This window comes from Dama dama, chromosome 9 (assembly GCF_033118175.1).
Source record: "Dama dama isolate Ldn47 chromosome 9, ASM3311817v1, whole genome shotgun sequence".
NCBI lineage: Eukaryota > Metazoa > Chordata > Mammalia > Artiodactyla > Cervidae > Dama > Dama dama.
This window is the reverse complement of record NC_083689.1, coordinates 17437946-17510034: the sequence shown is the minus strand read 5'-3', so window position 1 is coordinate 17510034 and position 72089 is coordinate 17437946. Positions and strand designations below refer to the sequence as shown.

At 39.4% G+C, this 72089-nt stretch overlaps 4 protein-coding genes and 1 pseudogene across 4 annotated transcripts; all 5 read left to right on the top strand.

Moving 5' to 3' along the window:
- The first annotated feature begins 13170 nt into the window (after positions 1 to 13170).
- On the top strand, positions 13171 to 14124 carry LOC133061252 (olfactory receptor 7E24-like). The gene has a single exon (XM_061149242.1). The coding sequence runs from the start codon at positions 13195 to 13197 to the stop codon at positions 14122 to 14124; it is 930 nt and encodes a 309-aa protein (XP_061005225.1). The 5' UTR covers positions 13171 to 13194.
- Positions 14125 to 31760: 17636 nt separating this feature from the next.
- LOC133061251 (olfactory receptor 7E178-like) lies at positions 31761 to 32690 on the top strand. Its single transcript, XM_061149241.1, has one exon. The coding sequence runs from the start codon at positions 31761 to 31763 to the stop codon at positions 32688 to 32690; it is 930 nt and encodes a 309-aa protein (XP_061005224.1).
- Positions 32691 to 42992: 10302 nt separating this feature from the next.
- LOC133062756 (olfactory receptor 7E178-like) lies at positions 42993 to 43729 on the top strand (annotated as a pseudogene).
- Positions 43730 to 53234: 9505 nt separating this feature from the next.
- LOC133061250 (olfactory receptor 7E178-like) lies at positions 53235 to 54185 on the top strand. The gene has a single exon (XM_061149239.1). The coding sequence runs from the start codon at positions 53256 to 53258 to the stop codon at positions 54183 to 54185; it is 930 nt and encodes a 309-aa protein (XP_061005222.1). The 5' UTR covers positions 53235 to 53255.
- A 6047-nt stretch (positions 54186 to 60232) lies between these two features.
- On the top strand, positions 60233 to 61276 carry LOC133062755 (olfactory receptor 7E178-like). The gene has a single exon (XM_061152151.1). The coding sequence runs from the start codon at positions 60233 to 60235 to the stop codon at positions 61274 to 61276; it is 1044 nt and encodes a 347-aa protein (XP_061008134.1).
- Positions 61277 to 72089: the final 10813 nt, after the last annotated feature.

Genomic DNA, 72089 nt, shown 5'->3' with positions numbered 1-72089 from the left:
TACTAACGCATATATATGGAATTTTTTTTTTTCTTTTTCTTTTTTTTCATGGCAACTAGAGTCTTTATTTGTATAATTAGTTATATGGTCATAGCTACTTCCTTCTACTAACTATTTTGTATTGCCTTTGCCTTCAGGAAGTACCTAAGCTGGTTGTAGTTCTTTACCTAGTTCAGTTCAGTCGCTCAGTCATGTCTGACTCTTTGAGACCCCATGATTCGCAGTACACCAGGCCTCCCTGTCCATCACCAGCTCCCAGAGTTTACTCAAACATGCCCATCGAGTCAGTGATGCCATCCAGCCATCTCATCCTCTGTTGTCCCCTTCTGCTCCTGCCCCCAATCCCTCCCAGCATCAGGGTCTTTTCCGAGTAAACTCTTCGCATGAGGTGGCCAAAGTACTGGAGTTTCCGCTTTAGCATCAGTCCTTCCAATGAACACCCAGGACTGATCTCCTTCAGGATGGACTGGTTGGATCTCCTTGCAGTCCAAGGGACTCTCAAGAGTCTTCTCCAACACCATAGTTCAAAAGCATCAATTTTTTGGCGTTCAGTTTTCTTCACAGTCCAACTCTCACATCCATACATGACCACTGGAAAAACTATAGCTTTAACCAGACGGACCTATCTTAGCAAAGTAATGTCTCTGTTTTTTAATATGCTATCTAGGTTGGCCATAACTTTCCTTCCAAGGAGTAAGTGTCTTTTAATTTCATGGCTGCAATCACCATCTGCAGTGATTTTGGAGCCCCCCAAAATAAAGTCTGACACTGTTTCCACTGTCTCCCCATCTATTTCCCATGAGGTGATGGGACCAGATGCCATGATCTTAGTTTTCTGAATGTTGAGCTTTAAGCCAACTTTTTCACTCTCCTCTTTCACTTTTTTTTTTAATTTATTTTTTTCAGTGGGTTTTGTCATACATTGACATGAATCAGCAATAGATTTACACGTATTCCCCATCCCGATCCCCCCTCCCACCTCCCTCTCCACCCGATTCCTCTGGGTCTTCCCAGTGCACCAGGCTCGAGCACTTGTCTCATGCATCCCACCTGGGCTGGTGACCTGTTTCACCATAGATAATATACATGCTGTTCTTTTGCAACATCCCACCCTCACCTTCTCCCACAGAGTTCAAAAGTCTGTTCTGTACTTCTGTGTCTCTTTTTCTGTTTTGCATACAGGGTTGTCGTTACCATCTTTCTAAATTCCATATATATGTGTTAGTATGCTGTAATGTTCTTTATCTTTCTGGCTTACTTCACTCTGTATAATGGGCTCCAGTTTCATCCATCTCATTAGAACTGGTTCAAATGAATTCTTTTTAACGGCTGAGTAATATTCCATGGTGTATATGTACCACAGCTTCCTTATCCATTCATCTTATATATGGAATTTAAAAAGATGGTAACGATAACCCTACACGCAAGACAATAAGAGACACAGAAGTAAAGAACAGACCTTTGGACTCTGTGGGAGAAGGCGAGGGTGGGATGTTCTGAGAGAATAGCATTGAAACAAGTATACTACCAAGTGTGAAACAGATCGCCAGCCCAGGTTGGATGCATGAGACAAGTGCTCAGGGCTGGTGCACTGGGAAGACCAGAGGGATGGGATGGGGAGGGAGGTGGTAGGGAGGATCGGGATGGGGAACACATGAAAATCCATGGCTGATTCATGTCAATGTATGGCAAAAACCACCACAATATTGTAAAATAATTAGCCTCCAACTAATAAAAATAAATGAAAAAAAAAAAATCCTCCTGCCTGAGTCCCACTGAGATAGGCTGGAATCTGGGACCCTTTGCTGCAGTGCTTGCACCTGGACAAACGTCTCCTCAAGCAACAAAATACAAAGAAACTTCAGAGACTGAAATATGACTGTGTGCACATGCAGATGGGGCAAATTATGAACACAATATAAAAGGGCTAAAAACCCCATCTACCACTTCTGAAGAGTCAGGTGCAAAAATAGGGGGTTGGGAGCAAAAGCAGGGTAACGCTAATGACCCCTGCACACAACACCATGAGAGATGTGGGCAAACCACATAAGCCACTCCTCTGGCCCAATCCCTGGACACATCCCTACCTTCACTCCATATAAGGAACACGCTCACCCCCCACCCCCACCCCCACCCGAGGGAGCAAGCAAGGGAATAGTTGTTTGTCCCATCTGCCTCCTGCCACAGTCAGGGCCTCAATAAAGCCTTGCTTGAGTTTCCTGCCTGGTCTCTAGTCATTAGCCATTGTCTGGGAAGGCCAAGAACCCTGATTCATATCACCATGATCATAGATTGAGTTTTAATTGAACTGGAGAATTAAAAGAGTATGAACAGTTTTAATAGCATCCCAGGTGGGTCTTGGTGGCTCAGTGGTAAAGAATCCACTTGTAATGCAGGATACTTGCAGGAGACACAGGTTTGATCCCTGGGTCAGGAAGATCCCCTGGAAGAGGAAATGGTAACCCACTCCAGTATTCTTGCCTGGGAAACCATATGGACAGAGGAACCTGGTGGGCTACAGTCCATAGGATCACAAAAGAGTCAGATGTGACTTAGCAATTAAACAACAGCAACAGGTGGGTCTAGCGTGAAGCCAAGGTTTGAGAATTACTAAATTTTGTAAGATCTTTCATTCAAAAATGAGTTATGTGTCTTGGGCCCCTTACTGTTCATGGTCAGACCCTGAAGATCCTGAAGTGAAAAGACAATAAAGGAGAAGATAGAAAAGTGTTTGCCTTAACAACAGCAGTGTGATTTGTCTCAATATTCCTGGCAACATTATTTCACATGTCTTCTCTTTCCACATTCTACAGCTTGGTCATATTTGCTGGTCATTTAGACACTGTTTTTGTGCTCCAAACTTATCCTTTTATACTTTACATTGTGATGGTGTGGTGGGGGCTGGAAATCTTTAAACTGCCTGCTCTGAATTTTCATATTTTCCCTTTAGGTTCTTCCAGTTCATAGTCAGTAAAAGTCATCTTGCCCTAATGCCCAGTCTTTCCCCTACATCCCTTAGCCCATGGTATTGTCACTATTTCCTGCAGCTAGGGCTCTGTGTTACTATATATGTATTTGGCCTGTCATTTCTTTATAATCATTTAATCAATTACCTATATTAAATTATTGTCAATTAAAATAACTAGTGTAATTTCCCTTTTCTTATTTGAATCCTGATTAATAAATCACAATACATTGCAAAATGCAATTTAAAACTTGCAAAGTGAACTTAGGATTAAAAAGATGATTGTAATGATATGTCTTGGTCAAGGGTATGCCATTGAGGTTTAAAGTAGCAGTATAGTATTTCCAATTACTGGTTCTAATTGTGTCTTCAGATCACTGTCACCCAAGTCATTATGAATACTTTTATCTTAATTGTTATTACTCGAGGATAGCAAAGGGGGAATCTTTCCGTTCACTAGTAACCACTTCATTAAAATTCACTTTGTAACAATGCTCCCTTCTCTTCTGTCAGGATCAAACTATCTTGGCCTCTTCTGTCTTCAGCTAGATACCCAGGTACCCATGACCACATCAATCTTTCTTTTAGAGATGCCTCACATAGTTTATTATTTATTTACTTATTTATTTTTGGCTGTGCTGATCCTTGTTTCCACACACAAGCTTCCTCTACTTCAGGCAAATGGGAACTACTCTTTGATGTGGTATGTGGACTTCACATTGCAGTGGTTTCTCTTGTTGCAGAGCATGGGCTCTATGCATGGGCTTTATGCATGGTTGCTTCAGTAGTTGAGGCTTTGGGCTCTAGAGCACAGGCTCAGTAGCTGTGGCCCATGGGTTTAGCTGTCCAGTGGCATGTGGAATCTTCTGGGATCAGGGGTTGAACCTCTGCCTCTGGCATTGGCTGGTGGATTTTTAGCCACTGGACCACTAGGGAAATCCTTCATATGGTTTCTGAGGTAGCAATCTCGGCTTTCTGAAAAGCTGTCCAGTAATTTACTCTGCCTTTTACCAGGAAGCTAAATCACCGGTAGGTGATTCACTAATAATGAATCTAGTATCTGATTTACTATTCCTACTAAGAAATGACTTCAGTTTAATATAAGGTTTTTGCCTCTTTCACAAGCTCCTAAAATGTCACAACACTGACACCCTCTATCCTCCTGGTCACTTGGGCTCATTAAAATTATATTCTGCCATTTACACACACACATTATTAGCATACTTTCTCTAATATCCAAGTATATTGGTAAATATTCAAGTTTTCTTCATATCAGTTAATGAGAAACCAGTCTCTGAGTTTCTCATATAGAGAAATCTGAGCCAGCTTGATGGCAAAGATAAGACATAGAGGTTGCCACAAACTATGATATCCATATACTCAATGAACCAGAATCACATTTTTTATTGAAGTAGAGTTGATTTGCAATGTTTGCCAATCTCTACTATAGCAAAGTGAATAAGTTATACACATATATACATTCTTTTTTATTGTCATTCAGTTGCTTAGTCATGTCCAAATCTCTGTGACCCTATGGACTGCAGCACACCCAGTTTCCCTGTCCTTCACTATTTTTTAAATATGCTTCTCTATTTGCCACTTGTAGCAACATGGGTGCAACCAGAGATTATCATACTAAGTGAAGTAAGTCAGAAAGAGAAATGCCATATGATATCACTTATGTGTGGAATCTAAAATATGGCACAAGTGAACCTATCTACAAAAGTGAAACAGATTCATAGAGAACCATAGAATTCATAGAGAATGGTTGCCACAGGCGAGAGATGGCAAGAGACAGAGGGATAGACTAGAATTTGGGGGTTGGTAGATGCAAAAAGTGAAGAAGAACTGAAAAGTCTCTTGATGAAAGTGAAAGAGGAGAGTGGAAAAGTTGGCTTAAAGCTCAACATTCAGAAAACTAAGATCATGGCATCTGGTCCCATCACTTCATGGCAAATAGGTGGGGAAACAGTGGAAACAGAGTCAGACTTTATTTTTTTTTGGTCTCCAAAATCACTGCAGATGGTGATTGCAGCCATGAAATTAAAAGACACTTACTCCTTGGAAGGAAAGTTATGACCAACCTAGATAGCATATTAAAAAGCAGAGACATTACTTTGCCAACTAGTCAAGGCTATGGTTTTTCCAGTGGTCATGTATGGATGTGAGAGTTGGACTGTGAAGAAAGCTGAGCACTGAAAAATTGATGCTTTTGAACTGTGTTGCTGGAGAAGACTCCTGAGAGTTCCTTGGACTTCAAGGAGATCCAACCAGTCCATCCTAAAGGAGATCAGTCCTGGGTGTTCATTGGAAGGACTGTTGCTGAAGCTGAAACTCCAATACTTTGGCCACCTCATGCGAAGAGTTGACTCGTTGGAAAAGACCCTGATGCTAGGAGGGATTGGGGGCAGGAGGAGAAGGGGATGACAGAGGATGAGATGGCTGGATGGCATCACCGACTCGATGGGCATGAGTTTGAGTAAATTCCAGGAGTTGGTGATGGACAGGAAGGCCTGGTGTGCTGTGATTCATGGGGTCGCAGAAAGTCAGACACGACTAGGTGACTGAACTGAACTGAACTGAACTGAACTGAGATGCAAAAATCACATTTAAAAAAAAGACTTCAAGAGTTCAAATATAAAGATTCTAACAAGAATGTATTTGGAGAGAAATGAGCCCTTTCTAGTTGAGCAGGAATCAGAAGCCTCTAGAGATATTTGTTGAATTGTTCCTGAAATGGCTTTGACTTCTCTTGGCAAAGACAAAAAGATGTTTTTTTCTCTTCAACAAATTTAAATGTCACATTCAACATATGGCTCTAATAAAAATATATATAAACAAGCATATTATGAACTAACTCTCTACACCCACTTCCTGAAAAAAAAAAAATACTAATAAGGTTAGGTAATATCAAAATTAAAAGTTACCTGAATTATGACCACATAAAAAGTTTGAATTCTAGATGAGCTCAACTATTATTAAGTCTTTGAATTTCAGGATATAAGGATGCTCCAAAATTACCACCACCAGGGATCGAACCCATGTCTCCTGCATTGCAGGCAGATTCTTTACTATCTGAGGTGCCACAGAAACCCCATGTGAGGCTCCCCAAAATATTTAAGCAAACTGTCCACTTCCTGATAAGTATGTCAAAATAGATAGCTTTCTAATGTACCAGCATATAACAATTCAGCAGAAAACTGAGAAACTGGGTTGTTATTCAAAATAGCAAAAAATGTCCATCACCAATGCCAAAATCTATTTCCAATGCCAAAATGCACACTACCAACCAGGATTTTTAAAAGAAAAGTAGGAAGCTCTCCTTGGAGACATAAATCTTAACTGAAAAAAAGTGGAAATATATATCAGATTCTGAGTGTAAGAGAACTAATTCTCTCTAAATTTCATTATTAGTTCAATGGATGTGCAGATTTAAGATGTACATTTTTCATTTTTAATTGAGAGCAATATTTACAACTTTTATAAGATCCCTATAACTTGGAAGTTAGAAGTAAGATGCGCAGGTGAGCTTTCTCCTGAGACAAGGAAGGGTTCAGACTCTTTCAAGGGCATTCGTTTTTCTCCTTTTTCTCTTAAGTTAATATTAGGAAGTCCTCAGAGATTAGGAGAACCTAGACCCGTTTGGCTAATTATGAGCTTTGTGCATTGAGCTCCCAAGGTCACACAATGATAAATAATCACCTTCCAGCCCTTCAGGTTCAGGTTCCAGTCCAGTGGGTTTCATACTGTGTCTTCTCCTCCCAGAGTCATCCCTGGCCTGCATCAGAGTTTATGCCTGAGACTGTCTTTCTGCCAGTCCCGAGGACAGAGCCTGAGTTTTCATCACTTAGGAGGCAGGAGGGGTTGTTGCATTACCAGTCCTTGGTCACGACCCACCGAAGATGTAGAAAAGTGGAGGAAGTGCCTAGGGAGAAACTGGATGGAGGAAGGGCTGGAGGAACATTGCATTCTTTATCATCAATACAAGTAGGACAATTCTTTGTACCTCACATTATCAGTGGAATCAAACAGTATTTGTCTGTACCTAATGTATGTTGATGGCTCAGCGGGTAAAGAATCTACCCACAATACAGGAGATACTGGGGACTTGGGTTCGATCTCAGGGTCAGGAAGATTCCCTGGAGGCAGAAATGGCAACCCACTCCAGTATTCTTGCTTAAAAAGTCCCATGGACAGAGGAGTCTTGTTGACTACAGTCCATGGGGTTGGAAGGAATCAGAGACGACTGAGCACAGCGCAGGACATAAAGTACATTGTAATGCATTTTTAAGGTTAACAACATATGTCTTACAAATTATGCTTTCTTTTTCCCCTATAGAGTCAGAAAGTACATTGGCAGATGCCAGGGGCCAGGGAGTGGGAGGGTGGAAAGGAGGGATGGCAAGTTAGTGTTCAATGGGGACATACTTTCAGTTTAGGAAGGTGAAAAATTGGGGAGATGCATGATGGTGAGAGTTGCAGAGCATTGTTAGTGTACCTTAGTGCCTCAGAACTGTACAGTTAAGTACCATTAAAATAGTATGTTTTATACTATGTGACTTATCCCACAAAAAAAGACAAGCAGAACAGTTCGGATAGCCATAAGGGAGAGCATCAGTATGCATTGTTTCAGCTCAGAAGACCATGAAGTTTAAATCCCTGGTTCTGCGGGGAGTGCGAGAACTCTCTTACAGTTTTCCCTCAATCCTACACTGGTTCTAGTGGCTGTACACATCTCTCCCACCATAGCAGGAAATAGGCCCTTGTATATAGTCCCTTAAGCACTAAAATGATCATGAAAGTGATGATGACAATGATGGAAATGATGACATTAATCACAACATCATGAACTTTTTAACTTAGGGTTTCCAAGTGCCAGTCTCCAAGATAAGTTTTTTCTTCTTTTAAAGAGTGAGTTAAAGTCAATGTCAGTGTATGACAAAACCCACTGTAATGTTATGAAGTAATTAGCCTCCAACCAGTAAAAATTTTAAAAAATTAAATTAAAAAAAAGTGAGTTAAATTTATGCTCTTTTTAAAAATTGAAATAAATTGACTTGTTAGCTTCAAGTACATAACATGATGATATGAAATTTTGTACATTATATACCATATAAAGTTATTACAATATTATTGACCATATTCCCTATACTGTACATTACATCCCTGTGACTTGTTTATTTTGTAAATACTGAATTCTTTTCTCTGAGAAAGTGAGAGAAAAGTGAGATTGTGCACAAGCCATTTAAAATCAGAGTCTTCATTTCCTACAAGCCCCCTGGCCCTCCTGGGCATAAACACTCCTGGTCTTCAAAACCTATTAAGGGGTTTTTCTTCCTGGTTGCCAGACCCCAGGTTTGGGGTTCCCTAAGTGAGGCTCAGGCTCCCTGCTCCTTAGAGAGGACCTCTGAGTTTGTGATATCCTTCCAAGATAAGTTTTTAAAATTTATTTTTTATTTTATTATCAGAGTATGATTTCTTTACAATGTTGTATTAGTTTCTGCTGTACTATGAAGAGAATCAGCTGTATGTATTCCTATGTCAGCCATAAAAAGGAATGAAATTGAGTCATCTGTAGTGATGTAGATGGACCTAGAGTCTGTCATACAGAGTGAAATAAGCCAGAAAGGGAAGAACAAATATCATGTATCAACACATACATATGGAATCTAGAAAAATGGTACAGGTGAACCCATTTGCAGGGCAGAAATAGAGATGCAGATGTAGAGAATGGACATGTGGATGCAGTGGGAGCAGGGGAGGGAGGAACAAATTGGGAGAGTACCAAGATAAGTTTTTTAATGTAGCTTGTTATCTGCAAAACCACCTTGAAACAAGAGAGACACATTATTTTTATTATCATTATTTTAGAGCACAGCCTTTGAGGATAGGAGCACAATATTTCCATGTAATTGTATTTAATTGCAGTCTTGGGTGGAAAGGGGTGAAGTCAAGTTTGCATCCAAGAGCCAGACTCCATTCACAGGGCCTCTAGGCAGCATTCTCACCTGTCCATCCAACCTCATACTTCTCTTTTCTGTCACTAGAGGCAGAGACCCCCTGTTTACTATGCTCTTCCCTTTGGGGTTCCTATAGTGGAGAGCAGCAGGTGGCATTGCTGCATCAGCTATAGGAAGTTAGCTGGGATCATAGGTGGAGTTCACAGAATGTGCTGGCACACAGTAATTTAGGGCAGTGCTTTCTCTTTCCCCAGCTCCTTGATTTTGGTTTATTATCTACTTCTTCCTTCGTCCTTATAATTCATCATCTTTCAATTTCTGTTAGTTGTTCAGTTGTGTCTGAATCTTTGTGACCCCATGGACTGTAGCCCACCAGGCTCTTCTGTCCATGGAATTCTCCAGGCAAGAATACTGGAGTGGGTAGCCTTTTCCTTCTCCAGGGGATCTCCCCGACTTAGGGATCGAACCCGGGTCTCCCACATTGCAGGCGTTACCATCTGAGCCACCAGGCAATCTCTAAGGGAGACAAAAATTCAGAATGTTGGGCTACATTCATAGGAAACAGGAAACTGTTAACAGGCATGTGTCTGCATGCTCAGTTGCTTCAGCCGTGGCCAACTCTTTTTGATCCTGTGGACTGTAGCCCGCCAGACTCCTTTCTATCCATGGGATTCTCCAGGCAGGAATACTAGAGTGGGTTACCATTTCCTCCTCCAAAGGATCTTCCTGACCCTAGGATTGAACCCATGTCTCCTGGGTCTCCTGCATTGCAGGAAGGTTCTTTACTCCTGAGCCACTGAGGAAGCCCCATGAAAAGACTTGCCTTGGGAAATTTAGAACAGACCTCTGGACCTCTTCTTAGACTCTCTGAAGTGAAGGGAGACAGTGAACAAGTTCAGTGCATGGGCTTCAGAGACACTCCATTCAATTTTAAATCCATCTGACCTACTTGTTATCTGTGTGACACAAAGAAAGTTCTGAGTATCTCTGAGCCTCAGTGTTGTCAACTGAATTGATCTCCAGTTGGTACAACTGCACTGATTAAGCATTAGACACAATCAGTATTGAATACATGAATAAATATGAGATGGATGCATGTAGGAACAGAAAAGTATATTTTTGATATTATTATTTTTATTACTAAGTGGCATATAGTCAAGTAAGATATCCTGCTATATGAAGGTTTGATTTTCTTCAGACCCCTGAGAAAACATTTGCTTTGTCCTTTTACAAGGAGTTACTGACACCTTGTTGTTCTTGTTGTTTGGTTGCTCAGTTGTGTCCAAGTCTTTTGTGGCCCCATGGACTGTAGCCTGCCAGGTTACTCTGTGCATGGGATTTCCCAGGCAAAAATACTGAAGTAGATTGTCATTTCCTTCCCCAGTGGATCTTCCTGACCCAGGGATCGAACTCAAGTCTCCAGCAAGTCTCCTGCATTGCAGGAGATTCTTTACCACTGAGCCACCAGGGAAGACCCTGATGCCTGGAGGGAAACAACTGAATCACATTCATTTCTTTAAAAAAAAAAATGTTGGAGTGTAGCTGATTTACAGTGTTGTGTGAATCAGTTATACATATACATATATTCACTCTTTTTTTTTTTAGATTCCTTTCCCATATAGGCCATTACAGAGGATTGAGTAGAGTCCTCTGTTTCATATCACTTCTATGTGGAATCTTAACAAAAAAGGGTATAGATGAACTTGCTTGTAGACTTCTTGATGGTGGCCATTCTGAACAGTTATGAAGTAGCTCTCATTGTAGTTTTGATTTGCATTTCTCCAATAATTAGTCTTGTTAAGCATCTTCTCATATGCTTTTTGGCCACTCATATTCATTTCTGATTCCCCAGAAATACTTAAAATTCCCTAAATTCCCTAAATCTTGCTTGGCACAGAGTAAGCTGCAAGGAAAACAATTTTTGTTAAATACTGAATAGACTCTTCCTTGGTTCTCAGAAACAGAGCCTAGGCAATAGGGGTTCCGCACACTGGGAGCTTTCTTCTTTCCAGAGACGTGCTCAGCACTGGACCGAAGACAAAACAGGGCTTGAGTAAATCTATGTCATAGATTTTCTAAGGGAGTGGTTGCTTTCTATTCAATAGAACCTACAATAATCTAGCCCACCAGGCTTCTCTGTCCACGGGATTCTCCAGACAAGAATACTGGAGTAGGTTGCCATTTCCTTCTCCAGGGAATCTTCCCAACCCAGTGACTGAACCCAGGTTTCCCACATCACAGGCAGATTCTTTACCATCTGAGCCACCAGGGAAGCCCAAAATATTCAATTATTAAAAATGTGGGTATTTTCTTGAGAGAAAGAGAGAGAGTTTTACTGTGTGAACTAAGACACATTTTAAGATTTCTACTTATTCTCTGAATTAACTTTGTGAGACATGATGGTCTTCTATCTCTCTACCATATAATAGAATAAAAGACCATTAATTTTCAAAAGGGCATTAAACATTTTGGAGAAGGTATTTCATCAGTAAACCCACTATTCTGATAATAACTCAAATTTTTATTTGAAAACCAAGACTATTTATGAAGTGTAAGCCTCTGGTTAGGCGCCACACAAGTCCCAGAGGTAGGTGTTAGTCTTCCCATTTCTAGGAAAGGGATACAAACATAGAGAAGTTGAGCGTTTTATACACACTCCATGTTTAATAGCTAAAAGACGTGACTTCTGACTTCTATCCCAGATCTCCTGACTTCCATCCCAGAGATCTTCCCCCACCATTAGAGCAGAATTATTAAGTTCTTTTCAAACCTGCTGTAATCCCAAATGTGCAAATGGAGGCAGAACCATGAATTCCTTCTCTTGGTATCTGGTGAGTTTATCTGTGAATTAGGGATATGGGTCGAGTGTTTACAGGGAACTTTAATGCATGTATATTGCTGTTCATATAGTTTTGTGTGAATGGTAATGGATTTTATAGCCCATTTTGGATATCTGAGATGTATAATTATTATTCCCTTGAAAAGTGAAAGTGTTAGCTGCTTAGTCGTTTCCGACTCGTTGTGGCCCCATCGACTGTAACCCACCTGGCTCCTCTGTCCTTGGAACTCTCCAGGCAAGAATACTGGCATGGGTAGCCATTCCTTGCTTCAGCGTATCTTCCCCAACCAGGGATTGATCATATATTTCCCACATGACAGGCTGATTCTTTACAGTCTGAGCCACCAGCGAAGCCCCTGTATTCCCTATATAAGATGGGAATCTTCTCATGGATCTATAATGAAACAACAACTGTTGTTTTTAGGCAGATTTTAGAAGGCCTTTCTGATTCTAAGCCTTGACAGTAAGAGAATATAGTTGATTTCACTTGATTTATTTATTGGGAAAACAAATGCAGTTAATTGAAGTAAAATTGCAAAAGACAAAAGTTTTTACAAATCAATTATTTTTCATGCACATATTTTATATAGTTCTCATTTGTTAATCCCAAACACCCTATCCTTCCCTCCTCCACCCACTTGGCACCCACAAATTCTGTCTGTGAGTCTGTTTCATAGGTCTGCTCATTTGTATTGCATTTTAGAGTCCACATGTAAGTGATATCATATGGTAATGTCTCTCTCTTTCTCACTTATTTCACTTAGTATGATCATCTCTAGGTCTATTCATATTGTTGAAATTGGCATTTTTATATATATACATATATAACATATATAAAATATCTTTATCATTTCAACTGTTGATGGACATTTAGGTTGCTTCTATGTCTTGGTCATTGTGAATGGTGCTGCTATGAACACAGAGGTGTATGTTGCATTTTGAGTTATAGTTTTGCATGGTCATTTGATTTTAACTTAGAATGCCTTAATGTGGTTTTATGTCTCTGAGGGTTATAATCCAGATCAAGAGAATTTGGATAAGATAAAGTACATTTGACTGCTTCATAGTGTCCGTTAATTAGAGGTATTTAATTAACCTTTTAACCTAAAGAGGATATTTATTATTTCATATTTTAAAAATGGGGAACTGATATTTTACTGTGTTCATGGAATTGTTATCTGAAAAATCCTTGCTTATCTAACATTCCTTAGCCTATTATCTCTAAAGTGAGTGTGTATAGAAACAGGTGAATAACACAGACATCAATAAGGAAAGAGTTTTAAGAAGAGCTCAGATAGAAATTTTGCTGAACATACTGGGGCATACTGAATGTACTTCAAGTGTGATTATTTTACTTGTAAATCACTTGAATTAAAAAAATATACATTTATCTGGGTGTTCTGTTTTGTTTTGACAGGTGCTGCATCTACATGGAAGCACAGAATTTTACACAGGTCTCAGAATTCCTCCTCATTGGACTCTCAGATGATCCAGAACTGCAGCCCCTTCTCTTTGGGCTCTTCCTGTCCATGTACCTGGTAGCCATGTTTGGGAACCTGCTCATCATCCTGGCTGTCATCTCTGACTCCCACCTCCACACTCCCATGTACTTCTTCCTCTCCAATCTGTCCTTAGCTGACATTGGTTTCATCACCACCACAGTCCCCAAGATGCTGGTAAATATCCAGGCACACAGCAAGTCCATCACCTATGCAAACTGTCTAACTCAGGTGTCCTTTTTTTTCTTTTTGGGGTGTTTGGACAATCTACTCCTGGCTGTGATGGCCTATGACCGATTGGTGGCCATCTGTCACCCCCTACACTACCCACTCATCATGAAACCCCGCCTCTGTGGCTTGTTGGTTCTGCTGTCATTTTTCAGCAGCCTTTTGGACTCCCTGATTAACTCCTTGATGGTGTTGCAACTCACCTTCTGCACAAGTGTGGAAATCCCTAATTTCTTTTGTGATGTTCCTCAACTTCTCCATCTTGCCTGTTCTGATACTTCCATCGATAAGATAATAATCTATTTTATTGGTGCCATTTTTGGTGGTATTCCCGCCTCAGGGATCCTTTACTCCTATACACAAATTGTTTCCTCCATTCTGAGAGTCCCATCAGCAGATGGAAAGTACAGAAACTTTTCTACCTGTGGCTCTCATCTAGTAGTTGTTTGCTTATTTTATGGAACAGCCCTTGGTGCGTACCTCAGCTCAGCCATCTCACAGTCTCCCAGGAAGGATGCAGTAGCCTCAGTGATGTACACCATAGTCACCCCAATGTTTAACCCCTTCATCTATAGCCTGAGGAACAAGGACACCAAGAGGGCCTTGTGGAAGATTATCAGCAGAATAGCCTAATCTCAATATATATATCTTATCCTTTTCAGTTCGGAGGACAAGAAAATGCAGTCAAATTCAATATGCACAACAAGAAATTCTGAATCTACAATCACATGGAGTATAGGTACCCATATGACTCTTTACCATTTGTTTATACAATTGTTCCTTTTAGTATAACTTTAATAACATTGGGAGGTTATTTTTGGTTTACCACTTAAATCATAGTCACTTCAGAATTATGTACAAAATATCAGTCTATGTGTTCCACTGTCAAATACCCTTGGCTGATTCATGTCGATGTATGGCAAAAACCACCACAATATTGTAAAGTAGTTAGCCTCCAATTAACATAAATAAGTAAATTAAAAGAAAAAAATATCAGTATACCCTTCTCACTTTCCTTATCCAATTATCTAGATCTTGGTCATAAGCTGTCTTATTTCTATGTAAAATAATCATAGTTCTTTCTTGTTATTCAAAGATTCTATACTTTGCAATAATTTTTCCTACTTGTTCAGAGAATCTAAATCCTATCCTTTAGGGCAAAAACATCGATGACAATTTACCCCTTAATGATCTAGAGAAGAAAATGGCAACCCCACTCCAATATTCTTGCCTGGAAAATCCCATGGACAGAGAAACTTGGCAGGCAGGTTGTTGCTTAATCACTAAGTCAACTCTTTACAACCTCATGGACTGTAGTCAGCCAGGTTCCTCTGTCCATGGGATTTCCCTGACCCAGGGATTGAATCTGTCTGTGTCTCCTGAATTGGCAGACAGATTCTTTACCACTGAGCCAGTGGGGAAGCCTATATTACACAATATTACATAAGCTAAACCTATATTCCTTTTGTATTTAAAGACCTCTTACAATGGCTTAAAATTCCCATACTAGAATAAAAATGTCTATAAAAAATTCCAGCAGTCACTCAAAGTACAGATCAACCCAATATTGTATAAATATTTCAATAAAAAAGGGAACTGCTATTTTATAAGACTAATTAGAATCTGATACAGAAAACAATATATTCCATTCTTGCTACTGGAAATAGGTTTCTGAAGAACCCTGATGAAGATGATATCCAGTCATATACACTAATATTTTACTGGAGTAAAAGGACAAATTGAAACATTAGCAGACTGTTGAACCCAGATTGTAAGAAGCTTGGAAATTGCCATTCCCTTTTAACAATAACTATAAAGCTTAACAATCTTAATTATTGAGAAATAATTGACATATAACATATTAGTTTCAACTATACGACATAATGTTTCAACATTTCTGTATATTGTGAATGATCACAATATTGAATCTAATTATTATTCATCCCACACATAGAATTTTTTTCTCTTGTGATATGAGGAGATATATCTTTATGTTACCATATTTTTTCTTTTATGTCTTTAATCTTTCAATAATCAGTCACTTTCATTAAATTATCTTCATTAAAATAATTAGTGTGGTTTCTCTCCTTTTTTTAACTCTGAATGATAAATCATAACATGGAGAATTAAGGTATGTTGTGAAGTTCTACAATTGGAAGATTGCAAAGTGTGCTCGGGGGAAAAATGTGATTTTAATGATATACCTTGATCTAGTGTGTACAATTGAGTTTAATGTGATGGCATGATATTTCCAGTTTCAGTGTGGCTCGAAATGTATCTGCAGATCCTTAAGTCATCCAAGTCATTATGAATAAGTTCAACTTTAATTTATCTTTATTTTTTAAGGTAATACATTTATTAATGTTTTACATTTCTAGAAGAAACATACAAGTGCATATGGGGTATATAGATGGATAGATACACATATGTGCATTTTTCTAAATATATATGGATATATAGTAATATACATAATAATATGGATAGGTATATATGTATTATCCTTCTCTAATATACCTAATAAATAATAACATACAGTAAAAGTGCAGATCACTATATTATAAATCATCTACTTGATATCTGAAGGTAAGTCACAAGAAACTAGGTTTTCTACTCCCTGAAAAAAGAAAATAAAAGCATTTTAACAGCTCAAATTATTATTAAATCTGGGAAGATTTTATTGAACCAGAAATTCCCATATAGCAGCCATCATATTTAATATGACATGTGTTAGTTAGGTAATAATGATATTTTACTTTCCATTTATTTTCTTTAGGTTTTAAAATAGCATTGCATCAAAATACCCTTATGTATTGGACTGATCAATGCTTATTTTAATTTATATTATGCAAGGATAACAAAGTATCATGTTTTCAGTAATTAGGGGAAAAAACCTCACTAGGATTTCACTTTATATCCATGCTTCCTGCTCTTCTGTCATGATCAGTTTTCACTGGGCTCCTTTCTTGTACATACCCAAAATACCATGTACATATCAATCATTCCTGTAAAGATGCTACACAGTTTCTGAGCTAGCAATCTGGGCTTTTTGAAGAGTTGTCCACTAACTGGTTTGACTTACTCTGCTTTTTTTTTTTCTTCATTTATTTTTATTAGTTGGAGGCTAATTACTTTACAATATTGTAGTGGTTCTTGTCATACATTGACATGAATCAACCATGGACCCACAAGTATTCCCCATCCTGATCCCCCCTCCCACCTCGCTCTCCACCCGATTCCTCTGGGTCTTCCCAGTGCACCAGGTCCGAGCACTTGTCTCATGCATCCAGCCTGGGCTGGTGATCTGTTTTACCCTAGATAATATACATGTTTCGATGCCGTTCTCTCAGATCATCACACCCTCGCCTTCTCCCACAGAGTCCAAAATTCTGTTCTGTACATCTGTGCCTCTTTTTCTGTTTTGCATATAGGGTTATCATTACCATCTTTCTAAATTCCATATATATGCGTTAGTATACTGTATTAGCTACGGTACATATACACCATGGAATATTATTCAGCCATTAAAAAGAATTCATTTGAATCAGTTCTAATGAGATGGATGAAACTGGAGTCCATTATACAGAGTGAAGTAAGCCAGAAAGATAAAGACCAATACAGCTTACTCTGCTTTTTACCACTAATCTAAATCACCTACAAACTTCACTGACAGTGAACTTAGATACTCAAAGAGGGTTCTGAGAGATCTTTTTTTTTTTTAATTTTTGCAAATGAGAACTTGAGCAATTTGTCTGGCTATACCTTGTGCATCCAATGAATAAAATGAATAAATGTGCATCCAATGAATAAAATATTGAAAAATATTGGGATATAATTCCAACATTAATGAGAGGGATAGAGTAGGATAATTAATTTAGAAATCCCACTAGGGATTAAGACAGAAAGGGATATTTAAGGGAGTTGGGAAAATGTTGTAAGCTAATGACCACTCAAGAAAAGAATCCTGTAACCTAGTAACAGTCTACACTTCCTTGAAGGAAGACCAGGTGCATTTGTGCACCAGGCACACTCAAGCCACAAACTCTGATAGTTAAAACACAAGACAGTAGGTGCGGAGTGTCCATCTTGTTACATAAGTCAGGAAGTTAATGGTCCTTGAAGAGTAGCATTTCTGCATGTAGCCAAGACGGGAATATAGGTGAAAGAGGAAAGAAACTGAAGGAGAAAACAGACAGAACAGGCTCCCTCTTGAAAGCAGGACTCCATCTTGGGCTGGACTGTGGACTTTGAGCTATATGCCCAGTATCTATGGAAAAGACATACCAACTGGAAAACCAGGCTCCCAGAAGGAAGAGCCCAAGGGCTCGTGCCTAGACTCTTCCTCAGCTAAAAGAATACCCTAATTATCTGTGTAACTGAATAGAATCATACATTCTATTATGCTTGTTGGAGTATGACCACAGGCCTATTGATAATTGTCCACTGTTAGCCACCTAGGCGTAAAGCATATGAATCATGGGTTAACTTTGATTGTATGTTCCTTTTCCTTTGTTCAGACTAGTTTCAGGGAATTTGAGGAAATGGGTTTGGGCACGTACACTTACGGTTTATAAGGTTTTCACAAAAACTGGCCGGGGTCCTTGGCTAAGAGGAAACTCTGCCTTTGGCCCACTGGTGTAATAAATTGCACCCAACTATCTGCATTGTCCTTTTGAGTGAGTTTGTTTCCCGGAACGCCTGGCTACAACAAAAGTAGGTGAAAGGGAACATTATACAGAAACCTGAGATGAATTACCACATTCTAGTGTATGTTGCCATCTTTTTGCTAATATACATGTGATTTAAATAGTACTTGCTTCCCTGGTGGCTCAGAATCTGCCTGCAATGTGGGAGACCTGGGTTCAATCCCTCAGTTGGGAAGATCCCCTGGAGAAGAGAATGGCAACCCACTCCACTATTCTTGCCTGGAGAATCCCATTGCCAGAGGAGCCTGGAGAGTTACGGTCCGTGGGGTCATAAAGAATAGGACAGGACTGAGCGTCTAACACTTTCATGACAGTCTTGGTTAGATTATTTAGGGACAAAGGAGGAACCAATGATGCAAGCCTTAATGGCTACCTAAAAATGAGAAAGAAGGAGGTCTTCTCCCCTCCCCACATTTTCTTTGATTATGAAAATGTAGCACTCTTTGTTCTCAGGGCTGTGCTCCCTTGCCTGTCAACTACCAGCTCTCACAAGCATTCTATAATAATAAACTCATTCTTTGCCTGTATCATTGCCTCAAGCATTCTGAAAAGAGACAAAAGAACCTAAGCTTCAGTCCTGATAGCAGGTGAGTGGTTTTAATTAAAAGACAGTGGTTTGAGTCCCCTCCTAAGTCAGGGATCAGTGGTTCAAGTTCCAACCTGAGGTGTGGGTGGGTTCGAGTTCCATCCCATGAATGCAAGTCCCAATCTGAGTTTTCTCTGGGCTTGAGTTCCATCTAAAAAGGAGTGAAATTTCACTGATGTGTAAAGTGCCTCAAGTTTTCAACCTACCAGCCTTCTTCTACCCTGTTACTAACTCACTCTGATGGAAGATGGCTGCCATTTTGTCAGCTGTCCAATGGAGAAGCCCAGAGATGATGCCTATGGTTAACTGCCCATGGGGAACTGAATCCTTGCTACTCAAGTGAACTTGAATCTCTTCTAGTCAAGCCTTAAGATGACTGCAGTCCTATAACCAGAATGCATACATCTGTGAAGACTACTGTAGTATTTAAGTGAATAGTCAATTTAATAAGTATGTCAAAATAGTTATTTAATGTACCAACATCATTGGAAAAGACTCCAATGCTGGGAAAGATTGAAGGCAAAGGAGAAGTGGGCAGCAAAGGATGAGATGGTTAGATAGCATCATCTACTCAATGGACTTGAATTTAAGCAAACTGCTGGAGATAGTGAAGGACAGGGAAGCCTGAAGTGCTGCAGCCCCTGGGGTTGCAAAGTCAGACATGAGTTAGCGACTGAACAATAAAAACAAAATATGACTTTTACAGAAAAATTAAAAATTTGACTGCCATTCAAAGTAACCAAAAACATACATCTCCAAACGTAAAATTCAAAATCCCAAAGCAGGAATACAAAAACAAAAATAAGTAGTTCTTCTTGGAGGCATACATCTTAACTGAGAATGCAGAAATTGTGTAAAATTCTTGGTGTGGAAGACATAATCTTTCCTATATAGCATAATTAATTCAGAGAATTTTCAGACATGTAAGTCTTATATCACACAAATGTGGAAAATTCTTCAAGAGATGGGAATACCAGACCACCTTACCTGCCTCCTGAGAAATCTGTATGCAAGTCAAGAAGCAACAGTTAGAACTGGAAGTGGAACAACAGACTGGTTCCAAATTGGGAAAGGAGTACATCAAGGTTGTATACTGTCAGCCTGCTTATTTAACTTATATGCAGAGCACATCATGAGAAATGCCAGGTTGGATGAAGCACAAGCTGGAATCAAGATTGCCGGGAGAAATATCAATAACCTTAGATATGCAGATGACACCACCCTTATGGCAGAAAGTGAAGAAGAACTAAAGAGCCTCTTGATGACAGTGAAAGAGGAGAGTGAAAAAGTTGGCTTAAAGCTCAGCAATCAAAAAACTAAGATCATGGCATCCAGTCCCATCACTTCATGACAAATAGATGGGGAAACAATGGAACAGTGATAGACTATTTTTGTTGGTTCCAAAATCACGGCAGATGGTAACTGCAGCCACGAAATTAAAAGATGGTTGCTCCTTGGAAGAGAAGTTGTGACCAACCTAGATAGCATATTAAAGAGCAGAGACATTACTTTGCCAACAAAGGTCCATCTAGTCAAAGCTATGGTTTTTCCAGTAGTCATATATGGATGTGAGAGTTAGACTACAAACTGAGTGCAGAAGAATTGATGCTTTTGAACTGTGGTATTGGAGAAGACTCTTGAGAGTCACTTGGACTGCAAGGAGATCCAACCAGTCCATCCTGAAGGAAATCAGTCCTGAATATTCATTGGAAGGATTGATGCTGAAGCTGAGACTCCAATATTTTGGCCATCTGATTTGAAGAGCTGACTCATTTGAAAAGACCCTGATAAAGGGAAAGATTGAAGGCAGGAGGAGAAGGGGATGACAGAGGATGAGGTGGTTGGATGGCATCACCAACTCAATGGACATGAGTTTGGGCAGGCTTCGGGAGTTGGTGATGGACAGGGAAGCCTGGTCTGCTTCAGTCCATGGGGTCACAAAGAGTCAGACATGACTGAGTGACTGAACTGAACTGATCTGAAGTCATGTATTGTTTGTTTAAATTAAAAAAATTATCTGAAAAAATTATCTGTATTTATAAGATCCCTTCCCTGGTGGCTCAGTGATAAAGAATCAGCCTGCCAGTGCAGGAGATGCGGGTTTAATCTCTGGGTCAAGAAGATCCCCTGGAGAAGGAAATGGCAACCCACTCCAGTATTCTTGCCTGGGAAATCCCACGGACAGAGAAGCCTATCAGGCTACCATCCATTGGGTCACAAAGAATTGCACACAACTTAGTGACTAAAACAGCAACAAAATAAAATCCCTACAAGTTGAAAGTTGTAAGTGAGGAGTACAGGTACGCTTCCTGTTCAAAAGACGAAGGACCCAGACTCTTCTAACACATTTACTTTTCCCTTTTCCACTTCCACTAGTAAAAGCAAGTCCTCAGAGACTGGGATAACACAGACCCATTTAGCTAATGATGAGCTCTGTGCATTGAACTCTCAAGGTCACAAAATAGTAAATAATCAGCCTGTCCCTCCAGCCCTTCAGATAGGAATCAAAGTCAAACAGGTTTCACATCTTTGTCTTCTCTTCCCAGAATCCATGACTGCATCAGGTCATGACTAATTCAGGCTTCCCGCCAGTCCTAAGGAGAGAGCCTGAACCTTCATCACTTGCCAGGCAGGAGAGGAACATCAGATTCTCATTCCTTAGTCATACCCCAGCAGAGACACAGACCAGTGCAGTGAGTACTGTGCAGTGAGTTCACCAGTGGAGATGGTGAATGGAGGAGGATCTGTCAAGGGGACTGTTTTTTTTTTTTTTTTAATCATTAGATGTATAGGAGAGTTGGGACAAATGTATAGTAGGGCAGTTCAGTTCAGTCGCTCAGTAGTGTCTGACTCTTTGCGACCCCATGGACTGTAGCACACCAGGCTTCCCTGTCCATCACCAACTCCCGGAGCTTGCTCACACTTATGTCCATCGAGTCAGTGATGTCATCCAACCATCTCATCATCAGTCACCCCCTTTCCCTCCTGCCTTCAATCTTTCCCAGCATCAGGGTCTTTTCAAATGAGTCAGTTCTTTGCATCAGGTGGCCAAAATATTGGATTCTCAGCTTCATCATCAGTCCTTCCAATGAATATTCAAGACTGATTTCCCTTAGAATGAACTGGTTGGATCTCCTTGCAGTCCAAGGGACTCTCAAGAGTCTTCTCCAACACCACAGTTCAAAAACATCAATTCTTCAGTGCTCATCTTTCTTTATAGTCCAACTCTCACATCCATACATGACTATGGAAAAACCATAGCTTTGACTAGACAGGCCTTTGTTGGCAAATAATGTCTCTGCTTTTTAGCAGAGCTACTAAAAATAGTAGGACACTAATATACAAAGTTTCAGTTCAGAACCCTATGTAGTTTATGTTCTTGATTTTGATGGGTATCCAAAGCCTCTCATTTAAATTTGTTTTTTGCAGAACACTGGATCTACCATCATAGATATCTTCCCTATGATAGCAGTAGTGAAAGGTGAAATGAAAGTGCTAGTCACTCAGTTGTGTCCAACTCCTCTTTGGACTGTAGTCCACCAGGCTCCTCTGTCCATGGGATTCTCCAGGCAAGAATCTGGAGTGGGTTGCCATTCTATTCTCCAGGGGATCTTCCCAACCCAGGTCTCCCACAGATTCTTTACCATCTGAATGACCAAGGAAGCCCATGATAGCAGTAATAATGAGTCCCTATAAATGTCCCCCTAATCACTTTTTAGTGCTTTAGGATAAGGAAGGAGATGATGATGATAATGATGAAAATGATGGTAATACCAAAATATTAAAAGTCTTTGACTCGGGATTCCAAATCCCCCATGCTGAGTTAAGATTATTGGAGTACAGTTGATTTACAATGTTGTGTTAGTTTCAGATGTACAGCAAAGTGAAAAATCAGATATATATATATGTGTGTGTGTGAAAGTTGCTCAGTAATGTCCTACTCTTTGTGACCCCATGGTCTATATAGTCCATGGAATTCTCCAGGCCAGAATACTGGAGTGGGTAGACTTTCCCTTCTCCAGGGGATCTTCCCAATCCAGGGATTGAACTTAGGTCTCCTGCATTGCATCCTTATTAGTTATTTATCTTATATATAGTAGTGTGTATGTGTTAATCCCAATCTTTCAACTTATCACTGACTGCTTATCTTCCAGTAACCATAAGTTTAATGAAATTTTTGTCATGTCCTGGGGTAAAATGAAGGTGAAGTCAGGATTGAATGCAGATAGTGAAATCCCATGGACAGGGGAGTCTGATGGGCTACAGTCCATGAGGTCGCCAAGAGCCAGACACACCTGGGCAGGAAACCTCCAGTGAGATACGTTCATAGGGTACCTGGATAGTATTCTCTCTTGCCTACCCATCCCAGAATGTTTCTTCCTGTCATTCCAGGTGGAGACCCCCACTCACTGTGCTCTTCTATATGCATTTCTGATAGCACACAGTGGAGACTAGAAGGCTACCCTTGCTTGTATTAGCTATAGTAACTATGGCTGATAGCAAAAGCAGGAATCACAGAAAGTGTCGTCATGATAATTCAGGGCATATCTCTTTCTTGTCTCTGCTCTTTGATTTTGTTTCCATTGTTCCACTTCCCCCATCATTCTTGTATGTCTCACTTCTCAATCTAAGGGAGACATAAAGTCAGAGTGTTTTTCTGCTTCTATTCTTAGGAAACAGTTAAAAGTCGTACCTTGTGAAGTTCGAAATAGACTTCTGGATATCTGCTTGAAACCTCATTGCTAAACAGTGAACATTTTCAGAGCATGGTCCTTAGAAGCCCACAATTTAATTTTGAATTTTTTCTGTTCTATTTATTTTCTTGGCGAAAATACTTTGCGGGTCACGCTAGTGGTAAAGAATCTGCCTGCAATGCAGGAGACATGAGTTCGATCCCTGGATCAGGAACATCCCCTGTAAGAGGGCATGGCAACCCACTCCAGTATTCTTGCCTGGAAAATCCCATGGATAGAGGAGCCTGGCAGGCTATAATCCATGGGGTTGCAAAGAGTCAGACTTGACTGAAGGGACTAAGCGCTCACATAAGCAGCCTCAGTGTTAACTTAGTTGATATTTATTGATACAACTACATAATGTGTACCGAGTAAGTATGTGATGGATGCATACAGTAGAGACAGATTAAATTTTAGGCATTTTATTTTTATTGAGGCTAAGCACCAGAGACGACTGAATTATCCTGTGATCTGTAAGTTAGGTTTTTCTCTAGATCTTGAGTTAGCTTTTTTTTTTGTCCCTATGCAACTTAGCTTCTGAGTTCCTGGAGGAAAACAACTGAGTCTCATTCATTTCTGGTTCCTGAAGGCCATACTTTTCAAGGCACAGAGTGGGCTACAAGAATAGTAGCAATCTCCGTTAAATATTGATTACACTCTTCCTTGATTCACAGAAACAGTGCATAATCTGTATGGCTTACAAATACTGGGTGCTTTCCTGACTGTGATTTCATTTCTTTCAGTGAGGTTCTGTAGGACTAGACAAAAGATAAAAACAGTGTTTGAGCCCAAGAGACACATAGCTTTTCATCTAATAGAATCTACAACACTTTAGTATTAAAAATAGTGGAGATTTTCAGTAAATGATTAAAAAAAGAGAGAAGATTTTTTTTTGCAAGGACTGAGGCACCTTAGGTATTTCACTCATTTTTTTTTTTTTTAAATTCCCTATTATACAGAGTGAAGTAAATCAGAAAGAAAAACACCAAGACAGTATATTAACACATATATATGGAATTTAGAAAGATGGTAACGATGACCCTATATGTGAGACAGCAAAAGAGACACAGATGTAAAGAACAGACTTTTGGACTCTGTGGGAGAAGGCAAGGGTGGGATGATTTGAGAGAACAGCATTGAAACAAACACGTATAAGAATGTGAAATAGATCGCCAGTCCAGGTTCAATGCATGAAACAGAACACTCAGGGCTGGTGCACTGGGATGACCCTGAGGGATGGGATGGGAAGGGAGGTGGGAGGGGTGTTCAGGATGGGGGACACATGTACCCCCATGGCTGACTCTTGTCAATGTATGGCAAAACCCACTACAATATTATAAAGTAAGTAGCCTCCAAAGAAAAATTTATTTATTTTTAATAGGAGGATAATTACTTTACAATATTGTCTTGGTTTCTACCATACATCAACATGAATCTGCCATAGGTATACATATGTCCCCTCCCTCATAGAACCGCCCTCCCTCCACTCATTCTATGAATGAATTCCCTTGGACATCATGGGGTTCTATCTCTCTGCCATAGTATAGAATCAAAGGACCTTTAGCTTTTCTTGGGATTGTATTTCACTGATAAAACTCACTATTTCAATTATAATTCAAATTCTGATTTAAAAACCATAACTGAATATTTATGAAGTGCAAATATCTGTTAGGTGGCACAAAGGTCCTAGAGATTCTTCCTATTTCTAGGTAAGTGACACCAGCAAAGAGAGGTTGAGAGATTTCCACACACTCTGTATTTAGTAGGGGAAAGATGTGAGATTCAGACATAGGTCTCCTGATTTCCATCCCATGGATCTTTCCCCAACATCACAGTAGAATTATTGTTCTCTTTTCAAACCTGCTTTAGTCCCAGACGAACAAATGAAGGTAGAATCATTGATTCTTTCTCTTGGAATTTTATTTCATTCATGAATTAAGGAACTTGGCCAAGTGGTTTACACGGAACTTTAGTGCATGAATGTTGTGAACTATAGAGTTTTCTGTGAATAATAATGTATTTTGCAGATTATTTTGCCAATTTGAGCTATGGAAATATCATTCCTGGGGCAAGATGGGAATTTTCACATGCATCTAAAATAGAAAAACCAAGTTAGACAGACTTAAGAGGTATTTTTGATCTGTACCTTGACATAAGACTACACATTTTATTATTTCTCATTTTTCTATTTAGGAAGACAAATATTTGGAGTGACTAATGGTGAATAAGAACTAGTGTTAGCAAGCTGTGTTATGTAGATTCCTCTGGTGTCATCTCTGGGCTGAAAAGGGTCTAGAAGTGTTTCAAGTAAGTAAGTGAAAGTCGCTCAGTCGTGTCCAACTCTTTGTGACCCCATGGACTCTACAGTCTGTGGAATTCTCCAGGCCAGAATACTGGAGTGGGTAGCCTTTCCTTTCTCTAGGGGATCTTCCCAACCCAGGGATTGAACCCAGGTCTCTGCATAGTGTGCAGATTCTTTCCCAGCACAGTCACCAGGGATGCCCAGAAAGTGCCTCAGATAATTAAGAATTCTCCTGACCTTCTTTTAGAGATGAGAGAGGAGCCACCTTTACATATTTATGCCCTGCTTTGAGGAAAATAGGAGGAGAGCAGAGAGTTTTTTTGTATCCACTTCTTTTAAATCACCCTCAGCTCAAAATGATACTTATGATAAAGTGGCATTTTGGGATAGCATATTCTGATACCCTTCATTTCTTTAGACACTTTAAGAAATATAGAAGATAAATATAGATATAAAGATAAAATTTAAATGATATCTGAAGAGAGAGACTCAGAAGAAGTTATGAGGTGAGAGATCTGTACAGAGGGAGATAAACATATGTTGTAACGTTCAGAAAAGAACAAATCTCAATACATTGTCCTGTATCTTATTGACTTAGTCTCTCAGCCTTGGGACTTAGTCTCTTAGTCTTGGGAATCAGTCAGTCCAGTTAAAAAACTGTGTCTCATTGTAGGTGATGTAGGTGAATGGGACATCTACCCAAGTTAGGCCTTTATACAGTGTGAATAATCAGACATGTAGGGCTTCCCAGGTGGGTCAGCGGTAAAAATCCACCTGCAATGCAGGAGATGCTGGTTCATTCCCTGGTTTGGGCAGATACCCTGGGGGAAGGAAATGATAATTCACTTCAGTATTACTGCCTGGGAAACCCCATGAACAGAGGAGCCTGGCAAGATACAGTCCGTGGGGTCGTAAAGAATAGGGCACGACTTAGTGACTAAATAATAACAACAAGAATCAGGCATTTAATAGGGGGACATATTTATGGCAATAAAAGAAAAATAAAGGTGAATGATGAGAACAAACTGAAAATTATTTTTTTTTAATCCAGAAGGTAGTCAATCAGATTTTGGGGGTTTTTTGTTTGTTTGTTTTTTAATTTTTTTAATTAACTAATTAATTTTACTTTACAATATTGTATTGGTTTTGCCATAAATTGTCGGGTTTGAAAAATCTTTGGATGGTGGAAGGGGGACATACAGTGGCATTTAGATAATTTTTTTTGGTTTGTATTTTGAATGTCTCTAATGATGACAACACAATTATGGCTTTTTTGGGGAGCAGAACACCTAAGTATCTGATTTTAGCTGTAGGGTGTTCTTTAGACAGTTTTAACAAGAACTTGGGCACTAAGGCTACAGTCTTTAGTGACATGAAGTCAGGAGGGTGAGAGTAAAATTGGAAACATTAATTATCAACAAAATGTACAAAACAACAAGAATCAGTTTATAAAGAAGAAAAAGACTCAAAATTAGTAAATGTGAATAGAATCTGATAATATGCCAGGGTGTTTTGGAACATTTTTATTGAAATATAGTTAACTTACATTAATATATGAGTTTCTGGTGTACTACAATATTTTTAGAGATTATACTCCATACACATTTACCATAAAATTTGGATTATATTGTCAGTATTACCCTGGGCTACCTGTTAAATTCTTGTAATTTACTTATTTTATGCCTAGTAATTTGTACCTCTTAATCTTCTTTATCTATTTTGCTCTTCTTTCCACCCTTCCCCTTTTAGTAACCACTAGTTTGTTCTCTGTATCTGTGAGCCTATTTCTGTTTATTTTTTAGATTCCATGTATTAGTGTAAAAATATAGTATTTGTCTTTCTCTGTCTGACTTATTTCACTGAGCATAATACCCTCCAGGTTAATTTATGCTATCACAAATGGAATAATTTCATTTTTTTAAATGTTGAGTAGTATTTCATTGTTTATAGGTAACACATTTTCTTTATCCATTTATCTGTTGATGGACAGATTGCTTTTATATCTTGGCTGTTATAAGTAATGCTTCTATGACTATTGGGATGCATATAACTTGTCAAATTAATGTTTTCATTCTTCTTTAAAGAAATTGCTGGATCATATGAAAGTTCTATTTTTAATGTTTTGAGGAACCTCCATACTGTTTTCCATAGTGGCTGCATCAATTTACATTCCTATCAAAGGTGTACATGCATGCTGAGTCACTCAGTGCTGGCCTATTCTTTGCGACCCCGTGGATTCCTCTGTCCATGCGATTTTCCAGGCAAGAATACAGGTGTGGATTGCAATTTCCTCCTCCAGGGACCGAAGGTGTGTAAGGGTTCCCTATTCTCCACACCCTCACCAACACTTGTTATTTGTTGTCTTTTTGATAATAGCCATTCTGACAGGTGTGAGGTGATATATAAAATTGTAGTTTTAATTTGCATTTCCCTGAAGATTAGTGATGGTGAGTATCTCATAATTTTTTGTTAAAACATAGGTCATTTTTTCTTACAATTACTTCCCATCTTAATCAAGGATAATCAAAGTAAAAATGATTGTTTTTAAAATAAGTTTAGACTTTTATTAAATTGTAGTAAGAATAGTGATTGATCATATAAGCTATTTTTAAGTCTGTTTTGTTGGAACTTTTTATAAGAAATCTCAAATTGGACATTTATATTTGAGTATAGAGATTTTAGGGCTTCACTGGTAGCTCAACTGGTAAAGAAACTACCTGCAATGCAGGAGATCCTGGTTCAATTCCTGGATTGGAAAGATCCCCTGGAGAAGGGATAGGATACCCACTCCAGTATTCTTGGGCTTCTCTGGTGGCTCAGAAGGTAAAGAATCCACCTGAAATGTGGGAGACCTGGGTTCAATCTCTGGGCTGGGAGGAAATCCTGGAGGAGGGCATGGCCTGCCACTTCAGTATTTTTGCCTGGAGAACTCCATGGACAGAGGAGCCTGGTGGGCTATAGTCCATGGGAGTCACAAAGAGTTGGACATGACTGACTAAGCACACATGCATAGAGATTTTACATAATTTCTGAAAAACTTATTTTAATAACATATATTCATGCAAATATATGCTTGCCCGGTAGCTCAATCAATAAAGAATCTGCCTGCAATGCAGGAGGCCCAGGTTCAATCCTTTGGTGGGAAGAACCCATGGAGAAGGAAATGGCAACCCCCTCCAATATTCTTGTTTGAGAAATCCCATGGACAGAGGAGCCTGGCGGGCTACAGTCCATGGGGATCTCAAGAGATGTACATGACTTACTGACTAAAGGGCCCCACATACAAATATAACCTAAAGAAGATTAAACATCATTTCTGTTTGTCAGTGTTTTCCATGCTATTTAACATATTAAGTAAGTCAAATTAGTTTAACATCAATTTTTTTACAAGACGAGAGAACAAATATTTTAAGATTTTTCAGAGACTTTCTGGGAAATCCTGTCTAGTTTGAGATAAAAAATATTTTATTTATAATTTAATTTGGGGATGTTGTTAAAAATGCCAAATAGCTTAAAACATCTGACTAAATATGATCACAGATCACCATATAAAAATAGTTTAACCAAAGTGACAATTAAAATATTCTAAAGACAAACATAGAATATAATACACAGTTGGCCCTTTAACAACCTAGGGGTTTTGACCCCTGTGCAGTCAAAAATCCATATGTAACTTTACAGTCAACCCTTCATATCCATGGTCATTCACCTGCAGATTCAACCAATTGTGGATTATCTAGTAGTGTCAAATCCACCTATAATTGGCCCTACATAGTTCAAACCTGTGTTATTCAAGGATCTACTGTCCTTGGAAAGGCCTACCTTAGCTCTTTTAATATTGAGAAAACTTAGTTTTCTTAAGTAATCAAAGACATAGTAAAAAACACATGACATTCAGGAAATTATTTTGTTAAAATACAAAATCTTTGTTTCCTAGATGAACTACTTAACAGGTAAAGAAAAAATCTTTTATAATTATCCAAGAATCTGTCTTCTTTAAACAGAAAAGAAAATCGAATACCAGTTTTCTATAAGCACATTTTCATCAAAGCACAATTTAAAAATCTTTATAATAATTCATCAATTTTAGCCAGCTGACCACACTGAGACTTTTTTTTCCCTTTTACTTAAAAAAATTTTTATATCTATCTAGCATTTTTAAATAAAAACTTGAAATATCTGTTCCAAATTGCCTTCAGCTCAAAATAACCTTTAAGCAAAATTGAAACATTTTGGAGCAACATATTCTGCCTACCCTTCAGTAGGGTCAATTAATATACTCATTTTGGAAATGAGTAAACTATTCAGTTATTTGTAATATTGTTCTCTGTTCTTCTCTCTGTTATATTTTTCCCAAATTAAATCATGTTTTGATCTATCAGAGTGAATACAGATCTGTTTGCCTTCAGGGAACTGAATTTAGAAGAAATGCAATCTTTCCTCTGTGAGAAAAGATTGACTTGAAAAATTCTTAAATAAGAATGAGAAACCAGTTTAAGATTTCAGACCTGGGGACTTCCCTGGTGGGCCAGTGGTTAAGACTTTGGGTTTCCACTGCAATGGGTGTGGTTTCAATCCCTGATTGGGGTACTAAGATCCTGCATGCCACTCCATGTGGCCAAAAAAGGAAAAAAAGAAAGAAATTTCAGACCTGGGTCCTGAATTTCTCAACTACAGTGCCCCCTGCCCCTCATATCCACAGTCCTGCATCAGTGGATTCAACCAACCACTGATGGAATTCCATGTGTAACTGTATTTACTAAAAGGCAGATTGTACCACATTACCTTGTATAAGGTAATTACATTCACAGGGGTTCACTGAACCAATCTCCCAGGAATTCTGAGGAATATATATACAAAGAGCGTTGGATTAGGGGAGAAAATAACCCTTTACAAATGTTTAGGATTAGTGATGTATCTAACTAGTTTTAGCAATTCACTCTTAACAAAAAACACAGAATATGAATTCAGTCTCAGATGTGTCCTGAAATTGTGTGGCATTGATAGAAAGTAACCCTGCGAAAGATGAAAATGAGGTGCAGTGTGTTCATTTAAAAGAAGTATGTGTTTAAGCATACGTGATACTGTTTACAGAATCAGTATTATTTGCTGCATTCAACAAAAACATATGTATGAAAAGGTGAAGTCTACCAAGGCTAACCTCCTGTATAGCTGAGTTTTATTTCAAAAAAATTTTATAAGAAGACTCACACATTTGAATGTTCATGTATCTCCATGAAAGACATGTTGTAAAGCCAAAAAATTATGAAAGCCCATGAAATTACTGGCATATAAAATTCTATTTGATTATGAACATTTGACTTCATTTAGAATCTAATTTGGCTTCCCTGATGGCTCAGTGGGTAAAGAATCCTCCAGCAATGCAGGAGATACAGGAGATGTGAATTCGATCCCAGGGTCAGGAAAAACCCCTGAAGGAAGAAAATCACAACCCACTCCAGTATTCTTGCCTGAAAAATCCCATGGACAGAGGAGCCTTGTGGACTACTCTCCATGGGGTTGCAAAGAGTTCCATCTTTTACATGACTTAGCCACTATACACCAGCATACCACCACACAATGACTATTTTTCTTCTCAAAGGAGAAAGATATTTAGTATTCTATATGTTCTCCTTAACAGTGGGAGGCTGATAGTTTACTGTGTCTTTGAATTTGTTGTTTCAAAATTTCCTTGTTGCTTATAGACTTTGGCTCAGTCTCTATTAAGTGGAGGTATACAAAAACAGATAAATGATCCAGACATCAATGTAGAAGGAGTTCTAATTATAATGAATTTACCACCTCTGAGAAATATTGCTCAAGATTTATATTACTCAAGTGTGAATAGTTTATTTTTTATTCTATAGGCACCTTGCTGCCTGGGTACTTGCTTTATTTATCGCAACATTATTTTTTTATTTCTTCCCAAAAGGTAGTCCAGCTACATGGAACTCCAGAATTTAACAAGTTTCTCAGAATTTCTCCTCCTGGGCCTCTCAGATGATCTGAACCTGCAGCCATTCATATATGGGCTCTTTTTGTTCATGTACCTGGTCACCGTGCTGGGGAATCTTCTCATCATCCTGGCTGTCAGCTCTGACCCCCACCTCCACACCCCCATGTACTTCTTCCTCTCCAACCTGTCCTTGGCTGACATTGGTTTCAGTACCACTACAGTCCCCAAGATGCTGGTGAATATCCAGGCACACAGCAAATCTATCACCTATGCAGGCTGCCTAACTCAGATATCCTTCTTTTTTCTTTTTGGCTGTTTGGACAGTCTACTCCTGGCTGTGATGGCCTATGACCGGTTGGTGGCCATCTGTCACCCACTACACTACCCAGTGATCATGAAGCCCTGTATCTGTGGCTTGTTAGTTCTTATGTCATTTTTTATCAGTCTTTTGGACTCTCAGATGCATTGCTTGATGGTGTCGCAACTTACTTTCTGCAAAGATGCAGAAATCCCTCATTTCTTTTGTGATGTTCCTAAGCTTCGCGACCTTGCCTGTTCTGACACTTCAGGAAGTAACATTGTCATGCTTTTTGCTGTGACCATCTCTGGTTTTCTCCCTATATCAGGAATTGTTTTCTCTTACTATAGAATTGTTTCCTCCATTCTGAGAGTCTCATCATCCAGTGGGAGGTACAAAGCCTTCTCTACCTGTGGTTCTCACCTGTTGGTTGTTTGTCTGTTTTATGGAACAGGCCTTGGGGTGTATCTCAGTTCAGCTGTCTCATCTTCCCCAAGGAAGGATGCAGTGGTCTCAGTGATGTACACTGTGGTCACCCCTATGCTGAACCCCTTCATCTACAGTCTGAGGAACAAGGACATCAAGAGTGCCCTGTTGAGGATTATCAGCAGAATAGTCTAATCTCAATACCTGTGCTATCCTTCTGGCAAACCCCGGGGGACGGTGAATGTCAGGGAAGCCTGGTGTGCTGTAGTCCATGGGTTGCAAAGAGTCGGACATGACTGAACAACTGAACAACAACAACAATCCTTCTGTCACAGAACTGGAAAGGGCAGCTGATGCTTTGGAAATATAAACAAAATTGCCAAAACTTGAGCCAGGATAACTAAGATACAACGAGTAAAGGCTCATTTTTTTTTCCAGTTTCTCCTCATGCATTTATTTGTTTTTCAATTGGAGGAAAATTGCTTTAAATGTTATACTGATTTCTGCCATAAAACAATGCAAATCAGCCATAATTATATCACCTGAAAAGATTCGTTTTAATAAAACTAGGGAGGTGGGAGGGGGGGTTCAGGATGGGGAACACAGGTACATCCATGGCAGATCCATGCCAATGTATGGCAAAACTACTACAATAAAAAGCAAAAAATAAAAAAAAATAAGAGAGAAAACCTTATAACTGATGCCACAGAAACAAAGAGAATCTTAAAAGAGACTAGTGTGAGCAATTATACATCAAAAATGTCCAACCTAGAATAAATGGATAAATTTCTAGAAGCATACAACCTACTGAGTCTAAAGCATGAAGAAACAGAAAATCTGAACAGACCAGTAACAAGCAGGGAGACTGAATCAGTAATCAAATACTTCACAACAACAACAAAAAAGCCCAGGACCAGATGACTTCACAAGTGAATTCAGCCAACCATTTAAAGAATTATTACCAGTTCTTTCCAAACTCTTCCAAAAGATTGAAGGCAGTACTCCAAAGCTTATTTTATAAAGCCAGTATTACCCTGACACCAAAGCCAGATAAAGATCCTATAAGAATGGGAAATAATAGGCTAATATGCTTGATGAATATAGATAGAAAAATTCTCAACAAAACAATAGCAAACTGAATTCAAAAGCACATTAAGAGGGTTTTATTCCCTGATCAAATGTGATTTATCCCTGGGATGTAAGGATGGCTCAATATTCACAAATCAGTAGATGTGATACATCCCATTAATAAACTAAAACACAAAAACCATATGATGTTGAGGGGTGCCTATCTTTTGCCCTGCAGTTGTCATTGCCCTGTCAGGGAGATGGGAATTAACACATATACATTACTATGTATGAAATAGATAACTAGTGAGAAGCTACTGTGAGGCACAGGGAGCGCTGCTCAATGCTCTGTGGTGACTAAGTGGGAAGGAAATCTAAAAAAGAGAATGCATGTGTAACTGCATAACTGATTTACTGTGCCATATAGCAGAAACTAACACAGCGTTGTAAAGCAACTATGCTTCAACAAAAGCTTTTTAAAAACCATGATAATCTCAATAGATGCAGAAAAAACATTTCACAAAATTCAACATCCTTTGATGATAAAAAAAAACCTCTCAACAACATAATAAAGGCCTTATATGACAACCCCACAGCTAACATCATACTCACAGTGAAAGTTTGAAATCTTTCCCTTTAAGTTCAAAAATAAGAAAAGGATGCTCACTCTCACCACACCAACTGAACATAGTATTGGAAGTCCTAGGCAGAGCAATCAGGCAAGAAAAAGAAATAAAAAGCATCCAAATTGGAAAGGCATCTCGATCTGCTGATAACATGATCTTGTATATAGATAATTCTAAAGATTCCATAAAAATTTTTTTACAACTAATAAGCAAATTTAGTGAAGTTTCAGGATACAAAATCAACACAAAAGTTGCATTTCTATACACTAACTTTATCTGAAAAAGAAATAAAGAAAATGATCTCATCTATAATAGCTTCAAAAACAATAAAATACTTAGAAATAATCTAACCAAGAAAGTGAAGAGTCCATGTACCAAAAGACTATGAGACACTGAGGAAAGAAATTGAAGAAGAAATAAATTGATAGATACCCATAGATCAAAAGAGTTAATTTTGTTAAAATGTCCATTCTACCCAAAGCCTTCTACAGGTTCAATCCAATCTCTATTAACATTCCAGTGGCATTTTTTTTTAACAGAGGTAAAACAAAATTCTAAAATTTGTGTGGTATAGTCATTTTCACAATATTGATTCTTCCAATTCAAGAACATAGTATTTATCTCCTTCTGTTTGTGTTGTCTTTGATTTCTTTCATCATATCATTTTCTGCACACAGGTCTTTTGTCTCCTTAGGTAGATTTATTCTGAGGTAGTCTATTATTTTAGTTGCAATGGTGAATGGGATTGTTTCCTTAATTTCTTTCTGATTTCTATTTATTGATTTTTGTATCCTGTGACTTCACTAGATTTGTTGATTCAGTTCAGTTCTGTTCAATCACTCAGTCATGTCTGACTCTTTGCAACCCCATGAACTGCAGCTCGCCAGGCCTCCCTGTCCATCACCAACTCTCAGAGTCTACCCAAACCCATGTCCATCGAGTCGGTGATGCCATCCAGCCATCTCATCCTCTGTCGTCCCCCTTCTCCTCCTGCCCCCAATCCTTCCCAGCATTAGGGTCTTTTCCAATGAGTCAACTCTTCGCATGAGGTGGCCAAAGTATTTGTTGATTAGCTCTAGTCATTTTCTGATGGTATCTTTAGGGTTTTACATGTATAGTATCATGTCACTTGCAAGCAGTGAGTTTTACTTCTTCTTTTCCAATCGGGATTCCTTTATAAGCTACAGTAATCAAAACAGTATGGTACTGTCATAAAACCAGACACACAGACAATGGATTAGAATTGACAGTCCAAAAATAAACCCATGCATTTATGGTCAACTAATATTTGGCAAAGGAAACAGGGATACTTAGTGTGGAAATGATAGTGTCTTCAATAAATGGTGTTGGAAAAATTGGATAACTACATGAAAAAGAATAAAATTGGGTGTCTTTTTTATACCACTCACAAAAATTAACTCAAGCCAGAGGCTCAGGAGGAGGGGATGGGGAGATATTGGTCAAAATGCACAAACTTTCAGTTTTAAGATAAATAACTTCTGAGGATCTTATGTACAGAATTTTGATTAGAGTTAACAATACTCTATTGTGTATCTGAAAGTTGCTATTAGAGTTTTAATGCTCTCACTATAAAGACAACTAAAAGGTAGTTATGTCAGGTGAAGGATGCATTAACTAACCTTATTATAGGACACATTTTGCAACATACATGTGTATCAAGTAACCACACTGTACACCTTAAACTTAAACAATGTTAAATGTCAATTATATCTCAATAAAGTTGAAAAAACACTAGAACAACCTATTTAAAGCTGAAAAGAGTCTGAGCTTTCATTGCATACCAGGCAGTGGAGGAACAGTAGACCTACACTCTTCGGTCATGAGCCAGCAGAGACACAGTGCAGCCTGGTAAGCACTGAGGGTAACAGTGGATGGACTGTCAGGAGCAGTGTTTCCTCATTATCAGGAGAAACAGGACAGCTGAGACAAACAGGTGATAGGACATCGATAGGCACAGTTTCAGCTTCGAGCCCTGTGAAGTTTATGCTCTTAGTTGCGGTGGTGGTTCAAGAATTCTCATTCAGAATTCTGCTTTCCTCCTACCCTGATTCTACCTCTCCTAGGCATCTCCACATAACAGCGGGAAATGGATCATTCCTATCTGCCCCATAGGCACTTAAAAGTAATCATGAAGGTGATGTTAGAATGTTGTTTGTTGTTCAGTTGCTCAGTCATGTCCAACTCTTTGTGACCCCATGGACTGCAGCACACCAGGCTTCCCTGTCCTTCACTGTCTCCCGAAGCTTGCTCAAACTCATGTCCATTTAGTTGGTGATACTGTCCAACCACCTTGTCCTCTGTCATCCCCTACTCCCTCTTTCCCAGCATCAGGGTCTTTTGCTCTGAGTTGGCTCTTTGCATCAGGTGGCCAAAGTTTTGGAGCTTCAGCTTTGGCATCAGTCCTTCCAATGAATGCTGAAGGTTGATTTCCTTTAGGATTGACTGGTTTGATCCCCTTGCAATCCAAAGGACTTCTCAAGAGTCTTCTCCAACACCACAACTCAAAAGCATCAATTCTTCAGCATTCAGCCTTCTTTATGGTCCAACTCTCACATCCATACATAACTACTGGAAGATCCATAGCTTTGACTAGATGGACCTTTGTCAGTAAAGTAATGTCTCTGCTTTTTAATATGCTGTCTAGGTTGGTCATAACTTTTCTTCCAAGGAGCAATTGTCTTTTAATTTCATGGCTGCAGTCACCATGTGCAGTGATTTTGGATCCCAAGAAAATAAAGTCTGTCACTGTTTCCACTGTTTCCCCATCTCTTTGCCATGAAGTGATGAGACCAGATGCCATGATCTTCGTTTTTTGAATGTTGAGTTTTAAGCCAACTTTTTCACTCCTCTTTCACCTTCATCAAGAGGCTCTTTAGTTCCTCTTCACTTTCTGCCATAAGGGTGGTGTCATCTGCATATCTAAGGTTACTGATACTTCTCCCTCATGTTAGGATGAGGAGAATGTAACCATGACATCTAGGACCTTTATTGGGGATTTCTTGATTGCCAGGCTCTGAGCTAACTGTTCCATGTATCTTGTTTCATTTCATCTGCATAATCTCCCTCAAGGTATAAATGCAGGTATTACTGTTATTTCACAAAAGAGGAAAGGATCATAGCATTTTAAATTTAATTCGTACCAGTTATGAATTAAAAAGAGCTTCCCAGGTGGTTCAGGGGTAAAGAATCTGCCTGCCGATGCAGGAGCTGCAGGAGCTGCAAGTTTGATCCCTGGGTCGAGAAGATCCCTGGAGGAGGAAATGGCAACCCACTCAAGTATTCTTGCCTGGGGAACCTCCTGGACAGAGGAGCCTGGCGGACCACTGTCTATGGGGTCACAAAGAGTCAGACATGACTGAAGTGACTGAGCACAGAATACATGCATTAAAAAGGAAAGAAGTTGAACTGAGGTGGATGAACCTAGAGCCTTCATACAGAGTAATGTAAGTCAGAAAGAGAAAAATAAATGTTGTATATTAAGCATGTATATGGAATCTAAAAAAAAAGGTACTGATGAATCTATTTGCAGGGCAAGAATAGAGATGCAGATGTAGGGATCAGGCATATGGACACAGCAGGGGAAGAAGAGGGTGGGACAAATTGAGATAGTAGCATTGACATATATACACTACTGTGTATAAAATAGTGTAAAAATACCATGTGTAAAACAGCCAGCTGGTGGGAAGCTGCTGTATAGTACACGGAGCTCAGATCGGTGCTCTGTGATGATAGAGAAGGGTAGGATGGGGAGGGAGGGAGAATGAAGAGGGAGGGGATATATGTATACTTATGACTGATTATGATGTTTTATGGCAGAAACTAACACAACATTGAAAGCAATTGCTCTCCAATTAAAAATAAAAACTAAAAAAATGTCAATTTGGAACGAAGCCAAGTTGAAACTGGGCAATCTAACCCCAGACGCAGGGCCCCTAGCTGTCCCTCTCCCCTGGCACTCCACGCGGGACCCTCTCTCTGCTCATGGTGTTCTACCCTTTGGGGGCTCCTGGTGGGCCTCAACCCTTGCTGTTTCAACTAGGGGAGCTTAACTGAGATGACAAGCAGGGGTCCCAGGAAGTATTGGTAGATGATAACTCAGGGCAGACTTCTCTGGTGCTTCCAATCTCGGTTTTCTGCTTCTTCCTTCATCATGTAATCAGCTCACTCAGAGTCAAATGAGATGTGTGTGGTATGTATATATACAATGGAATATCACTCAGCCATTAAAAAAAAAATGAAATTCTGCCATTTGCAGCAACATGGATGGATATTATACTTAGTGACGTTCACAGACAATGACAAATATTCTATGTTATCACTTTTATGCAGAATTTTTAAAGTAAAAGAGACAAATGTATATTGTATATTGCAAAACAGATTCACAGATATAGAAAATAAACTTACAGTTACCAAATGAGAAAGAGTGGGAGAAAGCGACCCATTAGGAATATAGCATTAATAGATACAAGCTACTATACACAAAATATATAAGCAATAAGGATATACGGTACAGTACAAAGAAATGTAGCCATTATTCTGTAATAAGGTTACTTTTTAAATTAATTTTTATTGGAATATAGTTGCTTTACATGTTATGCTGGTTTCTACTGCACAGCAAATTGAATCAGCCACACATATACATGTATCTCCTCCCTTTTGGACCTCCTTCCTATTCAGTTCACCACTGTGCATTAAGTAGAGATCCCTCTGCTATACAGTATGTTCTAAACGGAGTATAATCTATAGAAATGTTGAATCACTTCACCATACACCTACACTGAAGGTGTGAATCAACTATATGTCAATTTTTAAAAGGGAGCTATAAAGTCCGGGGTTTGGGTTCCATTTCTACTCAAGAAATTGGACCTCATTTATATTCCAGTTCTTTTATTTTACTTCTGTTTCAAAACTTTCCATTTCGTATGGGGGTATAGCCAATTAACAATGTTGTGATAGTTTCTGGTGAACAGTGAAGGGATTCAGCCATACATATACTTGTATCCATCCACCCCCTTTAACAAAATTCTTTTTTTTTTTGAATGGAGGAAATCAGTTTTATTTTTTACTTTTTTCCCATTTATTTTTACAAGTTGGAGGCTAATTACTTTACAATATTGTAGTGGTTTTTGCATACATTGACATGAATCAGCCATGGATTTACATGTGTTCCCCATCCTGAACCTCCCTGCCACCTCCCTCCCCATCCCATCCCTCTGGGTCTTCCCAGTGCATCAGCCCCAAGCACTTGTCTCATGCATCCAACCTGGACTGGTGATCTGTTTCACCCTTGATAATTTAGAAAGATGGTAACAATAACCCTATATGCAAAACAGAAAATTGTTTTTTTTTTTTTTAATTTCTTTTTTATTGAAGGATAACTGCTTTACAGAATTTTGTTGTTTCTTAAAGAGATGGGAATACCAGACCACCTTACCTGCCTCCTGAGAAACCTGTATGCAGGTCAAAAAGCAACAGTTGGAACTGGACAAATAGGGAAAGGAGTATGTCAAGGTTGTATATTGTCAATATGCTTATTTAATTTATACACAGAGTACATCATGAAAAATGCCAGACTGGATGAAGCACAAGCTGAAATCAAGATTTCCAGGAGAAATATCAATAACCTCAGATACACAGATGACAACACCCTTGTGGGAGAAAGCAAAGAACTAAGGAGCCTCTTGTTGAAAGTAAAAGAGGAGAGTGAAAAAGTTGGCTTAAAACTCAACATTCAGAAGACTAAGATCTTGGCATCCAGTCCCATCATTTCATGGCAAAGAGATGGGGAAACAATGGAAACAGTGAGAGACTTTATTTATTTATTTATTTATGGCTCCAAAATCACTGCAGATGGTGACTGCAGCCATGACATTAAAAGATGCTTGCTCCTTGGAAGAAAAGCTATGACTAACTTAGAAAGCATATTAAAAAGCAGAGACATTACTTTGCCAACAAAGGTCTGTCTAGTCAAAGCAATGGTTTTTCCAATAGTCAAGTATGGATGTGAGAGTTGGACTATAAAGAAAGCTGAGCACCAAAGAATTGATGCTTTTGAACTGTGGTGTTGGAGGAGACTCTAGAGAGTCCCTTGGACTGCAAGGAAGTCAAACCAGTCCATCCTAAAGGAGATCAGTCCTGGGTGTTCGTTAGAAGGACTGATATTGAAACTGAAACTCCAATACTTTGGCCACCTGATGCGAAGAACTGACTCATTAGAAAAGACCCTGATGCTGGGAAAGATTGAAGGTAGGAGGAGAAGGGGACGACAGAGGATGAGATTGTTGGATGGCATCACCGACTCGATGGACATGAATTTGAGCAAACTCCGGGAGTTAGTGATGGACAGGGAAGCCTGGTATGCCTGTGGTCCATGGGGCCACAGAATCGGACAACTGAGGGACTGAACTGAACTGAAATGATCCCCCTTCCTGCCCCCATAGCTTGTCTTCCATCCAGGCTAGCACATAACAGTAAGCAGAGTTCTCTGTGCTATACAGTAGGTTCTTGTTGGCTATCCATTCTAAGTATAGCAGTGTGTACATGGACATATTGTTTAAATGTACCTCAGAAGTACCTCTGATAAGCTCTCTGGACTCCTGCTCAAAACTTCTGAAAGTCAGAAAACAAGGAAATTTAGTCAAAGATTGGTAATTTAATTTTAATCCTGTCTGCTCCACTTCTAATAGTGTATTATGGGAAAATTTCCTAGGATCTCTGAGACAGCATTGTCATTGAGTTGACCCCTAGTTGACACAACCCCATCAAGAAAGGATTGAGCAGATAATAGATGCTGTCTATATGACTCATATGAAAGGGATGTGTAAATTAAGGGGAAAAAATTGATAAGGCAGCATGCTCAGTCACGCAGTTGTGTCTGACTCCTTGTGACCCCATGGACTGTAGCCCACAAAACTCCTCTGTCCAGGGAATTTTACAGGCAAGAATACTGGAATGGGTTGCCATTTCCTCCTCCAGGGGATCTTCCCAATCCAGGGATCAAACCCATGACTCCAGCATCTCCTACCTTAGCAGATGGATTCTTTACCATTAAACCACTGGCTGATCCTCATATTATTTGACTTAAATATCCTATGACTTGTAACAGATTCCCTTGCATCCCTGGTAGGGCATTTTTTGTCCTTACACAAATAGGTACTTAGTGTACAGAGAGAAATGGCTAGTCTCATTTATTACTAATTCCCCAGAACTTTACCTTGCTGTCACAAAGGAGGCACCAAAAACAAAACCAGTCTTTGTTAAATACTGAAGAGACTCTTCAGTTGTTCACAGGAACAAAGCAAAGGCACACACTGGGATCATTCATACCTGTGTTTCTTCCCTTTTTCAGGAATGTCCCATAGACTAAGATCCCCTGGAGGAGATCATGGCACCCCACTCCAGTATTCTTGCCTGCAGAATCCCATGGGCAGAGGAGCCTGGTGGGCTAGGAACACAAAGAGTCAGACATGACCGAAGCAACTTAGCATGCACACACATAGCACTAAAGACCAAACAAAAGAGCACTTGTTTGTGTCTATGTCATAGACTTGTTATCAGTTCAGTTCAGTTCAGTCGCTAAGTCGGGTCTGACTCTTTGCAACCCCATGGACTGCAGCACGTCAGGCCTCCCTGTCTATCACCAACTCCCGGAGCTTACTCAAACTCATGTCCATTGAGTTGGTGATGCCATCCAACCATCTCGTCCTCTGTCGTCCCCTTCTCCTCTCGCCTTCAATCTTTCCAAACATCAGGGTGTTTTCCAATGAGTTAGCTCTTCGTATCAGGTGGCCAAAGTTTTGGAGTTTCCACTTCAGCATCAGTCCTTCCAATGAATATTCAGGACTGATTTCCTTTAGGATGGACTGGTTGGATCTCCTTGCAGTCCAAGGGACTCTCAAGAGTCTTCACCACAGTATTCAACACCACAGTTTGGAAGCATCAGTTCTTCAGCACTCGGCCTTCTTTATCGTCCAACTCTCACATCCACATGTGACTATTGGAAAAACCAGAGCTTTGACTTTGCAGACCTTTGTCAGCAAAGTGATGTCTCTGCTTTTTTAATATTCTGTCTAGGTTTGTCATAGACTTTCTTCCAAGGAGCAATTGTCTTTTAATTTCATGGCTGCAGTCATCATCTGCAGTGATTTTGGAGCCCCCCAAAATAAGTCTTTCACTGTTTCCATCGTTTCCCCATCTAATTGTCATGAAGTGATGAGACCAGATGTCATGATCTTTGTTTTTTGAATGTTGATTTTTAACCCAGCTTTTTCACTCTGCTCTTTCACCTTCATCTGACTATCTTTTCATTTTTTTTAATTAGACAGATTTTATTATAGGAGAAAAGATATTTATGCTTTGTCTTAAAGAGTTGGCTCTATATTTCTGTAACCATGAATTTGCTAACTCTAGTGTTCTTGCTTTGTTAACACTCTTTAGTCAAGTATCTTTAAATAGGTGTGTATAGAAAGAACTGAATAACACAGAAAAGAAATATTGGCTCAACTAGAGAGCCTGCCCTGTTCAGAAGACTGAGAAATGGTGAAGGTGCTGCGGTGGATGGTCCTCAAGTGTGAATAGTTTACTAGTGAAAATTTTAAACGCAAAATATAAACACAGTTATAGTTGCCATTTTTCTTGTTTCCTTTTATCCAAGCCTCTTTTTTCCCCCCTAATCAATAGGTGTCCAAGCCACTTAAAATCACAAAATTTAACACATGCTTCAGAATTCCTCCTCTTGGGACTCTCAGATGATCCAGAATAACAGTCCTCCCTCTTTCTGTCCATGTACCTGGTCACCGTGCTTGGGAACTTGCTCATCATCCTAGCTGCCACCTCTGACTCTCACCTCCACAGCCCCCTGTGCTTCTTCATTGCCAACCTGTCCTTGGCTGACACTGGTTACACCTCCACCATGATTCCTAAGCTGAAAGTGGACATCCAAACTCACAGCAGAGTCATCTATGTGGGATGACTGACACAAATGTCTTTTTTATCTTTTTTGATTGTATGAATTCTATGCTTCTGACAGTGATGGCTTATGATTGTTTTGTGGCCATCTGTGATCCCCTGAACTACACAGTCATCATGAACCACACCTCTGTGGCTTCTTAATTTTGATGTTTTTTAATCCACATTTTGGATCCCCATCTACACAATTTGATTACATTACAACTTACCTACTTCAAGAATGTGGAGATTTCTAATTTCTTCTGTGATTCTTCTTAACTCCTAAACCTTGCATGTTCTGACACCTCCACCAATAACATAGTCATGTATTTTGTTGGAGCCGTCTCTGGTTTTCTCCCTATTATAAGGATCTTTTTCTCTTACTATAAGATTATTTCTTCCATTCCGAGAGTCCCCTCCTCAGGTGGGAGGTATAAAACCTTCTTCACCTGTGGCTCTCACCTGTCAGTTGTTTGCCTATTTTATGGGACAGGCCTTGGAATGTACTTCAGTTCTGCTCTTTCACTTTCCCCCAAGAAGGGTATGGTGACTTCTGATGCTGTGGACACCTGATTGCTGAAACCTTTTATCTACAACTTGACAAACAGGGACATCAAGAGTGCCCTGTGGAGGTTCTTCAGCAAAACAGTCTAATATTAATATCTCTGCCATCTATCTGGAGAATCAGTTGGAAAGGATATGAAAACAAGATATCTAGACCTGCAAATTCTTCTTCCTTCACTGCACTGTTTTTGTAGTCTCATGATTTTCATTCCTCTGCATATTTGACATATGAATATTGTTTCTCTTGTTTTTTAAAGATTGGATTAGGAAAGTATTCTATAATCTGTTGTATATCATGATCACTTCATGGCTGAATCCAATATGCATTGACAGCTTCCTGTAATTTCTTAGCAATGACTGTCATCCAGGTAAAATATGTATCTTTCAAAAAAAATACTTATAATTGACACTCCTTTCCACAATTCATCTGCATTTTTCATACATTATTAAAAACCAAAGCTGTCACATGTAAAAAAGTGGAAGGAAGAGATCAAAATGGTAGAGTAGGAAGATGCAAGGCTCACCTCTCCTCACAAACACATCAAAACTACAACTGCATATACAATGAGTCTCAATGAAATTGACCTGGGTACTAGCAGGACTTCTTTAACCAAGATGATAGAGACATAACCACACGGAGTCTGGTAGGAAGGGAAGAAAACCAATCTGGTTGATTACAACCAGTATCATAGAAATACAAAAAATTATTAAAGAATGCTACAGTCATATAACACTCAGAGTGGGAGAAAATAATTGGAAATGCAACTGACAAAAGATTAATTTCCAAAATATGCAAGCAGCTCATGTAGCTCAACATCAGAAAAACAAACAACCCAATCAAAAAGTGGGCAGGAGACTTAAACATTTCTCCAAAGAAGACATCCAGATGGTAATAAACACATGAAAAAATGCTCAACATTGATTATTATTAGAGAAATGCAAATCAAAATGACAATGAGGTATCACCCCACACCAGTCAGAATGGCCATCATCACAAAATATTCAAATAATAAATGCTGGAGAGGATGTGGAGAAAAGGGAACCCTCTTGCACTGTTGGTGGGAATGTAAATTGATATGCCACTATGGAGAATAATATGGAGATTTCTTTCAAAACTAGGAATACAACTAACATGTGACCCATCAATCCCATTACTGGGCATGTACCCTGAGAAAACCATAACTGAAAAAGACACGTGTACCCCAGTGTTCATTGCAGAACTATTTACAACAGCCAGGACATGGAAGCAACCTAGATATCAGTCAATGGATGAGTGGATAAAGAAGCGGTGGTACATACATACAATTGAATATTACTCTGCCATAAAAGAATGAATTTGAGTCTGTTCTAGTGAGGTGTATGAACCTAGAGCCTCTTACACAGAGTGAAGTAACTTAGAAAGGACTTGAGTGAACACATGATGGATGTTTCATTCATGTTTTTCATCTTTTAGTAAATATTTAATTAATTATGTTCTTATGCTCAGATGTTCAGTTATGTCTGACTGTTTGTGACAGCAAGGACTGTAGCCTACCAGGTTCCTCTGTCCATGGAATTCTCCAAGCAAGAAAACTGGAGTGGATTGCCATTTCCTTCTCTAGAGGATCTTCCCTACCCAGGGATCAAACCTTGGTCTCCTGCATTGCAGGCAGAGTCTTTACCAACTGATCCACTAGGGAAGACCATTTAATCAATCACTTCTGTTAAATTATCTTAATTAACATAACAATAGTGGGCTCTATTCTTGATTAAACTCTGACTGAAAAATCATAATAGAGGAGAAAAAAGGTATATTGGGTATATTGTGAGATTCTGTAATTGGAGGGTAGCAAAGTGAACTCTGGGTTGGGGGGGTGCACAGAGATGATTTTAATGATATGTCTTGGCCAAGGGTATATAATTGAGGTTTAAGATAGTGGCATGGTATTTCCAGTGACTATGTGAGTCTAATTTTGCCTGTGGATGAATCACCCAAGTCACTATGGATAACTAGAAAAGCCCACATGCCACAACTAGAGAAAGCTCTCATACTGCAAAGAGGAGCCTGCACACTGCAATGAAGACCCGGTACAGTAAAAATAAAACAATTTTTAAAAAGGGATACATGTACCCCAATGTTCATTACAGCACTATTTACAATAGCCAGGACAAGGAAGCAACCTAAATATCCATTGACAGAGAAACTGATAAAAAAAAATGTGGTACAAACACACTATAGTATATTACTCAGTTATAAAGGGGAACAAAATTAAGTCATTTGCACCAACATGGATGGACCTAGAGATTATCTTACTGAGTAAAATAAGTCACAGAAAGAAAAATAGCATATGATATCACTTATATGTGTGGAATCTTAAGAAAGGGTACAAGTGAATTATCTACAAAACAGAAATGGCTATCAGTGGGCAAGGAGGGGGAATAAATTAGGAGATTGGGACTGACATATATATATATATATATATATATATATATATATATATATATATATATATACATACTACTATATATAAAATAGATAACTACTAAGGACCTGCTGTATAGTGGAGGGAACTATACTCAATACTCTATGATGGCCTATATGGGAAAAGAGTCTAAATGTGGATATGTGTATGTGCATAACTGATTCATTTTGCTGTCTACATGAAACTAACACAACAGGGTAAATCAGCCCGACTCCAATAAAAATTTTTAAAAACTACACATGCAACCCAAAGTGCATAACAGCACTGTTTACAATACCTAAGCCATGGAAGCAATATAAATGTCCTTTAACATGAATGGATAAAGAAGGTATAGTGTTGTATACGATGGAATATTACTCAGCCACGAAAAAGAATTGACTAATGCCATTAGTAGCAACATGAGTGAACCTAGAAATTCACCTAGTATGAAGTAAGTCAGACAAAGACAAAATCATATGACATCACTTACATGTGTACTCTAAAAAAGTAATACAAATGAACTTATTTATAAAACAGAAATAGAGTCACAGTCATAGAAAGCTAACTGATGTTTACTAGAGGGGTAAGGAGAGGAAAGGATACATTGGGAGTTTGGAATTAACATATTAACTACCGTATATAAAATTACTAACTACTGTATGTAAAATATATCAACAACAACAACTTACTATATAGCACAGGGGGCTATATTCAATGTCTTGTAATCATCTATAATGGAAAAGAATATGAAAAATAATAGGTATATACATGTGTAAAAAAGTATCTGAAGTGTCCAATAAGATAAACAACTTGGACATCAGAGGTAAGTAGAGGTCAGCCTCTTCCCGGAAAGAGGAAAGGTTCAGCTATCTCCTAACACATTCACTTTTCTCCTTTTTCTCCTCCATTAAATTAACAAATCCTCAGAGACTGAGAAAAAAAATTGGGCCAATTTAGCTAATTATCTGCTATGAACATTGAGGTCTATTGATGTTCTAGAGATATTTAGAGCATATCACTCTAAATAATTACCCTGTACTTCCCAGCCCTTCATATAGCCAAACCCAGTCCAATGGATTCCATACCTTTGTGGCTCACCGTCCCAGAGTTGTCCGCACCAGGAGACCCACACCTGAGTCTGTCTTGCTGGCCATCCTGAGGACAAAGCCTCAGTCCTCATCCAAACAGCAGGTAGAGGAGGGGCGCAATCTGCATCCCTCAGTCCTGCCCCAGCAGAGACACAGCCCAGCCCAGAGAGTGCCAAGTGCAGAGGGAGACACTGGATGCAGGAGGTATGCGAGAGCCTTTTTTCTCATCATCTAAGCAATGGGACAGTTGAGATAGCCAGTGGGAGGCCCCAAAATGCACAGATTCAGCTCAGAGCCCTATGAAGTTGCTGTTGTTTGTGGTGGGGATCTGAGAGCTCTTATTTAAATTTCTATTTTCCTCTGACATTGGTTTTATCTTTGGGGGGGCATCTTTTCTACCTGAGCAGGAAAGCATTCCCTCTAAATTGTCTTCCAAGTGCTCCAAAAGATCATGAAGGGGATGCTGATGAAAATGATGAGAATAACCTATATAGTATCATAAAATATTGCCTAAGGATTCCAAATGCCAGGAGTTGAGCCAAGTCCTTTTATATAGCTAGTTACTTTTTATTTTGATTACCGCTCCCAAAATAGAGCAACAACATTATCATCACTTTGTAGTTCTGGATGGCAACACAATACTTTAAGGTACTGTGGTTTATTTTTAAGGTTTATGTTTGAGGTTTATTTTTATAAACCTGAAGGAGAAAGAGGGTAAAATCAGATCTGAATGCAGACTGTGATATTCCATCCATAAGGCACCCAGATAGTATCCTGTCCTGCTAATCCAATCTGCATTCAGGGAGCTGAATTTAGGAGCAATGCAATCCCTCTGTAAGGAAGAATTGACATGAAAATGCTTTAAGTTGGTACAAGAAGGCAAACAGGGTTTGAGAGTCAGATATCCCTTGATCACTGTGCTCTTCTTTCTGGGGATTCATGGCAGACACAGTGGTGAACATGTGTGGCTCCTGCTACATTAGTTACAGGAAGGAAGTCTGAGTTGAAGGTGGGGATCCTAGAAAGATTCTGCTTATGACAATTCAAGTCAGTTCTTTCTCTTGCCCCTGTTCTTGCATTTTGCTTCACTGTCCACTTCCTCCTTTATTCTTGTAACTTACACCCTCTTGATCTCCACGGGAGTGTAGAGTCAGAGTTTTGGGTTCTATTTTTAGGCAGGAAATAAGAAACAGTTCAAAGGTTTTAGTATATCTTAGGAAAATCAGAAGAGACTCCTGAACCTCTGCTTAAACTCCCTCTGAAATGTAGGGAAATAGAGTGGACAAGTTCAGTGGTTGAGACCCACCATTTAATTTTGAATCTTATCTGCCCTACTTATTATCTGAATGACAAAGAACTGGGCAAGTTACTAATATCTTTAAACCTGCATTGCCATCTAAGTTGATACATCGTTGACAAACTGCATTAAGAATGAAGCAAAATGAGTATTAAGCATGTGAATAAATGTGTGATGGATGCATTATAGTAAAATCAAATGAATTTTAAGTGTTGTTATAATTAATGTTATTCTCAGGGTAAAGTACCAATCACGCAAATAAAATATCTTGTGATCTGAGGTTTGGTTTTCCCTAGACCCTGAGAGGACATTTTACTTTTTGTTCTTTATGCTAGTGGATTCTGAATGCCTGGAGGGAAAAAATTGAGACTCATTTATTTCTGATTCCCCACAGCCTTTAGTTGCTTATCACAGAAGAGGTTGCAACAAGAAAATTTTTTGCTAAATATTGAATAGACTGTTTTTGGTTCTCATAAACAATACATGTAGGCAATGTGGCTTCCACCCACTGGGCACTTCCCTGCCTGAGTTTCCTTCCTTCCAGTGATGTTGTGTAGGGCTAGACAAAAGATAAAATGGTGCTTGCATGTCACTTCCTATAGGAGCTATCATTTTACATTTAATAGAATCTATAACATTCAATTGGGCTTCCCTGGTGGCTCAGAGGGTAAAGAATCCATCTGCAATGTGGGAGATCTGGGTTCAATCCATGGGTCAGGAAGATTCCATGGGGAAGAAAGTGGCTACCCACTCCAGTATTCTTGCCTGGAGAATTCCATGGACAGCGGAGCCTGGTGAGCTATACAGTCCATGGGGTCCCAAAGAGCTGGACACACCTGAGCAACTAACACATTCACTTTTCACTTTCACAACATTCAACAATTTTTAAAAAGAGTGGATCATAAAAATGAAAAAAAAGAAAAAGAGAAAGAAAAAGGGAAGTTAATTTTATTGTGTGGACTGAGACATATTTTAGGATTTGCACTTATTCTCTGAATGAATTCCTTGAGATGTGGCAGGCTTCTAATTCTACTTCATATATATAGAATATTGGAGAAGGAAATGGCAACCCACTCACTCCAGTATTCTTGCCTGGAGAATCTCATGGACAGAGGAGCCTGGCAGGCTACAGTCCATGGGGATGCAAGAGATGGACATGACTTAGTGACTAAACCACCACCATAGTAGAATATAAGATCATTAAACTAATATTAGAATTGTATATCATTAACTAACTACTTCAATAATAAATCAAATTCTGTACACCTAAAACTATCACAACATTGTTAATCATCTATACTCCAGTATAAAATAAAAAGTTAAAAAAATTCTGATTTAAGAACTGTGACTGAATATTTGACCTGGACAAAGGAGCCTGGCGGACTACAGTCCATAGGGTCACAAAGAGTTGGACACGACAGAAGCAACTTAGCACACACAGGGGCTTCCCAGGTGGCACCAGTGTGCTACTGGTAAAGAACCCTCCTGCCAATGCAGGTGATGCAAGAGACAGGGGTTCAATCCCTGGATTGGGATGATCCCATGGAGGAGGGCATGGCAACCCACTCCAGTATTCTTTCCTGGAGAATCCCATGGACAGAGAAGCCTGGCAAGCTACAGTCCTTGGGACTGCAAAGAGTCAGACACAACTGAGCCACTACTGGGGATCAGGTTGGGCTGCCCCAAAACATGCCAAAATGGCATATTGATTAGTTATAATTGATGTTATTCGAGAAGCAGCTGATGCAAGGAGATTCTGATTCTTATCTCTTTCCCTGAAATTAGTAAATAAATCTCTCACATGAAAGGGGCTCTCCTGTATCTGGAGATAGAAGGACCCCTTTATCATCAGAGATGGGGGATTTGGAGCCTAGAGGTTATGTAAGCAAAGCTTGTTATTTCTTTAATATACTACCCCAAGTCCAAGCTGTTAAGATTCTTCACTAATGAAGAACCCAAAGTCTAAATTTCTTTGTCCTGTCAATTCCTCATCAATTTATTGCTTCTCTGAAAAGGGATACAAGTTGCCTGTTTCAGACACTTCTTAGGCCCCATTTCTGTGAGACCTCCATGTGCATGAATTCAAATTTGTTATTCTTTTTCTCCTGTTAATCTGACTAGTGTCAATGTTGTTATTAGTTTGGCCACAAGCACTCAGCAGTGGTAGATGGAAAAACTTCCCCTTCCTCAACATCGCACTGTCCTGCAAACAAATATTATTGGTTCAACTTCAATGTAAGGGATACCAGCGTAGAGAGGTGGGGAGATTTACACACACTCCACATTTAGTGGGTGAAAGATGCAGGTCTCACACAAAGGCTTCCTGATTCCCACCCCATGTCTCCCACCAGAGTGAATTGATTGTTTTTTTTTTGAAACCTGCTTTAGTCTCAGATGAGCAAATGCAGTTAGAACCATGGATACCTCCTGCTGGGATCTGGTGAGTTTATCCGTGAATTAGCAGAATGGAACAAGTGGTTTGCAGGGGCCTTTTACGTGAATATTATGAATGATGGAGTTTTCTATGAATAGAAATGCATTTTCCAGTGAAATGAAAATCATTCAGTCATATCCATGTCTGTGCTACCATACAGGCTGTAGCCTCCCAGCCTCCTCTGTCCACAGAATTCTCCAAGCAAGAATACTGGAGTGGGTAGCTAGTCCCTTCTCCAGGGGATCTTCTGAATGCTGAGGTTGAACTCAGGTCTCCTGTACTGCGGGCAGATTCTTTACTGTTTGAGCCACTATTTTCCAGACCATTCTGTAAATCTGAGCTATGGAAGCATCATTCCCTATGCAAGTCGGAAGAAGGATTTTTTCATTTTATCCCTTGACAATTGGAGCAACTACTTGCTTTTGTCTGATATCTTGGTCAGGAAAATAAGTCTAGGTAGTTAATAGGAAAGTTGCATGTTTCAATTTTTAGAACTGAGGCAATAGTCATGGGCTTATATATTTTGGAAATACTCTTGTGTAGGATGGAGGGCAGTGTGGAGTATTATTTTATCTGTATCATAATAAGAAATTGAAAAAAAAATGAATTTTAACCCTCAGGTAGTACTTTGCATGATTTTATGTGCTGAAATACATATATGATCTTAGTTCCCCCACCAGGAATCAAACCTGCACCTCCTGCATTGGAAGTATGGATTCTTAACCACTTGACCATCAGAGAAGTCCAAAAACTCTCTATTTTTATCAGTAATAAATATAAGTTCCAAAGCAAGTATTGTTAAATTTTTGCATTTTAGTATGTGAAGTGGATAATCATGGTATTAATGATGCCAAAATCTTGGCTTCCTCTCTGCCAAGGCCAAATATAAATATAGAGACAGAGTCTGGAGGAAATAGAAAAGAGTTTCTTTATTTTCTTTGCCAGGTAAAAAGGAAGCACAGCAGGCTAGCACCTCGAGAATTATGCCTCCACCCCTTTCTCAGGAATAGGGAGAGGTTTTATACCCTCTTGAAGGTCTTGGATTTTTTCTTTTTTTTTCTTTTTTTCTTTTTTATTTTTTTGGATTTTTTTCTTTTGCAAAGTTTCAAAATGGCCACAGCTGATGTTAGGCAACTCAGCAACTGGGTCTGGTGCCCCTGAGGTTATTGATCCATGATCTCCTTTCTGAAATGCAGAATACTACAACACATTGTAGGGGAGAAGAATGCCAAGTACAGAGTAAGATCTATATGGAGTCAGAGAGTAATTAGCTTTGTGAAGGATTATCCAGCCACAAGTGTTTCTTAGGAGTAACAACTAAGGAATAACCAAGATTGCTTAACTCTTGTAGGCCTGTTTGGCTGGTATGTGCCAAAGATTGTTCATTCATCTCCATTTTTGCTGCAATGAATACCCCCTGTTAGTTATTCTCTCTGTATCAGTGGGGGAAAGGAAGCAGGCATCGTTCTTGTGTGGCTAAAGACAAAAACTTCAGTTTTGCCCTGTTCAACAAACATTAGCTGCCTGGTCCAGTGGCCCGTCTATCTCCTGCTTCACATTTGAGTGCTTCTTTGGGCTTCTCTGGTAACTCAGGTGGTAAAGAATCTACTTGCAATACAAGAGACCCTGGTTCGATTCCTGGGTTGGGAAGATCCCCTAGAGAAGCGGTAGTTTATCCACTCCAGTGTTCTTGGGCTTCCCCGGTGGCTCAGATGTAAAGAATTCACCTGCAATGTGGGAGACCTGGGTCTGATCCCTGGGCTGGGAAGATCCCCTGTAGGAAGGCATAGCAATCCACTCCAGTATTCTGGCCTGGAGACTCCCCATGGACAGAGGAGCCTGGTGGGTTACAGTCCATGGGGTCATAAAGTGTTGGACATGACTGAGCAACTAAGCACATTGTGTTCTTTAATGAGACTGATATTTTTTTTAAAGAGAAGAGGAATTTTAGTCCACATTTTTCCTTAACAAGTAGGGAACAGATATTTTACTATGTTCATGGATTTGTGATCTCAAAATGTCCTTACTTCTCTCATATTCTTTGGACCTATGCCTCAGAAACAGATGTGTGAAGAAACAAGTGAATGCCCTGGGAATAAATAAAGATGTCTTCAGACTCAGAAAATTGTGAAAGCAACTGGGGGGTATGGTCCTCAAGCATAAACACTTTATTTATGAATTGCTCAAATACAAAGTATGGACACTTATGTGAGTACCTGTATAATTGTTGTGTGTATTCAACACTCACTTCTTTTTCAAAAGGTGCCCCATCTACATGGAAACACAGAATCATACACGTGTCTCAGAATTCCTCCTCCTGGGCTTCTCAGATGATCCAGACCTTCAGCCCCTCCTCTTTGGACTCTTCCTGTCCACATACCTGGTCACTGTGCTTGGGAACCTGCTCATCATCCTGGCTGTCAGCTCTGACCCCCACCTCCACAGCCCCATGTACTTCTTCCTCTCCAATCTGTCCTTGGCTGACATCAGTATCAGCACCACCACCATCCCCAAGATGCTAGTGAATTTCCAAATGCATATCAAATCCATCACCTATGCAGGGTGCATAGCTCAGGTGAACTTTTTTGTTCTTTTTGCATGTTTGGAGAGCCTGCTTCTGACAGTGATGGCCTATGACCGGTTGGTGGCCATTTGTCACCCCCTGTACTATCTGGTCATCATGAACCCCCGCCTCTGTGGTTCATTGGTCCTGGCATCACTTTCCATTAGCTTTTTGAACTCCCTGCTGCACTACTTGGTGATGACACAGCTTGCCTTCTGTGCAGGTGTGGAACTTCCTCATTATTTTTGTGAATTTTCTCAACTCTTCAACCTTTCCTGTTCTGACACCTCCCTCAGTAGAATATTAATCCATTTTATCAGTATCATCTTTGGTGGAGTTCCACTGTCAGGGGTCCTCTACTCTTATTCACGAATTATTTCCTCCATCCTCAGACTCTCATCGTTAAGTGGGAGGTATAAAGCCTTCTCCACCTGTGGTTCTCACTTGTCAGTTGTTTGCTTGTTTTATGGAACAGGCATTGGGGTGTATACAAGTTCAGCTCTCTCATCTTCCCCTAGGACGAGTGCGGTGGCCTCAATGATGTACTCTGTGGTCACCCCTATGCTGAACCCATTCATTTACAGTCTAAGGAACAAGGACATCAAGAGTGCCCTGTGGAGGATTAGCCACAGAATAGCCTAATCTCAAATCCTGTGCCTTCTTGTGTTTTGGTTGAGTTTGAACCAACTCCAGGAGATAGTGAAGGACAGGGAAGTCTAGCATGCCGCAGTCCATGGGGTCATAAGGAATCAGACACAACTTAGTGACTGAACAATCACAAAAAAGATTTACAAAGGCAGTAAAATCAAATATGTGCAACAAGAAGTTTTAAAAATGCAAACAGATAGTGTATATATATACTTATCTGGTTTCCTGCTTTCTGTTTATGCAGGTTTTCCTCTTAGAATAGCTTTAATCACTTGGGAGAGTCTTTTTGAATTCTCCACATAAGTCATATTCCCATCAGGGTTTTGCTAGTACACCAGTATACCATTCTGTCTTTCCTTATAAATGATCCAGGACCCTTGATCATGGGCAGTCTTGTTTGTAGCACTACAAAATAATCATAGCTCTCTCTTTCTTAAATTTACTGTTTCTATATTTTCCTATGAGTTTTTCCACTATTTGATATGAGAATCCAAATCTTACCTGAAATACCAAGATGTTTAGTATGTTTTTATCCCCTAATGATCTTGACCAGGTTTTTGAGCAAATAGGGTGACTAATTTCCCATTTTTAATTATATGCTTCCACTAACTCCCTTTCCCCCTGGATCACTGGACCTTGTATAGAGTGCTCTACAGCTCCCCAAAGAAGCAATGTTTGGTTTATTTCTATTAGTATGTATACTCAGTAGGATCTGTTTTTGTCCAACTACCAGTGTGCACAGGATTGTCACAAAATACAGGGTGTGTTTATATGATTCACAAATAACAAAGTGACAAAAAGTGAGGATAGACATTTCTCAATTGGATATCTAAAAAGACAATACAAGAAGGTGTTGATCTACCTGTTTCCTTGAAGAATATGCATCATAGCAGGGAGGAGAGATTCAGAAAATCATGGAACAAATCTGTGAAAAACACTCCTTGGTTTTCAAATGCCAAGTCTTCTAAACTCATTTCAGTAGTTTTTCTAGCAACCAATCTCTGCTTCCCACTATGAAATGTTTTCACTTTCTTTTTACATTATTCTCATTGCTCAAGCATTCTATTAATAAAATTTATTGATACCCACTTCTTTCCCCCTAAATATTCTCTACACACCAGTTATTTGGTCATCCCCCTAACTTTTCTCTGACGTGTTTGCACAAATATAATTAACCTTTTTCTTCCATGTCCAACTTAATTGAGTATATATTCTACTTATCAACTAGCAAGTTAATGAGGAGTCAATCTCTTGAGTTTCTCATACATAGACTCTGAACCAGGAAGACAGAAGCGTAAGTTGTAGGAGGTTGTAACGGACCTTCATCTCACATAAGTGTGTGTGAAAGTATTAGTCACTCAGTCATGTCTGAGTCTTTGCAACCCCATGGACTATAGTATACTGTAGTCCACCAGGCTCCTCTGTCCATGGAATGTAAGCCAAAAGCACATTAATGACATCCAAAATTCAAATACAAAAGTTATTTTAAAAATATACATTTAGAGAGGGAGATGTGTCCTCTATAATTGAGCAGAAATCAAAAGTTTGTTGAACTCAGACACTGAATGGCTCTGGCTTGTTCTAATATCAGTGGAAGGACTCTATGAATGTAAGAGAAACTAGAGGTATTTCTGACTCTATGACCAGAAACAGCATGGTGGGATCTGCAGAAATAGCCACAACAGGGCAGATTCTTCGTGTACCAGGTCTTCTCCAGGGAATTTTTCTTGAAAAATAACTGACAAAGGATTAATTTCCAAAATATACAAGCAGCTCGTACAACTCAATGCCAGAAACACAAACAACCCAATCAAAAAGTGGGGAAAAGATCTAAACAGTAGTTTCTCTAAAGACGACATAAAGATGGCCAACAAACACATGAAAAGATGCTCAACAATGCTCATTATTAGAGAAATGCAAATCAAAACTAGAATGAGATATCACCTCATACCAGTCAGAATGGCCCGCATCACAAAGTCTACAAACAATAAATGCTGGAATGGGTATGGAGAAAAGGAAACATTCTTGCACTTTTGGTGGGAATGTAAATTGATACAGCCACTATGGAAGACAGTATGGTGATTCCTTCTAAAACTAGGAATAAAACCACCATATGACCCAGCAATCCCACTCCTAGGCCTATACCCTGAGGAAACCAAAATTGAAAGAGATACACATATCCTATTGCTCATTGCAGCACTATTTACAATAGCTAGAACTTGGAAGCAACCTAGATGTCCATCGACAGATGAATGGATGAAGAAGTTGTGGTATATGTACACAATGGAATATTACTCAGCCATAAAAAAGGATGCCTTTGAGTCAGTTCTAATGAGGTGGATGAACCTAGAACCTATTATACAGAGTGAAGTGAGTCAGAAAGAGAAAGATAAATATCATATTCTAACACATATATACGGAATCTAAAAAATGATACTGAAGAATTTTCTTACAGGGCAACAATGGAGAAATAGACATAGAGAATAGACTTATGGTCATGAGGAGAGGGGAGGAGAGGGTGAGATGTATGGGAAGAGTAACTTGGAAACTTTCATCACCATGTGTAAAATAGATAGCCAACGGGAATTTGCTGTGTGGCTCAGGAAACTCAAACAGGGGCTCTGTATCAACCTAGAGGGGTGGGATGGGGAGGGAGGTGGGAGGGAGCTTCAAAAGGGAGGGGATACATGTATACCTATGGCTGATTCATGTTGAGGTTTGACAGAAAACAGCAAAATTCTGTAAAGCAATTATCCTTCAATAAAAAATAAATTAATTTAAAAAAAGATTTGTTGTATAAATGGAATACTCCTCAGCTATGGGAAAGAATGAAATAATGCCATTTGGAGCTACAAGGATGGACCTAGAGAGCATAATAAGTGAAATAAGTCAGAAAGAGAAAGACAAATTATCCTGTGATATCACTTACATATGGAAACTAAAAGAATAGCACAAATGAACTTTTTAAAAAACAGAAATAGAGTCACAGATATTAAAAAAAAAACTGATGATTACTAAAAGGGAAGGCACATGGAAGGATACATTGCAAGTTTGAGATTAACTTCCATATATACACTACTATATATAAAATAAACAACAAAAATTTACTGAATACCATAGGGAACTATATTCTATATATACAGACCTACAATAATCTATAATGGAAAATAATATAAAAACAATACATATATATTTGCAAAAGAAGTGCCTGAAGTTTACAATAATGTAAACCACTTGGACGTCAGTGGTGAGGAGTAGAGGTCAGCCTCCTCTTGTGAAGAGGAAAGGTCTAAGTCCTTCCTAATACAATCACTTTTCTTCTTTTCCTCCTCCATGAAATTAGCAAATCCTGAGACTGAGAGGCCATGGACCAATGCATCTAATTATCTTTTAGGTGCATTGAGGTCTCAAGGCTGTATCATCATAAATAATTAGCCTACACTTCCCTGCCCTTAAATTAGTCAGCTCCAGTCCACTGGGTGTCATACCTGTGTCTTTCATCTCCCAGAGTTGCTGTCTGAACCTGGAAGCCAATACTTGAGTCTGTTTTCTTATGAGTCCTGTGGACACAGCCTCAACCCTCATCCAGCAGCCGGCATGGGAGAGGCAGGCAATCTGCATCCTTCAGTCCTGCTTCAGCGGAGACACAGCCCAAGCCAGTGAGTGTCAAATGCATAGGCACACACTGAATGCAGGAAGGATGGGGAAGCCTTGTTTACTCACTGCAAGGCAGTGGGATAGTTGGGAGAGCCAGTGGGAGGGCACCAAAATACACAGATTCAGCTGTGAGGCCTATGAAGTTAATGTTGTTGGTAGTGGTGGGGATCTAAGAACTCTTATTTAAATTTCTATTTTCCTCTAACATTAGTTCTGTCTTGGGCGGTGCATTTTTTTTCTACCTGAGCAGGAAAGAGGTCCCTCTAAATTGTCCCCCAAGTTCTCCAAAATATCATGAAGGTAATGATGATGAAAATGATGACAGTAACCACAGTGTCACAAAACTTTTCCTAAGGATTCCAAGTCCAGGAGCTGAGCTAAGTTTTTTGTGTAATTGTTATTTTTAGGTGCTTTACTGTCACCTCCAAAGACAGCAATACCATTATTATCATTTTGTAGTTCTGGATAGGGACACAATACTTTAAGGCAATGTTTATAAACCCCGGGGAGATAGAGGGTAAAGTCAGATTTGAATGTAGACAGTGATATTCCATTCATAAGGCACCTAAACAATTTCCTCTCCTGCTAACCCAGCCTGCATTCAGGGAACTGAATTTAGGAGAAATGCAGACTCTCTACAAGGAAATAGTGACTTGAAAAGCTCTCAGGCTGATGTAAGAAGGTCAACTTAGGGTTTGAGATCTGGCTTTGTCTGAAATTTCTCAACTGTTCATAAGAAAGGAGACCCTGAATGCAGGAAGGATTGGGGGAGATTTATTTTCTCATCATCAAGGCAGTGAGACAGTTGGGATAGCATGTGGAAGGGCACCAAAGATGCATAGGTTCAAAGCAGAGACCTATGAAGTTCATGTTACTAATGGTGGGGATTTGAGAACTCTTATTTAAATTTCTATTTTCCTTCCACACTGGTTCTATTCTCCTTGGGCATCTTTTCCAGCAGAGCAGGAAATAGGTCTCCCTAAACTGTCCCCTAAGTTCTCCAGATGATCATGAAGGTGATGGTGATGAAAATGATGACAGTAAGCACAATATCATAAACTTTTACCTGGGATTCCATTTGCCAGGAGCAGAGCTAAGATTCTTCTGAAGCTTGTTTTCTTTTATCTGCATTACCACCCCCAGAACATGCGTTATCATCTCTTACAGTTGAGGATAGGAACACAATATTTTTATGTAACTTTTATCAGGCGCTAATATGGAGTAGAAAAGGGGTAAAGTCAGAGTTGAATGCAGGTAGGGAAAATTCATTCATAGGGTACCTATATAGTATAGGTGGTGGTGGTGGTTTAGTTACTTAGTTGTGTCTGACTCTTGCAACCACATGGATTGTAGCCCGCCAGGCTCCTCTGTCCATGGAATTTCCCAGTCAAGAATATTGGAGTGGGTTTCCATATCCATTTCCAGGGGATCTTCCTGATCCAGAGGTTGAATCGCCATCTCCTGCACTGCAAGTGGATTGTTTGCACTGAGGCACCAGAGAAGCCCCTCTAGACAGTATTATATGCTGCTAACTCAGCCTGCACTCAGGGACTGACCTTAGGAGAAATGCAAAGTCTCTTAGGAAATATGGACTTAAAAATCTTTTAAGCTGGCATAAGAAGGCTGACTTAGTGTTTGAGACCAGACTTTGGTCTTAAATTTCTCAAATATTCATAAAAGGGTTGGATTTGATGAGAAATCAAACCCTTGGACCTGTTTAGGCTTGGAGACATATAAGAAGTATTACCTAGCAACTAAAATCAAAAACAGCAAAAACAAAAGAAAACAAAACCCCAGATATTTTATTGTGTTCCTGGATTTGTGATTTCAAAATGTCCTTCCTTCTCTAATATTCTTTAGTCCCATGTGTAAAATGTAGTGGTCCGGGTGTGGGTTGGAATAGAATTTCCAGACATGAGACAGAATGAGAGGGAAATAAAGTTTATTAGAGTGGGAGATGCTGTTAGAACAGCAGGCCAGCTCAAGGGAGAACAGACGTTGAACAGGGGACCTTAGTCCGCTTTTATAGCCAGGGTACATGGAGTGGGATAGGGGTCTTGCAGGTCATTTGCTGATTGTATGAGGCATGTATACTGGGTAGGGGGAAGAGTAGGGCAAATACCTTCTCCCTGTGGGGTAGGAGGGGAGACAGGTTATACTGTTCCATTAACAGTTACAACATGGGGGAGGGAAGGATGATAAGGGTCTGGTTTTTCTGTTTCTGCATTCCAAGACTCTTCCTGGTTTTTTGTCTGCTCTTTCGTCCTTGGGTCACCACATAAATGGGTGCAAAGAAAGAGGTGACTATTTTGGTCATCAATAGAGACATGCTCACAACTGAGAACTTAGAAATATTGCAGAAGTACTGGGGTGTATAATCAAGTATGAAGACTTTATTTACGGGTTGCTTAAATCCAACGTATGAACACTTATCTGGATGCCTCTACATTTGTTTTGCTTATTTAACACTCTTCTTTTTCAAAAGATGCCCCATCAATGTGGAACTACAGAATCTTACATGTGTCTCAGAATTCCTCCTGCTGGGACTCTCAGATGATCCAGAACTTCAGCCCCTCCTCTTTGGACTCTTCCTGTCTATGTACCTGGTGACCATGCTTGGGAACCTGCTCATCATCCTGGCTTTTATCTCTGATTCCCACCTCCACACCCCCATGTACTTCTTCCTCTCCAGTCTGTCACTGACTGACATCAGTATCAGCACCACCACTGTCCCCAAGATGCTAGTGAACCTCCAGACACACAGCAAATCCATCACCTATGCAGGGTGCATAGCTCAGGTGGCCTTCTTTTCCCTTTTTGCATGTTTGGAGAGTCTCCTTCTGACAGTGATGGCCTATGACCGGTTGGTGGCCATCTGTCACCCTCTACACTACCTGGTCATCATGAGCCCCCGCCTCTGTGGCTTGTTGGTCCTGGCATCATTTTTCACCAGTTTTTTGACCTCCCAACTGCACTACTTGATGATGTCACAGCTTACCTTCTGTGCAGATACAGAAATCCCCCATTTCTTTTGTGACCTTTCTCAACTCCTCAAGCTTGCCTGTTCAGACACCTTCATCAATAACATATTAATCCTTTTTATTGGTACCGTTTTTGGTGGAGTTCCACTCTCAGGAGTTCTTTACTCTTATTCTCGAATTATTTCCTCCATTCTCAGAGTCTCATCATCAGGTGGGAATTACAAAGCCTTCTCCACCTGTGGCTCTCACTTGGCAGTTGTTTGTTTGTTTTATGGAACAGGTCTTGGTGTATACCTCAGTTCAGCTGTTTCATCTTCCCCCAGGAAGGGCGCTGTGGCCTCAGTGATGTACGCTGTGGTCACCCCTATGCTGAACCCCATCATCTACAGTCTAAGGAACAAGGACATCAAGAGTGCCCTGTGGAGGATTACCCACAGGATTGCCTAATCTTAACACCAATTCCATCCTTTTCTTTTGGTTCATAAGATTGGAAAAGGCAGTAAAATCAAATATGTGCAACAAGAAGTTCTGAATCTCCAGTCACATAGGGTATATTCATCTCTGCTTTCTGTTTGTTACTAAGTCCAAACTTGCTTTGCTCACTGCATTGCAAGCCAATAAATCAGGAGACAAGGTGCAGAGGCAAGAATAATAATTTATTTAGAAAACCGGCAGATGGAAAAGATAGAAAGCTAGTGTCTCAAAATAGCCATCTTATCAGGGCCTGGCTGCCAGATTCTTTTATAGAAAAGGGAAAGGGAGGTGAGGAAGTGAAGTCAACTATCTCCTGAAATGACCAGCCTCAGGGGAAGGGAGGTGTTAATTTCTTTTTCCTTGCAGCCATTCACAGGTGGACAGGGTCAGAGTGTTTCCCTGAACAAAGGCACTTTGGTTTAACATTCAGGCAGAAGATCAGGGTTACCCAGGCAGGCCATTATGTGTAGATAGTATCCTTTTAATGAACAAAAGCAGCAGGAAGCAAAGGTTAAAGTATTCAGATGTAGTCAGATTTTTTTCTTTCCTATAACATGTTTTTCCTCTTAGAATAACTCTAATGGTTTGGGAAATTATTTTAGATTCACCCACTTAAAACATACTCCCACCTGGATTTTGCACAGCACATCAATATACCATTCTCACTTTTTTTATGCATGATCCAGGACTCCTGGCCATGGGCAGTCTTGTTTCTATCATTGAAAAATAATCATAGCCCTCTCCTTTTTGTTATTTATTGTTTCTATACTGTTTTCAATGACTTTTTTGCCCACACTTTGATATGAGGATCTAAACCCTACCTCAAGGAACAAGACTTTCAGTAAATTTTTTGTTCCTAATGATCTTGGTCTAATTTTTGAGCAAGTCACCGACTCAATGGACATGAGTTTGAGTAAACTCCGGGAGTTGGTGATGGACAGGGAGGCCTGCCGTGCTGCAGGCCATGGGTCGCAAAGAGTCGGATACGACTGAGTGACTGAAGTGAACTGAGAGTGATGAATTTCCTATCTTAATCTGGGTGTTTTGAAATTGAAGTGAGAAACAATTAACTGAACCTTCAACTGGAACTTTCCTTTGAAAACTGGGTGTATGCTTCCCAAAGAGTAGGTAAGAGAGTACCTACCAGAGCAAAGTTAATTCCCAATTTTTCTGATAATTCTCTTTCCATTCCATTTAACTTCTCCCCAATAACATTACATAGCCAGAGGGAAAGGGGTAAAAATTGAAGGATTCCACTGAGATGAGGACCTAAAATAGTCAAACTGTCCCTGAGAGAGTGTAGAATGGTGGTTGCCAGAGGCTTTGGGAGGAAGAAAGGGAGTTAGTGTTTAATGGGGACAGATTTTCACTTGGGGAAGATGAAATAGTTCTGAAGATGAATGGTGGTGATGGTTGGAAAACAATGTGAAGGTACTTAAGGCAACTGTACACTTAAAAAATATTTTAGGTGGTAGATTTTATGTTATGTTGTGAGATATGGAGTATTCCCCACCATCTCAGAAAAAAAGGATGTCACAGTCACTAGTGACTCTAGCCCTCCTGTGTGAGATGGTGAGCCCTAAGGGCACCCAGGAAGGAGAAGAATAGTTGTGATCTAACAGCCATCAGACTGCAGCTACTCTCCCTGTGAGCCACAGGGAGCTCAGGATGTGAAAAACACAGGATACTGGCCTCAGATAGCTGAGATGCATATGAAAGGAATGGCTTCAGCAATGAGCCCAGACTCTTGAATCTTCCCATACACAGAAAAGCACTAAATTCCTTAACTTGGGATATCTGGTTTCCTTTAATTCACAAAAATATTTTCAACATTCAGACTATCTGCCTTTCTATAGAGAAACTTCTATATATCCCAGCTCCTCCCTCAGCCTCCTCAAACCATTTCTTTCAGGCTTACTTGAGGATGTTGTCTCCCTGCTTAAGTCCTAAAAGTTCATGTTGAATAAAGCATAACTCTCATCTCTTAGGTTATGAATATATTTTTAAAATTTAATTTCTACTGAAGGATAATTGCTTAACAATATTGTATTGCTTTCTGCATACATCAACATGAATCAGCCATAGGTACACATATGTAAACATATGTCCCCTCCCTCTTGAACCTTCCTCCCACCTCCCAACCCATCCCACCCCTCTAGGTTGTCACAGAGCACCGATCTGAGCTCCCCAAATCACACAGCAAATTCCCACTGGCTGTCTATTTTACATATGATAGTGCATATGCTTCCTTGAAACTCTCTCCATTTGCCCCACCTTCTCCTTCCCCTGCCTTGTCCACAAGTTTGCTCTCTATGTCTGTATCTCTGTTGCTGTCCTGCAAATAGGTTCATCATTGCCATCTCTGTAGATTCCACAAATATGTATTAGGATTTTATATTTGTTTCTAATTTACTTCATCTGTATAATAGACTCTAGGTTTATCCACCTCATTAGCAATCGACTCAAACTGATATCAAAAGTGATATCTCACTGTAGTTTTGATTTGCATTTATCTAATAATGAGTGATGTTGAGCATCTTTTCATGTGTTTATTAGCCATCTGTATGTCTTCTTTGGAGAAATATCTGTTTAGATGTTTTGCCCACTTTTTGACTGGGTTGTTTGTCTGGTATTGAGTTGCATGAACTGCTTGTGTATTTTGGAAATTAATCCTTTGTTGGTTGTTTCATTTGCTATAATTTTCTCCCATTCTGAGGGTTGTCTTTTGACCTTGTTTATAGTTTCCTTTGCTTTGCAAGATTTTAAGTTTAATTAGGCCCCATTTGTTTCTTTTTGTTTTTATTTCCATTACTCTAGGAGATGGGTCAGAGAGGATCTTGCTGTGATTTATGTCATAGAGTGTTCTGTCTATGTTTTCTTAGGTATGAATATTTTTTAAGTTGACAGTTGCTTTACCACAATAACAAAATCTCCTGCAGGAATGAGAGATATAGTACTTCAATGTTGGGTGTTACTCAGCCATCAGCAATCAACTCCGAGAGGGATCTGCCTCAGCTAAAGGAGCTCCCAGGCAGTCCACTTTTGATGACTGTATGATGTGGGGTTGTAAGCATTTGGCTCCTTTGCCCCAACTCCAGCCAACTCTAAGGATCACTGTAGCTCCAGAGCTTCCTTGTGGTTTTCAGAGACCTCTGATGGGCTTCAACTTGGCTTGATGTTTTCTACTCCCTTCCTTACCACAGAGAATTTGTGAATCAGCAGAGCCTAAGGAACACTCACAAGACTGCTGTCTATCAGACACCAGCACTAGTTCAAGCATCTCCAGGGCCATCCTTGTTATAGGCCAATTTGCTATAAATTTGGGAAATTTCTCACATTCAATAATTTTGAAACATGATTCAAACTGAGAGGACTCCCTCAAGTTCTGTCATGCACTAGTTACTCAGGTCTCAGAAAAGCACTCTACTCATTACAATGGTTTTATAGCAAAAGGATACAAATTAGAACCAGCTAAAGGGAGGAACACATAGAACATACCTCACCTGAAGAGAAAAAGTTGAGCTAGAATGTTAGATTACTTAAAACTTAATATTCCAATAAAACTAGAACTAGAATTGGGGCTGTCATTCAAAATAGCAAAAAACATAAATCTCTAAGGCAGAAAATCCTAAACCCCAAACAAGGACTATAGATAAAAAAAATAGAAAGTTCTCAGAGACATAAATTTAAACTGAGAAATTAGAAATACAATCAGAATCTTGGTATGGAAGACCTAAATCTCTCTAACTTATATGACCGATTCAACAGATTTGCAGATACAAAAGTCATACATTGTTTTCTCTAACTTAAAAAATGTGTTTGAACTTTATGAGGTAAACAACTTGGATATCGGAGGTGAGGCATAGAGGTCAGCCCCCTCCTGAGAAGAGGACAGGTTTACATCCTTCCTAACATATTCACTTTACTTCTTTTCCTCCACCATGAAATTAGCAAATCCTCAGAGATGGAGAGACCATGGACCAAGTTGGCTAATTATCTGCTATGTGCATAGAGGTCTCAAGGCTGTATCACCATAAATAATCACCCTGTGCTTCCCAGTCCTTCATATAGCCAGCTCCAGCCAGTGGGTTCCATACCTGTGTATCTCATGCTCCTGAAGTTACTGTCTGTACCACAAGGCACGTACGTGAGTCTGTCTTACTGGAAGTCCTGAGGACGAAGCCTCTGTCCTCAAGTAATGCCAGGTATGGGAGGGGCATTCCTGCTCCAGCAGGCACACAGCACGGCCCAGTGACTGCCAAGTGCAGTGGGAGATACTGAATGCAGGAGGAATTGGGGAGACTTGTTTGCTTATCATCAGAGTACTGGGACAGTTAGGATAGCCAGTGGGAGGGCCCCAAAATGCATAGTTCGGCTCGGAGGCCTATGAAGTGGATGTTGTTGTTAGTGGTGGGGATGGTATAACTCATTTAAATTTCCATTTTTCTCCCACGCTGGTTCTGTCTTCCTTGGTCATTTTTTCTACCTGATCAGGAAATAGGTCCTTCTAAAACATCTCCTAAGTGCTCAAAATGATCGTGAAGGTGATGATGATGAAAATGATGACAGTATGGGCTTCTTTGGTGGCTCAGTGCTAAGGAATTCACTTGCCAATGTAGGAGACATGCGTTCAATCCTTATTCCAGGAGGATTCCACACTCTGAGGAGCAACTGATCCTGTGCTCCACAACTCTTGAGTGCACATGCTCTAGAGTCCCAGAGCTGCTAACTATCGAGCCCATGTATGGCAAATACTAGAGTCCATCTCTTCAACAAGAGAAGCCTCTGGAATGATAAATCTGTGCACTGCAATGAAGCATAGCCACCCCAACCTCCCCACCCACCGACTGCAACTAAGGAAAAGCCTGCATTTTAATGAAGATCCACCATAGCCAAAAATAAATTTAAAAAATTATTTTTAAAAATCCTTTCTTTTAAAAATATTTTTTAAAAAATGATGACAGTACCACAACATCACAAAACCTTACTCAATGATTCTAAGAGCCAAGTTCTGATCTAAGTTTGTTATGCAGCGTGTTTCCTATTATATGCGTTTTCACCTCTCAAAGAAAGGCAAATGTATTATCATTATTTTACAGTTAAGATAGAAACATTTTACTTTAATATAATTTTGATCAGTCCCTGGGGAATAGAGTGTAAAGTCAGATTTGAAGGCAGAAAATGAAATTCCACCCATAGGGTGCCTAGACAGTATCCTGTCCCGCTAACTCAACCTGCAATCAAGGAGCTGAACTTAGGACAAATGCAAACTCTCTGTTGGGCTTCCTTGCTGGCTCAGGGGTAAAGAATCCATCTGCCAATGCAGGAGACAGCGGTTCCATCCTTGGGTCGGGGAGATCCCCTGGAGAGGGAATGGCAACCCACTCCAGTATTCTTGCCTGGAGAATCCCAGGGACAGAGGAGCCTGGCAGGCTACAGCCCATGGGGTCACACAGAGTTGCACATGACTGAAACAACTTAGCACACATGCATACAAACTCTCTATAAGGGAGAAATGACTTGAAAGGCTCTAAACCTGACATAAGAATGGTAACTTAGAGTGTGAAACCCATGTGTGTGTGTTTGTATGTGCATGTGTGTGTGTGCTCTGTCATGTCCAACTCTGCAACCGCATGGACTGTAGCTGGCCAGGCTCCTCTGTCCATGAAATTTTCCAGGCAAGAATACTGGAGCAGGTTGCCATTTTGTATTCCAGGGGATCTTTCCCACCCAGGGATCGAACCCACGTCTCTTGTGTCTCCAAAACTGGCAGGCAGATTCTTTTTTTTTTTTTTTTTTTTTTAGGCAGATTCTTTATTGGAGCTAGCTGTTGCTATCGTTCAGTTGCTAAGTTGTGCCCGCCTCTTTGTGACCCCATGAATTGCAGCACTCCAGGCTTCCCTATCCTTCACCATCGTCTGGAGTTTGTTCAAACTCATGTCCATTGAGTCAATGAAGCCATCCAACCATCTCATACTCTGTCATCCACTTCTCCTTCTGCCTTCAATCATTCCCAGCATCAGGGTCTTTTGGCTATTCGCATTAGGTGGCCAAAGTACTGCAGCTTCAGTTTCAGCATTAATCCTTTCAATGAATATTTAGGGTTCATTTCCTTTAGGATTCACTGGTTTGATCTCCTTGCAGTCCAAGGGACTCTCAAGAATCTTCTCCAGCACCACAATTTCTTTTTAATATTTATTTAATTAGTTGTACCAGGTCTTAGTTGTAGCACACAGGATCTTCTTTCTTCCATTACAGCATGTGGGATCTTCAGGTCCAGCATCACAATTTTAAGGCATCAATTCTTCAGCACTCATTGGAGGTTGAGGGGTGGTTTTCTTTTCAGCACCAAACTTGGGGGTACAGCTCCCTGGCTGGCACTCCTGTTAATTCTAGTACACTGTTACTTCTTTACCAATGAGTTACCTGGGAAGCCTCCACATGTCCTACAAATGGATATTACGGATCCTACTTCAGTGTAAGGGATACCAGCATAGACGTGGAGAGATTTACACATACTCCACCTTTAGTGGGTGAAAGGTTTCCTAATTTCAGTCCCAAGTCTCTGTACTGCCTGAATGAATTGTTTTCTTTTGAAACCTTCTTTAGTCCCAGATGAGCAAATGCAATTAGAACAATGGATTGCTTCTTCTGGGATTTGGTGAGTCTATTCGTGAATTAGTAGAATGGAACAAGTGATTTGCAGGGACCTTTTACATGAATATTATAGATGATAGGGTTTTCTATGAATAATAATGCATTTTTCAGACCATTTTGTAAATCTGAGCCATGAAAATATCATTATCTTTGAAAAATGTTCATATGACTCTATCATGAAAAGCCTTGCTAGCCAAATTTCAAGAACTTTCTGATTTGCTACCTTGAAAATCAGAGTGTGCATTTGCTTTTGCCTGATATTTCCATCAGGAAAATAAGTAATTAATAGTAAACTTGCAGAAGTTTCCATCTTTAAAACTAAAACAGTACTCTTGTATGCAGATATATTTTGGAAATCCTCACTTGTGTAGGCTGGTGGGTGGTATGATAATTCAGTTATCTGTGTCATAATAAGAAATTAAAAAATAAATGAAATTTAACCCTCAGGTAATACTGTGCATCATTTTATGTGTTGATATATATATACTTCATATATGTACTTAAGAGATATAGGTACATAGATACATGTCCTTAAGTATATAGATATGTGTACTTAAAATGCAATACTGTGGTAAATGACAACTTTATGTTAGCTGGAATCTAGGCCAATTTACAAGAAAACTACTTATAAACACAGAAGTCAATAAAGTATTATGGGCACACTGAAAGGAAAATACATCTACTGAATTCATGACAATGTTTATCCCGAACAACAGTGAAACGCAGGGAAGTAGGACCATACAGGAATAGAAAAACCCTCTGTTGTTTTTTCAGTAATAAATATAAGTTCTAATGCAAGTATTATTAAATATTTATATTCTAATATGTGAAGTGTATAATAATGATGTTAATAATAGGTAACATGAATGCAATATTAATTGATTGCCTGACAATGGTTCTCTACCCTGGCAATATGTTAATATGCCAAAAGGACCTATGGGTAGAGATTCTGATTTAATTGCTTCTAGGCTGTAGCCAGTCCACAGTTAAATTATAAAAGATCAAAAGGTAATTATAGTATGTGCATGGCTGAGTCCCTTTGCTGTTTACCTCAAACTATCACATTTTTTGTTAATCACCTATACACCAATACAAAATAAAAAGTTTTTTAAAAAGGTAATTATAAAGATGAACTAACACTGACAACCACTGTTGAAGCACTTTATCTTTATTTCAACTTACTACTTTACAGTAACCTGGTTAGGCCTGTGAAACTAAGATGCCCATTTTATAGATGAGTAAATTACCCCAGTGTTTGTGATATTAGTCTTTGGTTTTCTTTCCTTTTGATTTTTCCCACATTACATCTTGTTTTGACCTGGCAGGAGAAATGAAGACCTGCATTGCCTTCAGGGAGTTCAGTGTAGGAGAAACACAATTACTTGATAAGAAAGAATGACTTGAAAAGGCTTTTAAGCTGGCATAAGAAGACCAGCTTAGAGTTTGAGACCTGACTTTGGTCTGGAATTTCTTGATTGTTCATATCAGAGTTAAATTTGATGAGAAATCAACTCTTCATATATGTTTAGGATTAGAGACTTATTTAAGAAGTGTTACCTAGGCCACTGCAAACAAAAACAAGAAAAAGCAAACTCAGCCTCAGATCTTTCTCCAAGGGTGTATAACACTGATAGAAAAAACCCTGCAAAAAAATAGGTACACAGTGTTTATTAATTATTACTGAATCACCGGTGTACCATATATCAATGTTATCTTCAAGATCAGTGATGTCATATGATTTTGCACTTCTGACAATTTAGTTATTATCAAAATGTGAAGCCCACCAATGCTAAATATTTGTGTTGGATGTGCAAGTTAAGAGACATTGATCAGACAATCTGCACATTGGAATGAGCATTTTACTCCAAGGAAGACAGATGTCAAAACTAAATAAAGGGACTTCCCTCATGGTCCAGGGGCTAAGACTCCATACTCCCAGTGCAGGGGGACTGGGTTCAATCCCTGGTCAGGGAAATAGATCCCATATGCTGCAACAGAGATACCATGTGCTACAATTAAGACCTGGCACAGACAAATAAATAATAAATATTTTTAAAACCCAAATGAAGAAGAAACATTCTAAAAGATAATTGACATATGAAAATGGCATCTGACTATGAATATTTGAGTTTAATTTATAGTCCAGTGATTAAGGTTTTAAGTATTTAGGATTACCCTATAAATTAAGAGAATTTTTGTACTGTATTTGAATAGGATAAAGTACATTTGAGTGCTTTATAAGTGTACTTTAAAAAATTTTTATTAGGGTATAGTTGATTCATAGTGTTGTGTTAGTTTCAGGTATACTGCAAAGTGAGTCTTTCATACATATCTGTACTTTTACTCTTTTTAAGATTGTTTTCCCATATAGGCCATTACAGAGTATAGAGTTCCCTGTACTGGACAGTAGGTCCTTATTAGTTATCTATTTTATATACAGGAGTGTGTACCTTTCAATCCCAACCTTCCAGTTTATCCTGCCCCCCCACCCCAGTAACCATGAGTTGTTTTCTACATCTGTAACTTTATTGCTGTTTTGTAAATCAATACATTTGTACCCATTTTTAAGATTCCACAAATATAATATCATATGATATTTGTCTTTCTCTGTCTGACTTACTTCACTCAGTATGACAATCTCTAGGTACATGCTGCAAATGATATTATTTTGTTATTTTTATGGCTCAGTAATATTCCACTGTGAGTTCAGTTCAGTTCAGTTCAGTCACTCAGTTGTGTCCAACTCTTTGTGACCCGATGGACTGCAACATGCCAGGCTTCCCTGTCCATCACCAACTTCCGGAGCTTATTCAAACTCATGTCCATCGAGTCGGTGATGCCATCCAACCATCTCATCCTCTGTCATCCCCTTCTTGTTCTGCCTTCAATCTTTCCCAGTATCAGGGTCTTTTCTGATGAGTTAGTTCTTCACATCAGGTGGCCAAAGTATTTGAGTTTCAGCTTCAGCATCAGTCCTTCAAATGAATATTCAGGACTGATTTCCTTTAGGATTGACTGGTTGGATCTCCTTGCAGTCCAAGGGACTCTCAAGAGTCGTCTCCAACACCACAATTCAGAAGCATCAATTCTTTGGCGCTCAGCTTTCTTTATAGTCCAACTCTCACATCCATACATGACTACTGGAAAAGCCATAGCTTTGACTACATGGGCCTTTGTTGGCCAAGTAATGTCTCTGCTTTTTTTTTTTTTTCTTAATTCATTTGTTTTAATTGAAGGCTAATTACTTTATGATACTGTAGTGGTTTTTGCCATACATTGGCATGAATAAGCCATGGGTTTACATGTGTTCCCCATCTTGAATCCCCTTCCCACCTCCCTCCCTCCCCATCCCATCCCTCTGGGTCATCCCAGTGCATCAGTCCGGAGTACCCTGTTTCATGCATCGAACCTGGACTGGCAATCTGTTTCACATATGATAATATACATGTTTCAATGCTATTCTCTCAGATCATCCCACTCTCGCCTTCTCCCAGAGTCCAAAAGACTGTTCTATACATCTGTGTCTCTTATGCTGTCTTTCATATAGGGTTATCATTACCATCTTTCTAAATTCTATATATATGCATTAGTATACTGTGTTGGTGTTTTTCTTTCTGGCTTACTTCACTCTGTATAATAGGCTCCAGTTTCATCCACCTCATTAGAACTGATTCAAATGTATTGTTTTTAATGGCTGAGTAATATTCCATTGTGTATATGCACCACAACTTTCTTATCCATTTGTCTGCTGATGGACATCTAGGTTGCTTCCATGTCCTGGCTATTATAAACAGTGCTGCGATGAACATTGGGGTACACATGTCTATTTCAATTCTGGTTTCCTCGATGTGTATGCCCAGTAGTGGGATTGCTGAGTCATATTGCTGTCTAGTCTGGTCATAGCTTTTGCTCCAACGAGCAAGCATCTTTTAATTTTATGGCTGCAGTCACCTTATGCAGTGATTTCGGAGCCCAGAAAAATAAAGTCTCTCACGGTTTTCATTGTTTCCCCATCTATTTCCACTGTAATGTACTTTAGTTGGAATGACATTTTTAAGGGAGGAGAATACATTTTATTTTATATTTTCCTTCCAAAAGTTGGGGGCACATAATTTGCTGTGTGCATGGA

Bases quoted from the DNA above. Each gene is read 5' to 3' on its own strand.
- LOC133061252 (XM_061149242.1), top strand. From the start codon at position 13,195: ATGGAAGCACAGAATTTTACACAGGTCTCAGAATTCCTCCTCATTGGA.
- LOC133061251 (XM_061149241.1), top strand. From the start codon at position 31,761: ATGGAACTCCAGAATTTAACAAGTTTCTCAGAATTTCTCCTCCTGGGC.
- LOC133061250 (XM_061149239.1), top strand. From the start codon at position 53,256: ATGGAAACACAGAATCATACACGTGTCTCAGAATTCCTCCTCCTGGGC.
- LOC133062755 (XM_061152151.1), top strand. From the start codon at position 60,233: ATGAAGACTTTATTTACGGGTTGCTTAAATCCAACGTATGAACACTTA.